Source organism: Triticum urartu, chromosome 5, assembly GCF_003073215.2.
Source record: "Triticum urartu cultivar G1812 chromosome 5, Tu2.1, whole genome shotgun sequence".
Lineage (NCBI taxonomy): Eukaryota > Viridiplantae > Streptophyta > Magnoliopsida > Poales > Poaceae > Triticum > Triticum urartu.
This window is the reverse complement of record NC_053026.1, coordinates 239,709,042-239,781,130: the sequence shown is the minus strand read 5'-3', so window position 1 is coordinate 239,781,130 and position 72,089 is coordinate 239,709,042. Positions and strand designations below refer to the sequence as shown.

Below are 72,089 nucleotides of genomic sequence, written 5' to 3'. Positions count from 1 at the left end.
GTTAGAGCTGTGACAAGCTATCTTTGTAATGTTGCCTGGTCGTGGGCAACGATTGCAACATTACTCCCTTTACTTGATTCCTCCCTTTGTATGTTTTTGCCCTACGCTTTTAGGGAACTTGCCGGTGCAGGCGCCTGAGCCGCGAGCGCTGAGTGCGGGACGTCAGAAGCCTGCCGGCGGTGCCGCTACCGGCAAGAAACCTTGTCGCAGCCAGCTGCAGCTCACTTAAGTTGCTGAGCGGACTCGAAGCAAAGTAAGGGCGCGGCTAGTTAAGCAACTAGCCGCAGCTCACTTACGTTGTTGAGCAGGCTCGAAACAATGCAAGGGCGCGGCCAGTTAAGCAACTGGCCGCAGCTCAATGTTGTTGAGCGAGCTCGAAACAACGCAAGGGCGCAGCTAGCTATGAGTTGGTTCCTCCGCGCACAGGTTTCCCATACAAAGAGTGGTCGTTCAAGGGAGGTAACATAGAATTTAAAAGATTCGATTGCTCAAACTTTGGCAACTTATCTTTGGCCGGCGGCGCGGATGGAGTAGCTGCCTCCGAAACTTTCTTCTTCGGTGGCATGTTGATGAGGATGATGAAGATCTAGCCCGCGAGAACGCCGGATCTAAGGACGATGAAGATCTAGCCCGCGAGAACGCTGGATCTGGTTCACACAACTTCGACGCCCCCTACCTGGCGCGCCAGAGATGCCGGGGTTTCTGATCCACGGACACCTATGGGACCGGCGGACCGGGTCCCTTTTGGTTCGGCGGGGGGCGAAGGTCGCGCAAAGAGCAGATCGAGGCGAAACACGCGGGCGGTTGGTCGTGCGAAGGGCAAATCGAGGCGAAGCACGCGAGCGATTTACCCAGGTTCGGGCCGCACGGATGCGTAAAACCCTACTCCTGCTTTGTGGTTTGGTATTGATTTCTAGCTCGGGAGCGCGGAGTGCTACAGTACACACCGGCGACTAGCAAGGCCGAGCGTGAGTGGACGAAGTGGCTAACCCCCCCACCCCCCCCGAAGGCTCTCAAAATGGCCGACCCCCCTCTACGTTGCACACGGGCCTCCTTTTATATGCTCAAGGGGTTACCGACATAGCAACGGAGGTAAAGGGCAAAAATGGAAAGGCGCTTGTGGTAGGGGCAGCTAGGTACTGTAGTAGGCACAGCTACCTGCTACAGTGTTATCGAACCTAACCCTGACGGCAGGGGACAAGGGCATTAAATGCCCGTCTATGTCGCCTAAACAGTACCGAGAGGGACCGCTAGGGACGCCACCATTTGCCACGATGGTTATCTTGTCAGCGCCTGCTCGCCACCACGCACCCCTAGCTGCACGGCCTCCCGCCACGTGTGCTCGGGAGAGCGACACGTGGGCGGGTGTGCTGGAGCGCGGGCTCGGAGAGGCGGTTCCCGCGGCAAACTCCTCGCCGCGGTCATCGTCTTGTCGCGCCCGGGATCTTGTCGCTCACCGGGTCTTGCCGGGGCGCGTAGCGCGCCGCGGCAAGTTCCTTGAAATGCCTCGAGTGGACTTCCCGGCAAGCTCCTCTTGCCGGGGCCTCGAGGTGCTTTTGATAGCCTTCCCGGCAAGCTCCTCTTGCCGGGGTCTTGGTTTGCCTTCCCGGCAAGCTCCTCTTGCCGGGGCCTTGTTTTGGGTACTTTGTTCTTGAATGGTCTTCAAAGTAGCCGCGGAGGGTCTTGGCGGTCACCCGGCAAGCCTTGCCGCGGGGATGCTGCGACTGCCCGTGCACAAGTTCGGGATACTAGGGTACCCCTACTCTAGTACACCGACATTCTATTTCCTCAACCCTTTATTTCCTCATTTCTGTGTAGAAGTACTTGATCGTTACTATTTGAAGACTTTGACTGAAGACTTTCTCAATTTCCTCAATCCTATTTTCTTCAGCCACTTTGTCTTCAGCCTGCTTATCCTGTGTTTATTGTACTTGTTGTTGGAAATATGCCCTAGAGGCAATAATAAATTGGTTATTATTATATTTCCTTGTTCATGATAATCGTTTATTATCCATGCTAGAATTGTATTGATGGGAAACTCAAATACATGTGTGGATACATAGACAACACCATGTCCCTAGTAAGCCTCTAGTTGACTAGCTCGTTGATTAATAGATGGTTACGGTTTCCTGACCATGGACATTGGATGTCGTTGATAACGGGATCACATCATTAGGAGAATGATGTGATGGACAAGACCCAATCCTAAGCCTAGCACAAGATCATGTAGTTCGTATACTAAAGCTTTTCTAATGTCAAGTATCATTTCCTTAGACCATGAGATTGTGCAACTCCCGGATACCGTAGGAGTGCTTTGGGTGTGCCAAACGTCACAACGTAACTTGGTGGCTATAAAGGTACACTACAGGTATCTCCGAAAGTGTCTGTTGGGTTGGCACGAATCGAGACTGGGACTTGTCACTCTGTGTAAACGGAGAGGTATCTTTGGTCCCACTCGGTAGGACATCATCATAATGTGCACAATGTGATCAAGGAGTTGATCACGGGATGATGTGTTACGGAACGAGTAAAGAGACTTGCCGGTAACGAGATTGAACAAGGTATCGGGATACCGACGATCGAATCTCGGGCAAGTATCGAACCGATAGACAAAGGGAATTGTGTACGGGATTGATTGAATCCGCGGACATCGTGGTTCATCCGATGAGATCATCGTGGAACATGTGGGAGCCAACATGGGTATCCAGATCCCGCTGTTGGTTATTGACCGGAGAGTTATCTCGGTCATGTCTGCATGGTTCCCGAACCCGTAGGGTCTACACACTTAAGGTTCGATGACGCTAGGGTTATAGGAATAGATATACGTGGTTACCGAATGTTGTTCGGAGTCCCGGATGAGATCCCGGACGTCACGAGGAGTTCGGAATGGTCCGGAGGTAAAGATTTATATATGGGAAGTCCTGTTTTGGTCGCCGGAAAAGTTTCGGGGTTTTATCGGTAATGTACTGGGACCACCGGGAGGGTCCCGGTGGTCCACCAAGTGGGGCCACCAGCCCCGGAGGGCTGCATGGGCCATGTGTGGGAGGGGACTAGCCCATGGTGGGCTGGTGCGCCCCCCCACCAAGGCCCAAGGCGCAAGGGAGAGTGGAAGGGGGCAAACCCTAGGCTCAGATGGGCCTAAGGCCCACCTAGTGGTGCGCCCCCTCTCTCCCCCCTTGGCCGCCCCCTAGATGGGATCTAGGGCTGGCCGCCACCCCTAGGGGTGGAAACCTAGGTGGGGGCGCAGCCCCTCCACTCCCCCTATATATACTTGAGGTTTTGGGCTGCCATAGACACGATTCAATCTCCTTCTTGGTGCAGCCCTACCCCTCTCCCTCCTCGTCTCTTGTGGTGCTTGGCGAAGCCCTGCTGGAGTACCATGCTCCTCCACCACCACCACGCCGTCGTGCTGCTGCTGGATGGAGTCTTCCCCAACCTCTCCTTCTCCCCTTGCTGGTTCAAGGCGTAGGAGACGTCACCGGGCTGTACGTGTGTTGAACACGGAGGTGCCTTCCGTTCGGCACTAGGATCATCGGTGATTTGGATCACGACGAGTACGACTCCATCAACCCCGTTCACTTGAACGCTTCCGCTTAGCGATCTACAAGGGTATGTAGATGCACTCTCCTTCCCCTCGTTGCTAGATTACTCCATAGATTGATCTTGGTGATGCGTAGAAAATTTTGAATTTCTGCTACGTTCCCCAACAGTGGTATCAGAGGTAGGTCTATGCATAGTTACTATGCACGAGTAGAACACAAAGTAGTTGTGGGCGTCGATATTGTCAATTATCTTGCCGTTACTAGTCTTATCTTGATTCGGCGGCATCGTGGGATGAAGCGGCCCGGACCAACCTTACACGTACGCTTACGTGAGACCGGTTCCACCGACTGACATGCACTAGTTGCATAAGGTAGCTGGCGGGTGTCTGTCTCTCCCACTTCAGTCGGATCGGATTTGATGAACAGGGTCCTTATGAAGGGTAAATAGAAATTGGCAATTCACGTTGTGGTTTTGGCGTAGGTAAGAAACGTTCTTGCTAGCAACCTATAGCAGCCACGTAAAAACTTGCAACAACAATTATAGGACGTCTAACTTGTTTTTGCAGCAAGTGTTTTGTGATGTGATATGGCCAAAGGATGTGATGAATGATATATATGTGATGTATGAGATCATGTTCTTGTAATAGGAATCACGACTTGCATGTCGATGAGTATGACAACCGACAGTAGCCATAGGGGTTGTCTTTATTTTTTGTATGACCTGCGTGTCATTGAGAAACGCCATGTAAATTACTTTACTTTATTGCTAAATGTGTTAGCCATAGTAGTAGAAGTAATAGTTGGCGAGCAACTTCATGGAGACACGATGATGGAGATCATGATGATGGAGATCATGGTGTCATGCCGGTGACAAGATGATCATGGAGCCCCAACATGGAGATCAAAGGAGCTATATGATATTGGCCATATCATGTCACTATTATTTGATTGCATGTGATGTTTATCATGTTTTTGCATCTTGTTTACTTAGAACGACGGTAGTAAATAATATGATCCCTCATAATAATTTCAAGAAAGTGTTCCCCCTAACTGTGCACCGTTGCGACAGTTCGTTGTTTCGAAGCACCACGTGATGATCGGGTGTGATAGATTCCAACGTTCACATACAATGGGTGTAAGACAGATTTACACATGCAAACACTTAGGTTGACTTGACGAGCCTAGCATGTACAGACATGGCCTCGGAACACAGAAGACCGAAAGGTCGAACATGAGTCGTATAGAAGATACGATCAACATGAAGATGTTCACCGATGTTGACTAGTCCGTCTCACATGATGATCGGACACGGCCTAGTTGACTCGGATCATGTAATCACTTAGATGACTAGAGGGATGTCTATCTGAGTGGGAGTTCATAAGATGAACTTAATTATCCTGAACATAGTCAAAGGTCTTCGCAAATTATGTCGTAGCTCGCGCTTCAGTTCTACTGTTTAGATATGTTCCTAGAGAAAATTTAGTTGAATGTTGATAGTAGCAATTATGCGGACTAGGTCCGTAAACTGAGGATTGTCCTCATTGCTTCATAGAAGGCTTATGTCCTTAATGCACCGCTCAGTGTGCTGAACCTCGAACGCCGTCTGTGGATGTTGCGAACATCTGACATACACATTTTGATAACTACGTGATAGTTCAGTTAAACGGTTTAGAGTTGAGGCACCAAAGATGTTTTGAAACGTCGTGAAACATATGAGATGTTTCGAGGGCTGAAATTGGGATTTCAAGCTCGTGCCCACGTCCAGAGGTATAAGACCTCTGACGATTTTCTTAGCCTGCAAACTGAGGGAGAAAAGCTCAATTGTTGAGTTTGTGCTCAGATTGTCTGAGTACAACAATCATTTGAATCAAGTGGGAGTTGATCTTCCAGATGAGATAGTGATGTTTCTCCGAAGTCATTACCACCAAGCTGCTAGAGCTTCGTGATGAACTATAATATATCGGGGACATATATGATGATCCTTGAGATATTCGCGATGTTTGACACCACAAAAGTAGAAATCAAGAAGGAGCATCAATTGTTGATGGTTGGAGAAACCACTAGTTTCAAGAAGGGCAAGGGAAAGAAGGGATACTTCATGAAACGGCAAATCAGCTGCTGCTCTAGTGAAGAAACCCAAGGTTGAACCCAAACCCGAGACTAAGTGCTTCTGTAATAAGGGGAACAGCCACTGGAGCAGAATTACCCTAGATACTTGGTAGATGAGAAGGCTGGCAAGGTCGATAGAAGTATATTGGATATACATTGTGTTAATGTGTACTTTACTAGTACTCCTAGTAGCACCATGGTATTAGATACCGGTTCGGTTGCTAAGTGTTAGTAAACTCGAAATAAAAGGCTGTGGAGTAAATGGAGACTAGCTAAAGGTGAGCTGGCGATATGTGTTGGAAGTTTTTCCCAAGCTTGATGTGATCAAGCATCGCACGCTCCCTCTACCATCGAGATTGGTGTTTGCGTTGAGCATAGACATGATTGGATTATGTCTATCGCAATACAGTTATTCACTTAAGGAGAATAATGGTTACTCTGTTTATTTGAATAATACCTTCAATGGTCTTGCACCTAAAATGAATGGTTTATTGAATCTCGATCGTAGTGATACACATGTTCATGCCAAAAGATATAAGATAGTAATGATAGTACCACCTACTTGTGGCACTGCCACGTAAGTCATATCGGTATAAAACGCATGAAGAAGCTCCATGTTGATGGATCTTTGGGCTCACTCGTTTTTGAAAAGTTTGAGACATGCGAACCATGTCTATTGGTGTATATGCATGAAGAAACTCCATGCAAATGGACCGTTTGGACTCACTTGATTTTGAATCACTTGAGACATGCAAATCATACCACATGGGCAAGATGACTGAAAGCCTCGTTTTCAGTAAAATGGAACTAGAAAGCAACTTGTTGGAAGTAATACATTTTGATGTGTGCAGTCCAATGAGTGCTGAGGCGTGTAGTGGATATCGTTATGCTCTTACTTCACACATGATTTGAGTAGATGTTGAGTATATTTACTTGATGAATCACGAGTCTGAATTATTGAAAGGTTCAAGTAATTTCAGGGTGAAGGTGAGAGATCGTCGTGACAAGAGGATAAAATGTCTATGATATGATCATAGAGATGAATATCTGAATTACAAGTTTGGCACAGAATTAGGACATTGTGGAAATTGTTTCACAACTAATACAGCCTGAAACACCATAGTATGATGGTGGGTCCGAACATCATAACTGCACCCTATTGGATATGATGCATACCATGATGTCTCTTATCGAATTACCACGATAGTTTATGGGTTAGGCATTAGAGACAACCACATTCACTTTAAATAGGGCACCACGTAATTCCGATGAGATGACACCGTATGAACTATGGTTTAGAGAAACCTAAGCTGTCATTTGTTAAAAGGTTTGGGGCTGCGACGCTTATGTGAAAAGTTTCAGGCTGACAAGCTCGAACCCAAAGCGGATAAATGCATCTTCATAGGACACCCAAAACAGTTGGGTGTACCTCCTGTCTCAGATCTGAAAGCAATAAGGGATTGTTTCTAGAATCGGGTCCTTTCCCGAGGAAAATTTTTCTCGAAAGAATTGAGTGGGAGGATGGTGGAGACTTGATGAGGTTATTGAACCGTCTCTTCAACTAGTGTGTGGCAGGGCACAGGGAGTTGTTCCTGTGGCACCTACACCAATTGAAGTGGAAGCTTATGATAGTGATCATGAAACTTCAGATCAAGTCACTACCAAACCTCGTGGGATGACAAGGATGCGTACTACTTCAGAATGGTACGTAATCCTGTCTTGGAAGTCATGTTGCTAGACAACAATGAACCTACGAGCTATGGAGAAGCGATGGTGGGCCTAGATTCCAAAATGGCTCGAGGCCATATAATCCGAGAGAGGATCCATATATGAAAACAAAAGTGTAGACTTTGGAAGAACTACTTGATGGTCGTAAGGCTGTTAGGTACATATGGATTTTAAAAGGAAGACGGACAATGATGGTAAGTATCACCATTAAGAAAGCTCGACTTGTCGTTAAGATGTTTTCCGACAAGTTCAAGGAGTTGACTACGATGAGACTTTCTCACTCGTAGCGATGCTAAGAGTCTGTTGGAATTATATTAGCGATTACTACATTATTTATGAAATCTTGCAGATAGGATGTCAAAACATTGTTTTCTTGATGATTTTCTTGAGGAAAGGTTGTATGTGATACAACCGGAAGGTTTTGTCAATCCTGAAAGATGCTAACAAGTATGCAAAGCTCCAGCAATCCTTCTAAGGACTGGAGTAAGCATCTCGGAGTTGGAATGTATGCTTTGATGAGATGATCAAAGTTTTTGGGTGTATACAAAGTTTATGAGAAACTTGTATTTCCAAAGAAGTGAGTGGGAGCACTATAGAATTTCTGATGAGTATATGTTGTTGATCAGAAATGACGTAGAATTTCTGGAAAGCATATAGGGTTATTTGGAAAGTGTTTTTCAATGGAAATCCTGGATTAAGCTACTTGAACATTGAGCATCAAGATCTATAAGGATAGATCAAAACGCTTAATGGAACTTTCAAATGAGCACATACCTTGACATGATCTTGAAGGTGTTCAAGATGGATCAGTCAAAGAAGGAGTTCTTGCCTGAGTTGTAAGGTATGAAGTTAAGACTTAAAGCTCGACCACGGCAGAAGAAAGAGGAAGGACGAAGGTCGTCCCCTATGCTTTTGTCATAGGCTCCATATGGTATGCCATGCTGAGTACCACACCTGATGTGTGCCTTGCCACATATTTGGCAAGAGGGTACAAAGGTGATCTAGGAGTAGATCACCAGATAGCGGTCTAAATTATCCTTAGAGGAATAAGGATATGTTTCTCGGTTATGGAGGTGATAAAGAGTTCGACGTAAAGAGTTACGTCGATGCAAGCTTAACACCTATCCGGATAGCTCTGAGTAGAGATACCGGATACGTATAATGGAGCAACAATTTAGAAAAGCTCCAAGTAGAACAGTTATTTGAAATGGCTCCAAATGTAGCGTAGTAGTTGCATCTACAAGATGACATAGAAATTTGTGAAGTACATACGGATCTGAATGCTGCAGACCCGTTGACTGAAACCTCTCTCACAAGCATAACATGATCAAACCCAGAACTCTTGGGTGTTAGTCACATGGGGATGTGACCTTGAGTGTTAATCACATATCGATGTAAACTAGATTATTGACTCTAGTGCAACTGGGAGACTGTTGGAAATATGACCTAGAGGCAATAATAAATTGGTTATTATTATATTTCCTTGTTCATGATAATCGTTTATTATCCATGCTAGAATTGTATTGATGGGAAACTCAGATACATGTGTGGATACATAGACAACACCATGTCCCTAGTAAGCCTCTAGTTGACTAGCTCGTTGATCAATAGATGGTTACGGTTTCCTGACCATGGGCATTGGATGTCGTTGATAACGGGATCACATCATTAGGAGAATGATGTGATGGACAAGACCCAATCCTAAGCCTAGCACAAGATCATGTAGTTCGTATACTAAAGCTTTTCTAATGTCAAGTATCATTTCCTTAGACCATGAGATTGTGCAACTCCCGGATACCGTAGGAGTGCTTTGGGTGTGCCAAACGTCACAACGTAACTGGGTGGCTATAAAGGTACACTACAGGTATCTCCGAAAGTGTCTGTTGGGTTGGCACGAATCGAGACTGGGACTTGTCACTCTGTGTAAACGGAGAGGTATCTCTGGGCCCACTCGGTAGGACATCATCATAATGTGCACAATGTGATCAAGGAGTTGATCACGGGATGATGTGTTACGGAACGAGTAAAGAGACTTGCCGGTAATGAGATTGAACAAGGTATCGGGATACCGACGATCGAATCTCGGGCAAGTATCGTACCAATAGACAAAGGGAATTGTATACGAGATTGATTGAATCCGCAACATCGTGGTTCATCCGATGAGATCATCGTGGAACATGTGGGAGCCAACATGGGTATCCAGATCCCGCTGTTGGTTATTGACCGGAGAGTTATCTCGGTCATGTCTGCATGGTTCCCGAACCCGTAGGGTCTACACACTTAAGGTTCGATGACGCTAGGGTTATAGGGAATAGATATACGTGGTTACCGAATATTGTTTGGAGTCCCGGATGACATCCCGGACGTCACGAGGAGTTCCGGAATGGTCCGGAGGTAAAGATTTATATATGGGAAGTCCTGTTTTGGTCGCCGGAAAAGTTTCGGGTTTTATCGGTAATGTACCGGGACCACCGGGAGGGTCCCGGTGGTCCACCAAGTGGGGCCACCAGCCCCGGAGGGCTGCATGGGCCATGTGTGGGAGGGGACTAGCCCCTGGTGGGCTGGTGCGCCCCCCCACCAAGGCCCAAGGCGCAAGGGAGAGTGGAAGGGGGCAAACCCTAGGCTCAGATGGTCCTAAGGCCCACCTAGTGGTGTGCCCCCTCTCTCCCCCCTTGGCCGCCCCCCTAGATGGGATCTAGGGCTGGCCACCACCCCTAGGGGTGGAAACCTAGGTGGGTGCGCAGCCCCTCCCCTCCCCCTATATATACTTGAGGTTTTGGGCTGCCATAGACACGATTCAATCTCCTTCTTGGCGCAGCCCTACCCCTCTCCCTCCCCGTCTCTTGCGGTGCTTGGCGAAGCCCTGCTGGAGTACCACGCTCCTCCACCACCACCACACCGTCGTGCTGCTGCTGGATGGAGTCTTCCCCAACCTCTCCTTCTCCCCTTGCTGGATCAAGGCGTAGGAGACGTCACCGGGCTGTACATGTGTTGAACACGGAGGTGCCGTCCGTTCGGCACTAGGATCATCGGTGACTTGGATCACGACGAGTACGACTCCATCAACCCCGTTCACTTGAACGCTTCCGCTTAGCGATCTACAAGGGTATGTAGATGCACTCTCCTTCCCCTCGTTGCTAGATTACTCCATAGATTGATCTTGGTGATGCATAGAAAATTTTGAATTTCTGCTATGTTCCCCAACACTTGTACTATGTGCTTGTTTTCATTTCATCATGATGATTGTGCTACGACTCTGTTATGCTTGCATCTGTGTACTTATTCCGCTGCTAAGCAGTTTGTTGCTTAGGAATTTCCTCACCCTGAAATTCCTTAGTGACGAATCTTTAAAAATCGCCTATTCACCCCCCTCTAGTCGATATAATGCACTTTCAAGATGGCGCACTTCTTACACTCTCAGGTTCGCGCAAGTGATCCCCCTACCTGGCATGCCAAAGATGTCATGGGAAACCACGGCCACATATTGGCCATGAGCCCCTTTTGGTTCGGCGGGGAGATGGGCACGTTGCACAAAGAGTGGAGAAGCGTAACACAGCATGACAGAGATCACATGTGCAGTTTTACCCAGGTTCGGGCCACCGTGAGGCGTAAAGCCCTACTCATGCTTTGGTGGATTGATGGTGGAAAATGGTGGAGAAGAGCAGCGCTCTTGCCCGGCAAGGTTGCCTTGGGGCAAGAGTGGCTACGCGCTTATGAATGTGCAGAAGTCCGAATCCCTTCTATGGTTGCCATGGGCCTCCTTTTATAGATCAATGGGTCACCATAGTGGCAAATCAGTCATTACATACTGATTAGATAGCAAACAATGCTATAATACCTAACTCTACAGGCTGACAGAGTGCATTAAATGTGCCACTCGGTGTCACATCACAGCTTGCCTGGCAGGCCCTGCCTGGCTGTTTTGCCAGCTTTGCGCCTGCTTGCTTGACACATCTCTAGATGGGTGTCGCTTGGAAGTATTTTTTGTAGGAAGTGGCTACCATGTGGCAGAGAGCAGCTACTTAGTCACTTACGAGCTTGACACCACACTGATCGACGACGTGTGTCGCTGTGAGGTGGTGCGGTGGAGTGGCTTGCCTCCGTGAGCCCTGGCAGGCCTGCCGGGTCGATCTTGGAGGCTTGCTTCTGGGGTAACCACAACCTCACCAGGCTCGCTTGCCCGGCAAGGGAGGTTCTTCTCGTAGTGGTATATTGTCTCTCTCTCTAGTCTTGGTCTTCTTGATCTGCACTTTGATCCTTCAAAGAACTGATCTCTTGTGCCTTGATCTGACCTTGGTTCTTTGCTGGACAGGTGGTTGACTGTCCGTGCACGAGTCAGGGAGAAACAGATACCCCTGTTCGTTTAACCCGACACAAATTTTTGTTCCATTTGGACTCCGTTTGATATTCCTTCTCTGCGAAACTCAAAAACTAGGAAAAAATGTAAACTAACACTGGGCTCTAGGTTAATATGTTAGTCCCAAAAATAATATAAAATAGCATAATAATGCATATAAAACATCCAAAACAGATAATATAATAGCTTGGAACAATTAAAAATTATAGGTACGTTGGAGACGTATCAAGCATCCCCAAGCTTAATTCCTGCTCGTCCTCGAGTAGGTAAATGATAAAAACATAATTTTTGATGTGGAATGCTACCTAACCTATTTATCCATGTAATTTTATTTATTGTGGCATGAATATTCAGATCCATAAGATTCAAAACAAAAGTTTAATATTTACATAAAAACAATAATACTTCAAGCATACTAACAAAGCAATCATGTCTTCTCAAAATAACATGGCCAAAGAAAGTTATCCCTACAAAATCATATAGTCTCGTGATGCTCCATCTTCATCACACAAAGTATTAAATCATGCACAACCCCGATGACAAGGCAAGCAATTGTTCCTTACTTTTGATGTTCTCAAAATTTTCCAACTTTCACGCAATACATGAGCGTGAGCCATGGATATATCACTATAGGTGGAATAGAATATGGTGGTTGTGGAGAAGACAAAAAGAAGGAGATAGTCTCACATGAACTGGGCGTATTAATGGATATGGAGATGTCCATATATCAATAGATATTAATGTGAGTGAGTAGGGATTGCCATGCAACGGATGCACTAGAGCTATAAGTGTATGAAAGCTCAAAAATAAACTAAGTGGGTGTGCATCCAACTCGCTTGCTCACGAAGACCAAGGGTAATTTGAGGAAGCCCATCATTGGAATATAAAAGCAAAGTTCTATAAGGAAAAATTCCCACTATTATATGAAAGTGACAACATAGGAGACTCTCTATCACGAACATCATGGTGCTACTTTGAAGCACAAGTGTGGAAAAAGGATAGTAACATTGTCCCTTCTTTCTTTTCTCTCATTTTTTTGGTGGGCTTCTTTGGCCTCTTTTATTTTTTTGTAAAGTCCGGAGACTCATCCCAACTTGTTAGGGAATCATAGCTTCCTTCATCATTTCCTCACATGGGACAATGCTCTAATAAGGATGATCATCACACTTTTATTTACTTACAACTCAAGAATTACAACTCAATACTAGAACAAAAATATGACTCTATATGAATGCCTCCGACGGTGTATTGGGATGTGCAATGACTCATGAGTGACATGTATAAAAATATGAAAGGTGGCTTTGCCACAAACACGATGCTAATTACATGATCATGCAAAGCAATATGACAATGATGAAGCGTGTCATAATAAGCGGAACTGTGGAAGTTGCATGGCAATATATCTCGGAATGGCTACGGAAATGCCATAATAGGTAGGTATGGTGGCTGTTTTGAGGAAGGTGATGGTGGGTTTAATGCACTGGCGAAAGTTGCGCGGTACTAGAGAGGCTAGCCATGGCGGAAGGGTGAGAGTGCATATAATCCATAGACTCAACATTAGTCATAAAGACCTCACATACTTATTGCAAAAAATTATTAGTTATCGAAACGAAGTAATAGACACATGCTCCTAGGGGGATAGATTGGTAGCAAAAGACCATTGCTCGTCCCCAACCGCCACTCATAAGGAAGACAATCAATAAATAAATCATGCTCCGACTTCATCACATAAGAGTTCACCATACATGCATGTTACCAGAATCACAAACTTTAACACAAGTATTTCTACCAATCCACAATTACTCACTAGCATGACTCTAATATTACAACCTTTATATTTGAAAACAATCATAAGGAATCAAACTTCTCATAGTATTCAATCCACTTTATATGAAAGTTTTTATTATATCCCTCTTAGATGCCCATCATATTAGGACTAAATTCATAACCAAATAAAATTACCATGCTATTTAGCAAGGTTGGAAAAAGCGGTAGGCGTAAGCGAGGCGGTTGGCCTTCCCCTAGTGCCTAGGTGGTGCCTAAGCGTCCTAGGTGCGGCCTAGGCGGTAATATAGTTTTTACTCGTAGTGTATTTTGTGATTATTATATGGGTGTTGATACTAGTTTAGGGCATATAAATAAGTTAATTACCGTCTAATGTCATGAGAATATAACCCGTTTGCCATATCAGTGCAGTATGTGGCATGATTTCATGCTTGGGTAGGAAATTTCTTGCTTGCCCTGCCTAGAGCTCCATTTATGCCCTAGGTGAGGCGTTTGGCCATTGCCTAGCGCCTAGGCGTGCCTAAGCGCTTCCTAGGCATTGCCTTTTCCAACAGAGCCATTTAGAGAGACTCTCAAAATAATATAAGTGAAGAAAGAGAGTTCAATAATTTCTATAAAATAAAACCACCGCCATGCTCGAAAAGATATAAGTGAAGCACTAGAGCAAAATTGCCTAGCTCAAAAGATATAAGTGAAGCACTTAGAGTATTCTAATAAATCACAATTCATGCGTGTCCCTCTCAAAAGGTGTGTACAGCGAGGATGATTGTGGAAAATTAGAAAGCAAAGACTCATATCATACAAGGCGCTCCAAGAAAAACACATATCATGTGGTGAATAAAAATATAGCCTCAAGTAAATTTACTGATAGACGAAGACGAAAGAGGGGATGCCTTCCGGGGCATCCCCAAGCTTGGGCTCTTGGTTGTCCTTGACTATTACCTTAGGGTGCCTTGGGCACCCCCAAGCTTAGGCTATTGCCACTCCTTATTCCGTAGTCCATCAAATCTTTACCCATAACTTGAAAACTTCACAACACAAAACTCAACAGAAAATTCATGAGATCCTTTAGTAAAAGAAAACAAATCACCACTTTTGGTACTGTTCTGAACTCATTCTTTATTTATATTGGTGTAATATCTACTGTATTCCAACTTCTCCATTGTTCATACCCCCCCGATACTAGCCATAGATTCATCAAAATAAGCAAACAATACATAAAAAACAAAATCTATCAAAAATAGAACAGTCTGTAGCAATATGTAAATCTCAAATACTTTTGTAACTCCAAAAATTCAGAAATAGCAAAAAACAGAGGAAATTTGTATATTAATCTTGTGCAAAAATAATTAGTATTTTATAGCACTTCTGTTAAAAATGAAAATTATTTTACTGGGCGCAAAAGTTTCTGTTTTTCTGCAAGATCAAGTCAACTATCACCATAAGCCATCCCAAAGGCCTTACTTGGCACAAATACTAATTAATACATAACAAACATATCTAACCAGAGGCAACATGAAAAAAATATTGAAAAACAGAACCAAAAAAGCAAGAACAAAATAAAATTGGGTTGCCTCCAAACAAGCGCTATTGTTTAACGCCGCTAGCTAGGCATATTGCGATAGATCTAGGTATTGGAATAATAATAATGGAGATCATCCATGCTCATCTCATACTCCCTTCTTTTAGCGGCAAGTTTCCTTCGTGGTAATAAAAAATAATCAAAAGGGCTAAATTTAGTAGGATAGGGATCCCTAAGATCAAGTGCGGGAGGAATAGTTTCCTCCTTCGGCCCCTTCTAGTTTATAATCAACTCATCATTGTAAGCTTTCCTTTGATAAAGCGTCATAAGCTTATCTCGTAGCACAAACCCTAATCCTTTGTTTTGTATAGCAAAATTACCATTAAGTTCAGAGAACTTATCAACCAAAACTTCGGTAGGGACTCTTTTTCTCAAATTTTCATTATAGGCAACATAATTAGGAGATTGCAATCTCAACATTCCTCTTGATTAGAAAGGATCTCCTCTATGGGAGGACAACCAGCATATATTTTATAATGAGAAAAAATTTGCTAGCTTCTTCCATGATAAATCTAAACTCATGAGCTAAAAAATATAGTGGCGGCACGCTTAACTTGAGAGTGTTGAATATTAGAGACCTCTAGGAAAATCCTCTGTATGCAAGGATGCATATGAATGATGTATACCACGCAACTTTATTCTTGTAGACACATGTTGGGCCTCCAAGTGCAGAGTTTTGTAGGACAGTGGAAATTTTCCCTCAAGTGGATGACCTAAGGTTTATCAATCCGTGGGAGGCGTATGATGAAGATGGTCTCTCTCAAACGACCCTGCAACCAAATAAAAGAAATCTCTTGTGTCCCCAACACACCTAAGACAATGGCAAATTGTATAGGTGCACTAGTTTGGTGAAGAGATGGTGATAAACGTGTAATATGGATGGTAGAAATATATTTTTATAATCTGAATAAATAAAAACAGCAAGGTAGCAAATAGTAAACGGGCACAAAAACGGCATTGCAATGCTTGAAAATGAGGCCTAGGGTCCATACTTTCGATAGTGCAATCTCTCAACAAAGCTAATATAATTGGATCATATAACCATCCCTCAACGTGCAACGAAGAATCACTCCAAAGTTTCTATCTAGCGGAGAACATATGAAGAAATCTTTTGTAGGGTACGAAACCACCTCGAAGCTATTCTTTCTGATCGATCTATCCAAGAGTTCGTACTAAGATAATACCAAACAATTTCAGATTCATAATACTCAATCCAACACAAAGAACTTCAAAGAGTGCCCCAAGATTTCTACCAGAGAAACAAAAGACGAGAACGTGCATCAACACCTATGCATAGATCACCCCAATGTCACCGCGGGAATCCGCGAGTTGAATGCCAAAACACATATCAAGTGAATCAATATGATACCCCATTGTCACCATGAGTATTCATATGCAAGACATATATCAAGTGCTCTCAAATCCATAAAAGTATTCAATCCGATAACAATAAAATCTCAAGGGGAAAAACTCAATTCATCACAACAAGATAGAGAGGGGGAAACACCATATGATCCAACTATATTAACAAAGCATGCGATAAATCAAGATCGTGGCATCTCAAGAACACGAGAGAGAGAGATATTAAAGACATAGCTACTGGTACAAACCCTTAGCCCTGAGGGTGGACTACTCCCTCCTCATCATGGTGGCCGCCAAGATGATGAAGATGGCTACCGGTGATGATTCCCCCTCCCCTCCGGCAGGGTGCCGGAACGGGGTCTAGATTGATTTTCGGTGGCTACAGAGCCTTGCGGTGGCAGAACTTATGATCTAGGTTAACCCCGAGGGTTTTTGGAATATTTGGGATTTTATAGGGCAAAGAGGGGGTGCGGGAGGCCACCGAGGTGGGCACAACCCACCTGGCCACGCCTAGGCCCCCAGGCGCGCCCTGGGGGTTGTGCCCCCTCGGGGCAACCCCCAGGTGCTGGTCTGGTCCATCGAGAGTCTTTTGGTCCATAAAAAGTCCACAAAAAGTTTCGCGGTGTTTGGAATCCATTTGATATTGATTTCCTGCGATGTAAAAAACAAGCAAAAAACAGCAACTGGCACCGGGCACTGGGTCAATAGGTTAGTCCCAAAAAATGATACAAATTTGCTATAAAATGATTGTAAAACATCCAAGAATGATAATAAAACAGCATGAATACTTCATAAATTATAGATACGTTGGAGACCTATCAGCATCCCCAAGCTTAATTCCTACTCATCCTCGAGTAGGTAAATGATAAAAGAAATAATTTATGAAGTGTGAATGTTATCAAAGTGCATAAGTTTGATCAATAATAATTTCAATCACTTTTCCCAGCATCATGACAACAGCTCTTTCTTATAAAATTTCTCATGTTTAAAGTAGCAACCAATTCACATGTTAAGGTTCAAACAATGAATTGAAACTCAACAACCTATGTTCTCAGTCACCAAGCAATTGCAGTTCAACTTATTCAACAATGTCTAAGTAAGAGCTCTACATACTCAACCATCATATAGTCTTCTATGATTGCTAACACTGACCGCATACACATGAGCAAAACGTTTCAACCGGACGCATAGAAAGATAGGGGCTTATAATTTCGCCTCCCAACGTATTCACCTCAAGGGTTATGTCAACAATAATAACTCATGCTACCCATATACAACTGGATATATGTGCCTAGATCTTTCCTCACCACATGATGCTTGCCAAAAGAGAAAAATGAAAAGGAAAGCGAGAAAAACTTTGACTCTTGCATGAAAGTAAATACATAAAAGTAAAAGATAGGCCCTTCGCACAGGGAAGTAGAGGTTGCCATGCGCTTATTTGTTTGTATGCTCAACCCCTTAGTGCAAAAGAACGTCACGTTATATTGCCCCTTATGATAGCAACCTTTATTATGCAGTATGTCACTTTTATCCTTTGCCATCACAAGTTCGTACAACGCTTGATTTTCTCTTACATGAAATGATCTAACACTTTTAGAAGCAATTTTAATTGCCTTCTTGCACCGATGACAACTTACTTGAAGGATCTTGCTCAATCCTTAGGTAGGTATGGTGGACTCTCGAAAATAAGATTTGGGTTTAAGGGTTTTTGGATGCACAAGTAGTATCTCTACTTGGTGCAGAATTTTTGGCTAGCAAAGATGGGGGGAAGCACCACATATTGAAGGATCTATGACAATATAACTTCTATGTGAATATGAACAAACATGAACCATTACATTGTCTTCCTTGTCCAACGTCAACAATTTTGGCATATAATATTTTGATGGGGGCTCACAATCACAAAAGATTTCCAAGATAGTGTATTTGCATGTGAAAGTTCTCTTCCTTATACTAATTATTCATGAATTGCTTGTATGACCAATATTGTGATTGTCAAGCTTCAAAAGATTTCACTTTCTAAATCCTATGTGAAGCTACCACTAGACATGATATAATTTCAACTTCATGATATTCAATTCATTCAACGATTTACTCATAAGATATAAGTGAAGCACAAGAGTAAATGACGAGCTACTCCAGAAAAGATAAAAGTGAAGACCAAGCGAGTAGTTAAGTAAATAGCTAGCTATTTGAGGACTCTCTCTTATTCAAAAACTTTCAGATCTAAGCATTTTATTAAAACAGAAAGCAAAACAAAATAAAATGACATTACACGAAGAGCACACATCATGTGAAGAAGCAAAAACTTAGGCTCAACCAATACTAACCGATAGTTGTTGAAGAAGAAAGGTGGGATGCCTAGCGGGGCATCCCCAAGCTTAGATGCTTGAGACTTCTTGAAATATTATATTCGGATGCCTTGGGCATCCCCAAGCTTGAGCTTTTGTGTCTCCTTAATTCTTCTCATTCACGGTTTTCCTAAATCTCAAAAGCTTCATCCACACAAAACTCAACAAGGACTCGTTAGATAAGTTAGTATAAACCAATGCAAAAACCTTATCATTCTCTACTGTAGCAAATCACTAAAATTATTATTCAACATTGCACACTAAATTCCTCTGCATATTTAATACTCCTATCCTCAAATAGAATCTTTAAACAAGCAAGCATATGCAAACATAACAACAATATGCCAAACAGTACAGTCTGTAAAGAATGCAAGAGTATCAATACTTCCCTAACTCCAAAAGTTATGAAAATATATCACACCATAGAAAATTTATTGGAGCTGATTTCCCAAAAAGTTTCAAAATTTTATCACATTCTGAATTTTCTAGGGAATTTTTTCAACAGCAGTAAACTTTCTGTTTTCAAACAGGAACATGTATACTTGCAAAATAAGCATCGCAAAGGCTATCATTGCCAATTTTATTGAAATAAAAGGTGCAAAACATTATTATAAATAACAGAAGCAAATCCTAACAAAATAAAATGACGCTCCAAGTAAAACTCATATCATATGACGAATGAAGACATAGCTCCAAGTGAGGTTACCGATAATGTTGAAGACGAAAGAGGGGATGCCTTCTGGGCCATCCCCAAGCTTAGTTTCTTAGATCTTCCTTGAATATTACCTTGAGGTGCCTTGGGAATCCCAAAGCTTAGTGTCTTGTCACTCTTTATTCTCCGCATATCGACATCTCACCCAAAACTTGAAAACTTCAATCACACAAAACTTAATGGAACTTTGTGAGATAGGTTAGTATGATAAAGAGCAAACCATTTCACTTTTGGTACTGTCAAAGACAAGATTCATAATTGTTCTCACACAGTGCCTGCTGTAGCATATCATTTGCATAATTTGTATTGAGCAATATAAGCCATGTAAATAAGAAAACATGCAAACTATGCATTGAAAATAGACTCTGTCAAAAACAGAATAGTCTGTAGTAATCTGTACTCAAACCATACTTCTGCTACTCCAGAAATTTTGAAAAAAAACAGAAAACCTGGGTAATTTGTCTATTAATCTTATGCAAAAAGAATCAGCATTTTGTCGATGGGAACGACACCTATGGGATCACGAGAATCCCTACTACGGTTAGTGGGGCGCAGGGTCGTGAGAAGAGCGGATCTAGCAGGTAGCACACGGTTCGTTTATCCAGGTTCGGGCCGCAAGGATGCGTAAAACCCTACTCCTGCTTTGGTGGATTGTGTAGTTGTGTTCTTGATCTAGCTATGGGGCGTGAGGAGCCCCAAATAGCCGAATCCCTCTCCTGGTCGCCTCGGGCCTCCTTTATAGGAAAAGGGGTGGCCACAGTGGCACACAGGAGGTGGAAAGGGAACAGTGATGTGAGGTTATCCCTCACATTACATGACAAGGCGCATTTAATGCGTCTTGCTTAGGTGTCCTTTCTTTATCGGGGATGGGGAGAGATCTGCCTCGTCCATTATCGCCGCTCCTTCTTGTGTCGACACGCGCCCTGGCCAGCGACGCCTGCGATGCCACGTAGGTAGGCAGGCAGCTGAGGTGGCGCAGTGGTGGGTCTTCACGAAGATTTGCATGCTGCCACGCAGGTGCCTGCCCAGCTGGTTGGGTCGGCAGCTGCATGCATGCGGTGGTGGAGGCTCAGTCGGCGTGGGCCTGACGGTGGCCCTGCGGGGGTCCTTGGCAAGGGCCTTGCCGGGGCCCCGGCAAGGGCCTTGCCGAGGCGCCTGCTGTCATCCCCGGCAAGGCGCTTGCCGGGGGCCTTGTGGTCTTCCTCGGCCGGGATCCCGCCAAGGGTTGTCGTCTCCTTAGTGCGTATCCGGTCTTGAACGTCTTCACAAAGATCTGCATGTCGCCACGGGGATGTCTCCTGAATCTTTGCCCTTTGGGGGCAGTGGACTCAAGGGTGATTCGCTCCGTAGGCGCGGGATGAGTCGCCGCGGCAAGGGTCTTGCCGGGGCTGCTAGAATTGTCTCCCGGCAAGGATCTTGCTGGGGGAGTCCGCTTTGTCCTCTTTGTTCTTTGTGGTCTTGGTCTTGGCGTCGCAGTTCTCTTGAGCTTCGGTCTTACCCTGGCTCACCTCCCTTGCCTTGCTTGGTGTGGTGGTGCCCGCGGCTCAAACTGCCCGTGCACAGTTATAGGGGTACAAAAAGTGTACCCCTCTTTTGTACACCGACAGGAGCCCCCGGGCCTGGGCCACACATAAGCGCAACGCGTTGTTGGGCTAGGCCCAAAAACGATGCGCGGGCAGGCGGGGCGGTTTTTACCATGGTAAGATTCTTCGCGCGCTGCGCTTCCCACGATTCCCGCGCGTGGCGTGGCGTGGGGAGGCGCGTGTGACATGGGAGGCATGCGTGGGGTTGGTCTCTGCACGCATGCGTCACGTCGCAGTTAAGGGGGCGGTTCACGCCTTCCCCATAAACGGAGGGAGCCGTGGAGGTGCGGCCCATTTACTGAACGGGGCCGAGGCGCGGTCCTCGAGGCGTCCACTCCCACGATCACGGGGTGGGGAGAGGTCGCCTCACCCGTCCCTTCAGTTCTGCATGTTCGCCATGTGTCTCCCATGCGCTTGGGGTGGCAAACGGTGGAGGCGGGAAACCGGGCCGTCGCTGGTTGGGGCAGCGGGTCGGCCCTGGCTCCCTGCGCCTCCCGTGTCTTGATTGGCCGAGCGGGGCGGCCAAGCCCCAACCCCGATCCTTTATAAAGAGTAGGAGGGGGGAATGGCGTCCCGCGTTCTTTCATCTTCTTCTTCCTTCAGCTTCTGCTCCTCCCTTCTATCCGTCATGGAGAGAGGGAACCCGGTCCTTCAACAGTGGTGGCGAGGGTCGCCGCTCGACAACGCGCCCCTCCTTCTCCTGCGCCTGCGGTGGCAGAGCCAGCCGTGAGGGGACGGGGGAGGGGCGAGGCCGTGGGCGAGGCCGGGGCGCTCGGGGAAGAGGAGGACGGGGTGGCGCGCCGGCCTCGCCTCCGCCAGCAGCTCCTCCTCCAATGGAGGGCCATGTTGGGGATGACCCTTGTGAGTTCTTCGTCAGGCTACGCCGGCCGCCACGCCGTCGCCTTCGTCTCCCGACTCCATTTCCGCGGGAGATGGAGCTGGATCCGCCGGAGTCATTGTGGCTGCACATGAGGGGCTGCGGGATCAGTGGCACGCAGGCCCGCGTCGACTTCCCCGCCCCTCACGTGATGTATCTCCGTCGGGGATGGAAGACGTTTTCCCATATCCACCTCTTGACGGAGGGGCTCACTCTCCATTTTAAGCTGATGGAGGGTGGCCTTCTCTCCGTCAAGGTCTTCGGGTGCTTTGGGACCCGTGCAAGGTGCTGCGTGGAGAGCTCTTCTGATAGTGAAGACTCCTCCTCGGGCAGGAGTGACGAGGAGGACAGCGGCAGCGACGACGAGGGTAGTAGGCGGCAGGATGATGGGTCCGATTATGTGTCGGGTGCCGCTCCGTGCGGCACTGGCGACCCCATCATCCGCGTCGCCGGCTCCCTGAACTTCTCGGGGCCGTCTCCTTGGGCGGCTGGCATTGGGAGGCTGCGGAAGGGGAAGAGGGCGGGCGGCAAGGCCGTCAAGTCTGAGTACGCGGGCACCGACGCCTTCGACGCGTGCTGACGTCCTGCCTCCTCGTCTTCGAGCTCTGCTTCCGGTGCCGCCATCACTATCCAGCCTTTGGACGGCCACCAAGATGTTCTCTTGGTGTCTTCTACCACCCGTAGCTCGCCTAGGCGCTCCTTTTGTCTCTTTCGCCTCCTTGACCTGCCTCCTGAGGAGAGGGACAAGAAAGGGATTACAGGCACCTAATCTCTTTTTAGTTTGTAAGCCTTCGGGCCTTTGTTGAATTTAAAACTTGTAATCCCATCATTCATGTTTTTCATTCCCCATGGACTGTTCCTGAATGGAATGTTTTTAATGAAAAAGGGATGCTTACCGGGTCATTTGTTTGCGGGTGGAACCCACAACAAGGAGTAAATATTTGATATCTTCAAGATAAACATTTCCTTGCGCGGCAACAAGCCTTGCCGTCTCCCCACTTCGCTTGACCTTCCTCACGCCTTTGGCGGAGGCAGGGATGAGGCAGGTTCAGGCTCCTTGTTTCATCCTTTCGCTGCCGCGACTACGACCAAACTTGGCCCCAGGAACGAGCCCTAGGGCCTAGAGTTATGGGAGCACGGTAGCTTAGGGGAAAACGAGGTTTCACATACCTCAGTCCATAATGGAATGCATGATAAGGGATGAAGAACTTATCTGAAGCTGCAGCCCCCGGCAACCCTGGTTCGCCGTGGGTGAATCTTTGCTCTTGTAGCCCCCCGGTAATACTGGCTTGCCGGGGGCTAGATGCTAGTCTGTTCATCTTCTTTTCCTCCCCAAGTGGTTCGGCGCGGATATCCGTGTGTCCTGTGAACCAAAGAAGACGAAAGAAAGACAAGGAGACGCACACTCGACCTCTAAGCTAGGGGTTAGTCGCCGCTAAGCACTATCAACCCTAACCAAGGACGAGACTCGACCTAGCATGCATGCTATAACTCAGGGCGCCAGCGCTTCATTTACTTATGCTCAGGGTCTGCACCTGGCTTTGTACAAAGGGTTACATGCGTCATCGGCAATGCTCGTACAAAAGGTGGCTTGCCAGGGGGCCCGGCAAGCTGCGCCTTATGGGTAAAACTTGCGAAGATGCTCAATGTTCCAGGAGTTACTCAACGGAACGGCATCTTCGGTCTCCAGGCAGACTGCACCGGGCCTGGTGACTCGTATTACCCGATAAGGGCCTTCCCACTTCGGCGTCAACTTGTTGGAATTTTTGGCCGATTGAACGTGCCGAAGAACAAGGTCGCCTTCCTCAAAGCTTCGGGCATGAACCTTGCAGCTATGGTAGCGGCGCAAGGCTTGCTGGTAGCGCGCTGCTCTCACAGCCGCCCGAAGACGATCTTCCTCAAGGAGCGTTGCGTCATCTTGGCGCAGTTGCTCTTGCTCAAGCTCATCATAAGCGAGTACTCGAGGTGACCCGTATATGAGTTCAGTGGGGAGAACTGCTTCTGCCCCGTATACCAGGGCAAAGGGTGTCTGGCCGGTGGCTCAATTTGTTGTCGTTCTGATTGACCAAAGAACTGCCGGTAATTCATCAATCCAGCGCCTTCCACTCTTGTGCAGCCGGTCAAAAGTCTTTGTCCTTAATCCCCGCAGTACTTCAGCATTTTCCCTCTCAGCTTGACCATTGCTTCGTGGGTGAGCAACGGAAGCGAAACATACTTTGCTGCCGAGGTCTTGGGTATATTGCATGAAGGTGCGGCTTGTGAACTGTGTACCATTGTCGGTGATGGCCCTGTTGGGTACACCAAAACTGCACACTAGTCCCTTGAAGAATTTGACGGCTGACTGAGCTGTGACCTTCCTCACTTCTTCCACCTCTGTCCACTTTGTGAACTTGTCGATTGTGACGTACAAGTACTCAAAGCCCCCGGCAGCGCGAGGGAAAGGGCCCAGTATGTCGAGCCCCCAGACCGAGAAGGGCCAGGAGAGAGGAATGGTTTGAAGGGCTTGAGCTGGTGGATGAAGCTTCTTTGAATGGAACTGACATGCTTCACACCTGGTGACTAGTGTCGTCGCATCCTAGAGGGCGGTGGGCCAGAAGAAGCCTTGCCGAAACGCTTTGCCGGCAAGGGCCCTTGACCCGATGTGGGATCCGTCACTACACCACGAACCACTCTATAACTACCCATACCTTCCAATGAAATAGCCATGTGTTGCTGGGATTGCCGCTACCACTTCCCATGACTATTAATCACTCCCTACGACAATTAAGGAAATATCATTTTCCAAAATAAAAATAAAGGAAACAACCCACTTCCTCCTGATAGGTAGGCACACCGCACAAGTTGCCCCCACCTACCTTCATTCTATCGTGTGATCCCTGATCCAGATTCCTCCTGTTCGTCTCAGTCCTCGCCGCCTCAGCTACGCCCCGTGATCTCGATGTCGAGGACTTCCCCATCTCTCCAGCACCTCCCTCCACTCCCACCCAGACCAATCCAGGATACGCCCCCAAACGCCAACCCTGCGGCATCGACGGAGAGTGACAATGTCGACCGCCCGGCGAGGTGACGACTTGCTGGACTAGATGGTGCGGAACCTTCTAGAGCAGGAGAGTCTTCATCGGAGGCAAGACCACCTACAGCTCCTTCATCTCCATCCTCGTAGCCGCCGTCAGCTTGTTCGTGCTTGTCCACCGATTCTGCCAGTACCACATCCTCGCCAAGGACTTCTCCAACCTCAACGCCATGGTAATTTTGTATTCTCTCGCCTCTCTCTTTGCTTGCTGCCAGTTCACTCGATCAGCCTAGGTTGTTGGTATTTGCGAGACAGGCAAACACTCATGCTGGCTATTAAAATGGAGACTTTCAATTTTGGGTGTTTTCGTAGGTATGTGGTACTACTTTGTGATATGTGGCTGGTTGATGAACCCTGTATATTCCCAATCCTTTGGAACAGAGATTCTACTTGCATTGGTTAGATGCTGGATTTCATCTTATACCTTCCTTGGAAGGTGACAACAGAAGATAAGGTCTGCGACTGGAAAATAAGTATGCTGTTTGGGCATTTTCATTTTAATATGTTCTGTTGATGACCGACTTTGTGTGAAGATTAAGGTGTCTACCTTGTAGAAAAAAATACCAATCATCTAGCAATTTCCTTTAAGTATTATAGTATTCCTGATCCACTGTTGTGGTTGTTGGCTTGCGCCGTTGTGTATGTACACGCTAATGACCGGCTGGCCGCAGCTAATTACTCATTATCCCATATGTTAATGAACTAGGATGAAATTAGATAATCCCAAAGCCAACAGGCAATAGCGCATGTACGATCATGGCTGGCTTATTTTGATCGATGAATCGATCAGTTCATGACCTATGTATATGCATGTTCAGCACTTTCACCGGCTGGATATAGTAACTTCAGTTCAGATTTGATTGTGGCTGTCATCCTAGAGTGTAGTAGCAGCTGCTGCTAGCAGCCTAACGCTGGAGCACTTGGTGTAGCGCCGCAGCATTGGTCTTCACAACAGTGTGTTTGCTGCGCACCGTCTTCCATGACGCGTTGATCTTCAGAGTCTTTGAACCTGGCGTCACAACTCATGTGAGTCAACCTTAAACTTAAGGTATATCATTACAAATTTATATTGTTGTTAGGACTTTTAAAGATTGCCAGTCAGTGTTTTTGTTCAATCTACTTAAATGTGCTAGCGAGTGCTTGTGAAATGAATCCATCATTCTTTACAGGACAAAAATTTCCTACATATTCATCTTTGGGAGTAGGGGTGCAGAGCGGCGTGCCGTGAAGTCCCAGAAAAGTGCCCAGCTAGTGCAAAATACTCTAACGCACTCTGATCAAGCTAAAACATAATTTTCTCATTTTGAACTGGAAGTGGGGCAGATCGGGCACCGCCCTGCATCCCTATTTGGGAGAAAGTTCAGGGCATATATAGCGGGCTACTTCTGTAGAAGCAGGTACAACATGAATAATGTTGGATTGTAAAGCTGTAGGTGATTTAAGTGACATCATCTGCAGTGTAATTCAAAAAATCATGTTGAAAAAGATTTTGTATTCACTCAGATTACTATTATTGTCAATCATATATATATATATATTTAAATGAAAATCACTAGAAAACACACTTGTTAACATTTAATACAGCCACCTGATTTAGCTTTGTGCGAATTATTTTCTATCAACTTCAAGTATTTCTGGACATTTTTAAATCTCTGCATTTATATATGCACTGTTTTGGTAACTTCAGATCTGTATTTGCAATGAAGCATGCTCTATTTGTCGGCGGACATATTTTCTGGGCCTTTACCTCCTTCATTACATTGTTTGTAAGGTGTTTATTAACTAATTAACATATGAATGGTCTATTCATAAGGCTCTCTTTTCTCTGTCTATAGAGTTGAGTGCTATGGCTGGGACTGTAAAGAAGTGTTCAAATTATGATAGATCAAAGCCCTTCACAGGTGATGACGTATGTTGGATGATGGAATGATTATTCTGTTCTGGTGCTTGCTTTGACTTGGGTGTTCAGAGAAGTAAAACTTTGAACTAACGTCTTTAGTGAAGCAACATATTGTATCTGAAGTGAAACTTTCTCTTTGATACGGAGATGCGAGAATCAAACTAACATCCATCTAAAGATAAGGTATGCTCATTTCTCTACTATTTGGAAATCAACATGCATGGTTGAGCAACAATTTATTATTGATCATTCATTTTGCAATATGAATGCTCATTGTAGTTCCTGCTTAGCTTGGGAAATCTAAACAAGAATGTTTCTCTTTCTACACTCCAAAGTACACCGACCTAGAATACAAAACAAAAATTGAGGGTGTTGAACTTGGTAATTGATTCTTGGTCGATACAACCACTAAAACAAACCTATTGTACATATAGCAAGATGAACTATCACATAGCCTTCAAGCTTCATATGTTGCTCTTTGTTTGAATTTTACTGCCCTATTACCTTGATTTTATTTTTTGGCACCTCATTTTCCCCATTTCTTTGTTGTTGTAGATTGCCAATATAAATCAATGATGCATGGCTCGGAAGTTGGTTGCAAAATCACGAAGGTGGCTACTACTCGATAGTTTTAGATTAGGTTATTAGAATGTCATTCAAGTCAATGTTTCAAACATTATGTTTTAGATGGCTGGCATGTTGATTGCAAGGTTGAGAATCAGACTACTACTAGATAGTTTCACATACTGTAATCTTTGTATCATGCTCTTTGTAAAGCAACCGAGTTGATTTAATATATGTGACCTTTCTAATTAGTATATTTGTGTCTCCTATGCACTATCAACATTAACATAATAATTTAGAATTTTTATATGCAAAATAAATTAATTGTCCAAGCTATGCTTCTAGGAATTATAAGGATCTTTTTCTGGGCAGCCACCAATGCATACAGAGTGTTGTTAAGCTCTAGCTCTATACGTTGCCGCCTTACAACACATATTCATGCTGCTTACCAACGCATTTATATATGTTGTTGTAGACCTTTGCAACGCCACCAACGACAACGCATATAAATCCGTTGGTGTAGACCTTAGCAACGCTTATATGGACATACGACAACACATCAATGCGTTGCTTAAGGGGGTTCCACATATGCCTCCATGTATCTCCGCCAACAGCCCCAGTCCTTCCACTCGAGGGATACACTTCAATTTCACGCCGTTCGGCCTCTTTCTGTACTGGACGTCATCGACGAACTAGTACATAGTAGAGCAACGGGCTACTTTTTCCGCTTCTTCCTGCTCCTCAGGAAGTTCCTTTATTTGGAGGAATCGGACGGTATGCTGTGCCCAAGATGTAGCCTGGGGCTCGACGGCGAGGACTAAAGGCGTTTCCTCCACTACAAGAGCGGCTGTCTCGACGGCAAGAGCTTGATGCTCCGCCGGAGCTAGCCGTCCCATGGCGGGCTCAGTATCTCCGCAACATCCTTACCGGCGACTCTGGGGAGCTCGGCGGGACAGTACTTGCCGGGCCCTGATTTCCTCCTCTTGTTTTGATCTGTTGATGGATCAACGAATGGCTGAGTTAGCTGAAGCACAAAGGTACCTGGTTCCACAGGTAGCTTGAGGGCAGCGCGTTTTGACAGGTAATCGGCGATATCATTCTCCGCTCGGGGAACGTATTCTGCCTGTATACCGTCAAAACGCTCTTCCAGCTTTCTCACTTCATCGACGTAGGCCTTCATCAACGGGCTCTGGTAATCCTTGTTGACTTGCTTAACGACAAGTTGCGAGTCGCCTCTGACGACGAGTTTCTTGATTCCAAGGTCCGCCGCGATCCTAAGATCGGCAAGCAGCCCTTCGTACTCAGCCGTATTGTTTGTTGACACCTCCGTGGGGAAGTGCATCTGGATCACGTACTTGAGGTGCTCTCCGGTGGGCGCGACAAGCAGTACGCCTGCCCCGACGCCCTGTAAGGAGAAAGCTCCGTCAAAGTACATGATCCAGTCGCAACTTGCCTCCTTGCCGGGGAGAGCAGTCTCTTGGGCTTCTTCGTCAGGCGTCGCGGTCCATTCTGCAACGAACTCCGCCAGGACTCGGCTTTGAATCGTCAAGGTACTCTCAAACTTGAGGCCAAAGCTGGACAGTTCCAGTGCCCACTCTACGATCCTTCCTGTTGCGTCTGGATTGTGCAATATCCATTGTAGAGGGAGGCGAGTGACGACAGTGATTTCGTGCACCTGGAAGTAGTGACGCAGCTTCCTCGAGGCCATAAGAAGGCCAAAGAGCAGTTTCTGCACACCGGAGTACCTTGATCTAGCCCCTGGAGAAGGGAGCTAACAAAGTAGACCGGGTGCTGCATCATCTTCTTCCTTGGCGGCACTGCAACCGTTGCGTTGTCTCGGCATCGGGCTCCGTCGCTACTATTACCTTATCATCAATTTCTCTCTGCGCCACTAGTGCGGCGCTGACCACCTGGTTCGTTGCCGCCAGGTACAGCAGCAACGGTTCATGTGGCCTAGGAGCAACTAGTATTGGCGCGGAGGAGAGGTACCTCTGCAAATCTTGCAATGCTGCTTCGGCTTCTGGTGTCCACTCCATCGGGCCCGCCTTTTTCAAAATCTTGAAAAAGGGAAGGGTCCGCTCGGCGGACTTGGAGATGAACCTGCTCATGGCGGCAACGCAACCGGCAAGACGACGCACATCCTTGACTCGCTTGGGTGCTTCAATCCGCTCTATAGCTTTGATCTTGTCCGGATTGGCCTCTATCCCACGCTGTGACACAAAAAACCCGAGAAGCTTCCCAGACGGGACGCCGAAGACGCACTTCTCAGGGTTCAGCTTGAGATTGATCTTGCGTAGGTTTGCAAATGTTTCTTGTAAATCTGATATGAGGGTTGCCCTGTTCTTGGTTTTGACCACTATATCATCCATATAGGCTTCCATATTTCTATGGAGCTGGGGTTCAAAACCAATCTGGACCGCCCTTGCAAACGTTGCACCAGCACTCTTCAACCCGAAAGGCATCCTTATAAAGCAATACGTACCACATGGGGTGATGAATGTCGTTTTCTCTTCATCTTCCCTTGCCATGAAGATCCGGTGGTAGCCGGAGTAGGCATCGAGGAATGACAACATATCACACCCAGCTGTGGAGTCAACAATCTAGTCGATGCGCGACAACGGGAAGGGGTCTTTGGGACAAGCCTTATTGATATCTGTGTAATAAATACACAACCTCCACTTCCCATTTTCCTTGCGCACTACCACCGGATTGGACAACCACGTTGGATGGATCACTCCTCTTACCAAACCCACTGCTTCCAGTTTTCGAATCTGCCCTGTGATGAACTCTTGTCGTTCCAAAGCTTGCTTTCTGACCTTCTACTTGACGGGCCGCGCATGAGGACAGACAGCAAGGTGGTGCTCAATCACCTTCCTGGGAACGCCGGGGATGTCGGATGCTTGCCAGGCAAACACATCGACATTCTCCCACAGGAAGGTGACAAGCGCGTCTTCCTATTTGTCGTCAAGGGTGGAGCTTACGGTAAAAGCTCCTCCCGTGCTGTCCTCCTTGACAGAAACCTTCTTGGTTCCCGGCGGTGTGGCCCTGGACTTCTTGTTTTTGTTGGCGGAGCTCTCTGGCACGTCCTCCTTGACAGAAACCTTCTTCGTTCCCGGCGGTGTGGCCCTGGACTTCTTATTTCTGTCGGCGGAGCTCTCTAGCACGTTCTCGACGGGAGCGCCACACTCCGAGGAGGTGCGCTTGCCGGAGTGGGTGCCTGAGGTCTCACCGGTCTTCTTCTTTTGCCTTCCTGGGGCTCCAGCGGCAGGAGCAAGCACCTTGGCAGTGGCGGCTGCTGCAACTGCTTGTTGATAGAGTTGGTCAGCGCAAATTAGCGCATCCTTCTTGTCCGAGGGGATGGTGATGATCGTCACAGGCCCCGGCATCTTCAGGGTGTTGTAGGCGTAATGTGACGCCGCCATGGACTTGGCCAGCGCTGGGCGGCCAAGGATCCCGTTGTAAGGCAAGGGGATCTTGGCACCGTCGAACACAACCCTTTCTGTCCTGTAGTTCAGATCGCTCCCAAAAGTCACGGGCAACGTGACCTTTCCCTTAGGTTGACTTCTTCCCGGGTTGACCCCCTGAAACGTGCCCGTCTCTTCGAGGTCTTCATCAGGAATCTGCAATTTCTCGATCACGGCAGGCGAGATTAAGTTCAGACTGGCCCCGCCATCGACTAGCATCTTTGTCACCTTGAGGTTGCGTATTGTTGGTGAAACCAACAATGGCAAGCACCCGACTGCAGTAGTGCGATCAGGGTGATCCCCAGTGTCAAAAATGATAGGTGTGCTGGACCACTTCAGCGGCCTTTGGGCATCAAACGACGGTTCCGCCGCTGTAATCTCACGCGCCCACTGTTTAAGCTGGCGGTGAGAGGTATGCAGCGAGGCGCCGCCATCGACGCACATGGCCTCTGTAGCTTTCTGAAATCCTTGGTCACCAGACTCATCATCCTCTTCGTGATCATCGTCTTCTGGCTTTTGTCACGGCCCCGGGCGGGCCTCTCCCGCTGTTTATCTTTGCCGCGACGGCTCGCCTGGCCGTCATGCTTCTTGCCGGACCCCTCAGCACCGTCCTGGCCTTTCTCCTTGTCCCGCCTCTCATATTCAGCCCTCTGCTTCTCAGCAAGGAGCTCAACCTATCGGCAGTTCTGGAGATCATGGCCTTTGGCGCAATGGATCTTGCAGTATTGCTTGTCAGAGTTTCCTGGCTTCTCGGCAGCCGCCAAGGCTCGGCAGGCGACACATCCGGCAATTTCCTTGCCGGGGTCATCTGCCTTGGTTTTCTTAGCGGAGCCGGAGTCGCCAGATCCCTCGATGGCAAGCACAACTTTACCATTCCACTTCCTGTTGTGGCGCCGGCCTTTCTTCGCCGGGGCGGCAGTATCCTCATCTGAGGAGTCGGTTTCCACGCCGGCATCTTCGCCGGGGTACTTCCTTCCCTCTTCAGCCCGGGCACATTTGTCAGCAAGAACATAGAGTTCTTCCACATCTTTCACCTTGTTCATCGCCAGTTCTTCGCGCATCTTGCGGTTATGCATGTTCTGATGGTACGCGCTGATGATGGCGGCAGGGTGAACATCAGGGATATTGTACCGTACCCGGTTGAACCTCTGTATATACTTGCACAGACTCTCACCTCCCTTCTGGGGAATGACATGCAGGTCGCTTGCTTGGCCGTGGGCTTGGTGACCCCCAGTAAAGGCGCCCACAAACTCATGGCACAAATCTGACCAGGAGGAAATAGAGTCTACCGGCAAGTGCATCAACCACGACATGGCGTTAGGTTTAAGAGCCAATGGAAAGTAATTCGCAAGCACCTTATCATCGCAGGCTCCGGTGGCTTGCATCGCGATGGTGTAGATGCTGAGGAACTCAGACGGGTGAGTCTTGCCGCTGTACTTTTCGCCAACGTGAGGTTTGAAGGTGCGGTGAGTGGGCCACTGGAACTGCCGCAGCTCACGGGTAAAAGCCGGACAGCCTATCTCGTAAGGTAGGCCTCCAGGGCTCTCCGGGGCCGGGTGGTTCACAGCAGGCCCTGCTCACCTGTCTGACTGGTGGCGCACTCTGCGCCGGCGCTCGATAGTGGTTCGAGCGTCTTCATGGGCTCGTTCCCGTAGAACTTGGCGCTGGTCACAGTGGGTCCGCGGGTCAGACGATGCTATGGAGATGGCGTCGCCCGCGACGTCGCGACGAGCCAGCGCCCGCGGTACCGGATGGGGAAGAGGTGAATGCACCGTGGTCGCGGCGCCGCCAGTTTTTCCGCCACTGGTCCGCGGGACTCCATCGGAGCGTCGACCCGGGGGCCTCACCGGACTTGGGTCGTCTTTGTTGGACACCGCAACAAGGCTTCGGATAGTGGCTCTCCATTCGTCGAGTTTCCCCGTAGTGGGAGGAAAATCGAGGAGCAACTGCGCGCACGCCAGGGCCTCTACTGGCGTCGGCGGCAGCGAAACCTGCACAGATCGCGACGCGCTTCGACTTCTGACCATGTCAGAAGGAGCTCTATCATGACCCCGCGGTCACATGCCGCTTTCACCAGCGCCTCGGCGAGTGGGCAAGTCTTCTACGTCCCGGTAGCGGTGCTCGGGGCGCTTCCCGCGGCGACGCCCGGGGTCTTCAGCGTGATTACGCCGTTCGTCGCGCGCTGCCTGGTAGGAGCGTGCTGTTGACGCTGGCGTGGGAGTCTTGGAGGCCCTCGCGTCGCCTTCAGGCGGGGCGGCGATGACCTTGGAAGGCCCCGCTCCACCCGCGAAGGACTTGGCTCCGCCTTTGGATTTGGCGACGTGTGGCCCGTTACCAGGCACACAAACATCACCGCCTCCCAAACTCCGGCTGCTGGGATGGTGTTGGTGTTCGCGAGCAGTGCCCCGGGTCCTCTCTGCGACTGGTCCGCTGCTCGCCCGCATCGGGACGGGCTGTCCGGCTTCCGACTGGCCAACAGCCACCGTCGTCTTCTTCTTGGGCGCCATGATGATGATGAAGCGCCGAACTAACTGCTAGAGCCGATTCTCACAACTGTGCCCCCTACCTGGTGCGCCAAAGATGTCGGTGCGAACGACACCTATGGGATCACGAGAATCCCTACTACGGTTAGCGGGGCACGGGGTCGTGAGAACAGAGGATCAAGCAGGTAGCACACGGTTCCTTTATCCAGGTTCGGGCCGCAAGGATGCGTAAAACCCTACTCCTGCTTTGGTGGATTGTGTATTTGTGTTCTTGAGCTAGCCATGGGGCGTGAGGAGCTCCAAATAGCCAAATCCCTCTCCTGGTCGCCTTGGGCCTCCTTTTATAGGAAAAGGGGTGGCCACAGTGGCACACAGGAGGTGGAAAGGGAACAGTGATGCGAGGTTATCCCTCGCATTACATGACAAGGCGCATTTAATGCGTCTTTCTTAGGTGTCCTTGCTTTATCGGGGACGGGGGAGAGATCTGCCTCGTCCGTCGTCGCCGCTCCTTCTTGTGTCGACACGCGCCCTGGCCAGCGACGCCTGCGATGCCACGTAGGTAGGTAGGCAGCCGAGGTGGCGTAGTGATGGGTCTTCACGAAGATCTGCATGCCGCCACGCAGGTGCCTGCCTAGCTGGTTGGGTCGGCAGCTGCATGCATGCGGTGGTGGAGGCTCAGTCGGCGTGGGCCTGACGGTGGCCCTGCGGGTGTCCTCGGCAAGGGCCTTGCCGGCGCCCTGGCAAGGGCCTTGCCGAGGCGCCTACTGTCAACCCCGACAAGGCGCTTGCCGGGGGCCTTGTGGTCTTCCTCGGCCGGGATCCCGCCAAGGGTTGTCGTCTCCTTAGTGCGTATCCGGTCTTGAACGTCTTCACAAAGATCTGCATGTCGCCACGGGGATGTCCCCCGAATCCTTGCCCTTTGGGGGCAGTGGACTCAAGGGTGATTCGCTCCGTAGGCGCGGGATGAGTCGCCGCGGTAAGGGTCTTGCCGGGGCTGTTAGAACAGTCTCCCGGCAAGGATCTTGCTGGGGGAGTCCGCTTCGTCCTCTTTGTTCTTTGTGGTCTTGGTCTTGGCGTCGCAGTTCTCTTGAGCTTCGGTCTTACCCTGGCTCACCTCCCTTGCCTTGCTTGGTGTGGTGGTGCCCGCGGCTCAGACTGCCCGTGCACAATTATAGGGGTACAAAAAGTGTACCCCTCTTTTTGTACATCGACACATTTTATCACGCATATGTTAAAAATGAGAATTGTTTTCCTGAGCATAAAAGTTTCAGTTTTTCAGCAAGATCAAATCAACTATCACCATACACAATACCAAAGGTCTTACATGGCACTTATTGAAACGAAAGCAAAAAAACAAGATTACTACAGTAGACTAATCAAGTTAACACACAAAAATAGTAGGTAAAAGTGTTGGGTTGTTTCCCAACAAATGCTTCTCTTTAATGCCTTTCTAGCTAGGCATGATGAGTTTGATGATGCTTGCATGAGAATAGTAATTGAAACATGAAAAAGAGCATCACGAATCACATGGCAAGCACATTTAAGTTTAACCCACTTCCTATGCATAGGGATTTTGTGAGCAAACAATTTATTGGAACAAAAATCAACTAGCATAGGAAGGCAAAACAAGCAAAACTTCAAGATTTTCCACACATAGAGAGGAAACTTGATATTATTGGGAAATGTAGAGGCATATGTTCCTCTCTCATAATAATTTTTAGTGGCATCATGAATGAATTCAACAATATAAATATCACATAAAGAGTTCTTTTCATGATCCACAAGCATAGAAATTTTATTACTCCACATAAGCAAATTTATTCTCATGAATAGTAGTGGGAGCAAACTCAACAAAATAACTATCATGGGATTGAAAATTTGAATCATGATGACAAGTTTCGTGGATATTATTACTCTTTATAGAATACATGTCATCACCATAATGATCATAGATAACAACTTTGTTGTCATAATCAATTGAAACCTCTTCCAAAATAGTGGATTCATCACTAAATAAAGTCATGACCTCACCGAATCCACTTTCATCATTATAATCATCATAAATAGGAGGCATGATTTCATCATAATAATTTTTCTCATCAAAACTTGGAGGGCTAAAAATATCATCTTCATCAAACATAGCATCCCCAAGCTTATGGCTTTGCATATCGTTAGCATCATGGATATTCAAAGAATTCATACTAATAACATTGCAATCATGCTCATCATTCAAATACTTTGTGCCAAACATTTTATTGACTTCTTCTTCTAACAATTGAGCACAATTTTCCGAACCATCATTTTCAAGAAAGATATTATAAATATGATCAATAATATGATGCAACCTCAATTCCATTTTTAGTTTTCTTTTATAAACAAAACTAGTGATAAAACAAGAAACTAAAAGATTTGATTGCAAGATCTAAAGATATACCTTCAAGCACTCACCTCCTGGCAACGGCGCCAGAAAAGAGCTTCCTTGACGGGATGTGAGTGCCGCTTACCTAACCTCCCCGGCAACGGCGCCAGAAAAGAGCTTGATGTCTACTACGCAACTTTATTCTTGTAGACAAGTGTTGGGCCTCCAAGCGCAGAGTTTTGTAGGACAGTAGCAATTTTCCCTCAAGTGGATGACTTAATGTTTATCAATCCGTGGGAGGCGTAGTGTAACATCCCAAAATTCTAAATTTTGGAATGTTATAATAAATAGATAGATTTGATTGATGTTGATTGATTGAGTGTAATTCGAAACTTTTTGAAAGTTAAATGAGAGGGAATAAAAGGACTTTCCCAAACTTTCATCTTTGCTTTTCTGATCTCCATGAATTCAAATTCTTTTCAAATACAAAACCCTTGAGTGAAGATGATATGGCTTTTTCCGTTTAATTAAATGAAAGGGTATTTGAAAATATTTCAATTCATAAACTTCATGCAACTCAATGATTTTCATGAGAGAAGATAAAATGACTTCTTCAAAACATATGAAATATGAGTTGGGAGTTTCAAAGAACTAAATTCAAAGTTCTTTTGAATTTATTTTCAATTTGGAGTTATTTGAGTTTTATTCAAATTAGTTTTCTCCAAAAATAAAATATATGGAAAATAGGGTAACATGATTCCCTACATCAGAAAATTGGAGTGAAATAAATTTGGACGAATTTTGGTTTTTTAAAATGATTTTTACTGGATTTTACTAGAGCAGAAGAACTCTTTGCTTTATTTGAATTTGTGTGGATTTTATTTGGCACTATAAAAATGTATGTTGTAGAAAATCTTTTTCTGCAAATTGTGGTATATTATATGCCTATATAATATTCTATTTCTATTTGTTTTTATCTATTTTGTTTGTTTGAAAAAAAATCGTTATTTAAAAAACACTTTTCTCCGCCGACTAGGCCAGCCCAGCCGAAGCTAGGCCAAGGCCCAGCGCGCCACTGCCTTCGTCCCCGACCCCCGTGCGCGACCCGGACTCGCCGGAGTCCGAGCGCCGCCTACCTCCGGCCGCCCCCTTCCCCAAGCTCACGTCGCCCCGACCCCGCCTTTAAAAGGCCGAGGCCCCGGGCCCTTCCTCTCTGCTCGCGCCGCCTCGCCTCCTCTCGCTTCGCGCCGGTGCCCTCGTAGATCACCGCCGCCATGGCCAGATCCGCCGCTGCTGCCGAACGCGGCTGCCGCTTGCGCTCGCCGCCGCTGCACCACCGCCACCGCGCCGCGCTTCTTCTGCTCGCCTCGCTGCCGCGCTGCTGCTGCAGTCCCGCGCCGCATCCACCGCCGCCCGCACAGCGCAGCCCCGCCACCGACCTCGCCGAAGCCGCCGCTGTCGACAAACTGTCGCTGTGGTTTTCCTACCCGAACCGGTAACTAACCGTCCCGGTTTATTTCCTATTAGGGTTCGGTTTTTCGTTTTTAGCCGGTTTATTATCTTAGGTTAACTTATTCTACGAGCGTTCGTTAGCTAGGGTTCGGTAGCGAACGATTTTCATTCGTTAGCGATCGGTAAGGAACGTTCACTATTTAGTCTGTTTCTTTTATTTTTAGTTTTCTACCAGGGACCTATTCACTAGGTTTTATTTATAGATTAGCCCCTGGTTTTCAAACGACCGCAACTTTTTACTCGTTTGTCCAAATCCAACGAAACCAACGCTCACGTCTTCGTTATGATCCCCTCTATCCAGTAATCCAACTCAAACATGTTTTTGAAAGTTTAAAATTTGAATTATACCAGATTTGAATTCAAACTTTGTTTGATCATAACTTGAGTTCCGTAGCTCCGTCTTAGTTGATTCTTTTTGCAAATTGAAGCTCTTGACCTAAACTTTCTGATAAGGCCAAATTCACATAATTTTGGTACTGTTAGAAATTGTTTTACATTGCAAGAGTTATTTGCTTGGTTTTGATGTTTTCTGATTTGTTCTTCATTCTTTCCGACCCTTTTGAGTGATTGCTTATGTGTGGTTACTATTGCTTGCTTATGATAGATTGACCGGAGTGTGACTAGTAGAACTATCAAGAGTTTTGAGTGCGAATCATCTTCATCAACATTGCAGGCAAGTTCCCACTTTGATCAGACTCCTTTCATACCCAGTTTTTATGCATTAGTTTCACCCTCAAACATTGCATGAGTAGGATTGATAACATGTGGGTATTGGGAAGTAGTTGATGAGGTAGGAACCTATTGCCCTGCATTCAAACCTTGGGAGTTACTATTACGTTATGCTTATATTGCCATGCTATGCTCGTAGACGTGGATTGGGTTTGAGAGTATTCATGACAGATGTGAGATTGTTAATTAATGGTTTACTTAAGGTGGCAACTATAACACACATCTGGGTGGATTGAGGCACCTGGGTATTCCAGCAATTGCATGTTTAGGCACCTGGGTATTCCAGCGATTGCCTATTTTTCTTTATGGACCACCACCCAGGCTCAAAGGGATCATGAGGTTATTCATGCTAGAAACTTCCGTGTGCAGCCACAAGCTACTATGGGCTCTATCATAGTTGACTAAGTCATGCGAACTCTTACAGTGGTAGACTAGCAGATGTAGGGGATGTAGGTTGGTACTGTCTACCCGATCGTAAGGTGCTAGCGCTTCTCAAAGACTATGTCTCGGTCATCCGTTTCTCAAACATCTTGTAGTGCTAGAATCCCAACGGAGGAGATCGAGTCTTGTGGGGAAAAGTGCGCAAACCTCTGCAGAGTGTATAAACTAATCATGGTTAGCCGTGTCCCCAGTTATGGACGTCTTGAGTATCTAGTACTTGGATTATCATGTGAATCTCATCATGTGACTTCAATTAATTTTGTTGGGTTTTAATGATGATGCTTAATTGGGATTGAGAGGGTGTCTACACTCTCAATGTTTAACAATCACCATGATAGTTAAATAAAAATTTATTCCTCTGCAATAGGGAAAAATTGGCTTTTCACAAAAACCATATAACCATAGAGCTTTTCCACCAGCCATATTTGCATGTAGTGATAGCCATTATTCACTACTAGGGAAAAGGCTAGCAGCAGCGCGGGTTGTAGGTGTATCAATAGCGCGGGGACTGACGCTACTAATAAGGCGCTACAGCTAACACGTAGCAGTAGCGCGTGCTCACCAGCGCTACTGCTACACAAGTGTAGCAGCAGCGCGCTTAATGGAACCTCGCTACTGCTAATAGCTATAGCGTGCTTCTCCTGTGCGCGCTACTACTACTACTACTACTACCGCGCTGCTGCTAACTGTTCTCCACTCGCTACTGCTAATTTTAGTAGTTTTTTGTTTTTTCGGCATATTTGTTTTGTATTTGAACAGGCTTTATAGAAGAATCTTTAGCACATACAAATGTCATCATGATACACATACAAATGCCTGCGAGACCACAAATGTAATCATAGCATATACATACAAATAGTCTCATCATAATCATCATCCAACACAAAGTGGTATCTTGTCATCATCTCGAAAATAGTGATACATGCAAGTCTTGAATACTTGCAACTACAACGTCATCCATCTAAACAAAGGTATATGCGAGAAGAGCTATCACTATGAGTGAGAGCGGAACTATGCAGTACATGAGGTGGCGGTTACGAGTCCTCTTTCGCGCTGGCGTGAACCTCAAGTAACCAGCTTCTCCTTCTTGTCTGCTTTTGAAGCCTTTATGGCTAGCGCCCGAGAACCCATTCACTTGCGCCTGACACTCATGCCACTCGTTGTACACCCCCGGAACCTTCCCTTTGTACACGACATAGCACTTCCATCTCGCCATCAAGAAACTAGGTACCTGTTAGAGATGCATGTTCATGAAGAGGATGTACAATCATATATATGCAACAAAATATACTAGAGCAACACCGAAAAAGAAAGGGTTAGCAACTAGATGCAACATACAGTACGCAAATTAATTAACTAGAGGTACGCAGGTCATCGCACGCAAACTAACAAAGTAGTGTTACGCAAGTTCGGCAGGGACTGTGGACATCACAAAGTTTTATCGCTACAAAAAGTATACAAGTTCAACTGACACATATCATCATCATCGGCATCATAAATCACTAGAAGTTCCATCCTTCCATATCATCGAGGATGGACCCTAGCTTCTTGAACGGTGTGAGCTCTAGACGTTGCATGCCTATGCGAGTTCGGACGTCAGCTCACGATATAGGGCCGTGGTGGAACATCCCCTTCTCATCGACGATTTCTTTCATGATGATCGCCGCAATGTCGCTTTGGATGAGAAAGAAGTCATCTCTAAGTTTATAATCTGCTTCTCCATGAGATTCTAGCCACTTGTGGATATGATCATCATTTATCCTTCTCATGCGAAGCTTTTGGTGATCCGTGTTGAACTGAATCATGAGATGGACGATGTAGAATCTATCCTTCTTGCTTGGTTTTGGGACATGGATGCAGGAGAAGTTAGTTTTATGCGCGAAACCCATCTTCTTGTTCCTTTGTTTCCTGATCTGCATGTGGCCACCTCTAATGTTGAAGCCTTGGAGAGCATCATCTAGAATATTCATTATGTGGGTGTAGTATTTTTTCTCGTAGTCTCTAGAAGGGTCAAAATACACGGCGTGGGAGACTTGCGGGTAAAGAACGATAAGGACGGCGCGCCCGTTGCTGTGGGGAAAAGACACCTCAAATTATTCCCCATATGAGAGAGAAGGAATGATTGAAATGTATGAAAGGGTTGTCCGAAACTGACTTACTTTGGATGATAAGGCACGAGGACAATTTCCCAGTCCTTATTTTGTACCATGAAGTTTTGGAGGTACTCCCTAGTAGTTTCACGCTCAAAGTCGCCGAGACTCAAGAAAGACTCGTGCATGTAGTACGGATCTGCCACACAGATTTGCGAGACTTCTTCACTCTTCATGACGGAGCTCATATGTAGTGCAAAAAGGCGGACGATTTTAAAATCGAGCCGCCTTGTCAGAAACATCTCAAAGATATGGTCAAACCGCATGAAGAACCCCTCCGCGGGCCGTGTATCGAAGTAGCACTTCCCCTCAGGCACACGAGCCGCGTATGTCAGATATCCTGGATCCTTTGAGGCTAGTAGGCTTTTCTCAGTCCATAGCACATGGTCGTGCAGTCTCCTAAGATCCCCTGATAGTGCCTCCAACGGTTTCGGCGGTAGCACGACATGTAATTACCGTGATGGCGTCGAGCTCAGCCAAAGACGAAGGCCCACCTAGCGCGCGAGAGACTAAGGACGGGCTGCTATGAGCGGGAGCGACCGCGAGAGGAGGCCCGTTTGCATGAGCAACTGATGGTGCGGTGTTGTTGTTGTTCATGGAGTTGCTCCCGACAAAACTGGGCATCGGGAAATCATGTACCGTCTTGTCTGGATTTTCCTTCGTCTAATTGATGATAGCTGGAACCAAGTTAGTAGCGAAATCATTTCTGCAGGCAGTTACAGCTGCATTGACTGCCTGCTGTAGCAACTCATTTTTCTCCTCGGCTATTTTGTCTGCGTCCTCAGCTGCTTTTTTCTCGACCGCAAGCTTCACCTTCGTGTCGATGTCCGCCTGACTAAACTTCTTTTTCTGCTTCTTGGCCTCCGGGCCCTCATTGTAAAACACCTTCCATGTGGCGCCGTCTCCAGCGCCGTGCACACGACCATATTGCGGCCGCTGGCCCAAAGGGAGTCCCTTAAGTTCGTTCAAGGCCCGGTTGAGAGGGGTGTCCCACTTGGGCCTCGTCGGAGAAGTAGGGCTTTTGGCTGCCAGCTGGTGATGCTTCTCCAGTAGTCTAATCAATTTCCTCGTGATCTGGTCCATGTAAAAAACCTTTTTCTCCTTGTCCCACTTGTAGCGGGCCCTGATGAAGTCATGCTCCAAGGGGTTGGTGAACTTCGCGAAGGGGTCTGGGAGACCCGCGGCTTCACATTCCACGTCCTCCTTATCCCATATGGGCCTTTTACCGAGGTAGCCACGGCTTCCGAGGCGATGCTTCCTCGTGTTCCTTTGCTGAAGGCTCTTGAATTTTGCAGCCTTAGCCTTGGCTACCTCGGTAGCGCAAGTGTCCTTGAACTTTTCAAACTCCTCTTTCGTAAGTGTCGGATTTTCCTCCAGAATCTTGGACAGGGGTTACTCAGCCTCAATAGCTCGTTTCACCCTCCCTTTCTAGGAGGCCAAATCATTGCTAAACATGCCCATGGCATGATTGTTAATCTTTTTCATCTTCGGATCATCCCACGGTTGTTCTATGTTATCATCCTGGTCGGGGAACTTGAATCTCTTATGCAACTTCGTTAGGAGCAACTGCGTCAAATGTTCTTTACTAATTAAGTCATCGTCGTTGATGCTCGTGCATTCCCATAGGATGCATCCTAATTGGTTCCCATAGCACTTGCGGGGTTCTTCCGGCTCTAGTGGCTCAAACTTTCCAGGTGCCATCTTTGTGATCACAAGTCGTCCAATCCCTAGTTTGTTAGGTTTTCGTATCCTCTGCTTCTTATGCTTCCTCTTTTTGGTAGCGGCATCGGCGCCGGTACCTTCCCCGCTGGTATCTTCCCCGCCGGTACCTTCCCCGCCGGTCTCGGCGCCGCCATTGGTGCCGGCGCCGTCGGTGTCGATGTCGGCGTCAGTACCATCATCGAGGCCGACCTGCAAACCTTGCTTAGCAGTCAAATAGTGGAGGTACTCTTGTTCACCCTCATAATCCATCTCGTCTGCATCTTGGTCAGAAGGCCCAGTTTCTTCGTTGTTCGACATGTTTCCTATGATTAAGTGTCCTTGTTTATTTGAATAAATGAGAAATGACATAAAAAAGAAATCTATGTGCCAGCACTCGATATGCCAACTATGTAGCATAAATCGTGCCTTTATTCACGGCAAATTTCGGCATGACCTTTGCTACAAAATGGACATATCGAGCGCCTGAAATTCACCGGAACGGAAATGAATCAAAATTCCGGCGTAACATAGGCCACTCGGATCATTTACCAAAATTGAACCAAAACATCACATGTCCAAATGACATGTTCAAATTCCAAACATGACATGTCCAAAACATGACATATCCACATATCACATGTCCAGTTCAAATTTGCATATAAATTTAGCCTACCTAAATTTGCTTTAACAAGGGATGTTGATTTGGACAATTGCTTAAATGTTGCCTTTTCTTTTAACTACAATTGCTTAACCCTAAATTTCCGTCCTATTTTAAAACCTAGCTAAATTCTTAACTAAATAGATAACCTAATTAACCTACTGCCCTAACTAAAACCTAAGTAAATTAACCGAAGAACCCTAGCTAACAGAGAGAGGGGGGGGGGTTTACAAAGGGTGCAGGGGTGAGGAGGCAGGCGAGGGAAGCGAGGGCTGACGGGTCGGGGGCGAGCGCGCCAGGGTAGGGGGCGAGCACCGGGTCGGGGGCGAGCGCTCGGGTCGGGGGCGAGGGCCGGGCCGGGGGCGAGCGCCCGGGTCGGGGGCGAGGGCCGGGTTCGGGGGCGAGCGCCGGGGCGCGGCGGTGCGACGGGGGGAAGAGAGAGTGGGGATTTGGGGGGAAAAGAGGCAGGATGAAGCAGGGAGAGTGAGAATTTTGGGTTAAGTGGACGTAGCAGTAGCGTGTTTAGACAAAACGCGCTGCTACTACCTTCACTAGCTGTAGCGGTTTAGATAAAGCGCGCTGCTACTACCTTCACTAGCTGTAGCGGTTTTATAAGAAAATCGCTACTGCTAGCTTGACTGTACCTGTTTTATAAGGAAATCGCTACTGCCAGTTTTCCTTTTTCTTTTCCTTTATTTTCTCCCACTTTTATTACCCGAGAGCAGTGAACGAAGGGAAGGCGATATATATTGCATCATTTGACGGTTAAATATGTATACAAAATAGGAACATATATATTACGTCGTTGGACCCATGCATAATAATAGCTAAGTGTGTATACAAAATAGGAACATATATATATATATTACATCATTTGACCGATAACATATGGTTCCTCAGCGCTGACGTTTTCGTTTTTGAGTCAGCTTCTTTCCCTTCTTGTTCGTCGAAGAATAATTGAGCCCCTCATTGTGACTTTGCCTTTTCCATGGAGTACGATTTTTCTTAGGTAATGTAGTATTGATTCTTCTTTTGACGTATACTTCATCATCATCGCCATCTTCCCTCATTGGGTTGCCATACTGATCATAGTCTTCCTTGTTGGCGACTCCATCCATTCCAATGATGTTCCTTTTGCCTCTCCTCACGACAACACGACTGGGATAGCATGGGTCGGTTATGAAGAAGCATTGTGTCACATGCTTAGCATGTACCCATGGCTCATTTTTGGCGATAGCGTTCACGGTAGCGCTCTTGGCGTCGGGTATAGTCATGGTAGTGAAAATCCGGTTTTCTCTTTCGACATTCTTAGCCCATCTGACTCGGAACATCATCGTGTTGTGCAGTCCAGAGTAGTCAAGCTCCCAGATCTCCTCGACCCTTCCATAAAATCGTTCAGTTGCGCTGTTGTCGCTGCCGGTCATGCATTCCATCGTCACCCCTGAGTTCTGATCATCATTGTCCATATCTTTGGCCTCCGTGTAGAACGTGTATCCGTTGATAGGTTACGAGGTTGGGCGAGGGGCCATGTGCTAAGGCGTATATGAGCAATCCGTCCTTAGAGCCCTCCTCCGGGGGATTAGCAATAATATGCTCTTTGAACCAATGGAGGAAAGTGGAGTTGTGCTCTCTAGTAACTTCGGCGTCCGTCCTGCATACCCCCCGGTCACGATACTTCTTTGCGGTAATTTCTTTGTGCAGTGCCACGAAAGGATCTACCTCGTCTAGGTGTTGTAGCACTACCAAGTTTGCTCTGTCAAAGTCGCTGCGTCGATCTGAGTATGCCATGTGGAGTTCCCTGCGACCGTTGCAGTGACCTTCTCCTTCGAGCCTCCCATCGTGCTTGTTAACGGGCAAACCAAGACTAACACCAGGCGGCTGGTCCGCGCCATATAGAAAATTCTCACAGAAAGAGATGCACTCTTGTGTCACATAGCCCTGGACGATGCTTCCATCTGGACGGGACATGTTACGAATGAATCCTTTGATGATCCCATCATCCTCTCAAACGGCATCATGTTGTGCAGGAATGATGGCTCATTCAGTATCACAACGATCTCTTCATGTAGCCTTTGGAGCTGCTTCACACTGATCGACTTTCGAGAGATGACGTCGAAAAAGATGTAGAGACCAATAAGCGTGTCACGGACGTGCTTGTCCATTACCCCTCTAAGGGCAATAGGTAGTATCTGCGTCATCATCACATGACAGTCATGGGACTTCATCCCGCTGAACCTTTTCTTGTCCGTGTCTAGATATATGTTTATCTTGCCACAGTAACCGGAACTAACTTTGACTCTGGTAAGGCACTTAAAGAATTGATCGATCTCAGCCTGACTTAAGGTGAAGCAAGAAGGGGGGCAATAATCCTCTTTCTTTATTTTCTTGCCCTTCTTCTCTCGTGCCTCTGTCTCCGTCTCTGTCTCGTCTGACATTTTACAGGGCGGCATGTGCAGATCTTCCCTGATTTTCAAATCTTGCAAGTCTTTTCTTGCCTTGGGCCCATCCTTGGACTTATCTGGCATGTTCATCAGTGTTGCGAGCAAGCTCTCAGGGACATTCTTATAGATATGCATTTGATCAAGGCAATGAGGTGTATCGAGTTTGTGCCAGTACTCCAAGTCCCAGAACACAGACCTCGTCTTCCATACCTTCAGCAGCGGCTCCGGCACCTTTCTCACCGTCTTTCCCGGCGTGGGGCACTCCTTCCAGTTTTTCAACAGCTCATCGATTTCGGCACCGCTCCGCTTACGTGGAGGTCCTCGATGCTCAGTCCTGTTCGAGCCATCTTCGATGCCCCATGTACACGATTTTCCCAGACCCACCATCTTTCCTTGATGTTAGCTGCTGAGACGTCGTATCATCCATGCACTGCATGCATCCGCAATATCCATGGCACACCTGGCCTACCACATATCTGTAACCGAGATAGTCCTGCACTGTCGTGATCAGCGCGGCTCTCATGTTGAAATACTCGCCTTTGCTAGCGTCCCATGTCTTGGCTGATGTTTTCCATAACGTGTCTAACTCCTCTTGAAGTAGCCCCAGATACAAATTAATATTATTTCCTGGTTGTTTCGGCCCTTGAATAAGCATGCTCATGTGAATGTACTTCAATTTCATGCACAACCAGGGGGGAGGTTGTACATCCATACAAACACGGGCCATGTGCTATGGTTGGTGTTCTGGTTGCCAAACGGATTCATGCCATCGGTACACGCGCCGAGCACGATGTTCCTTGCAGAACATTCAAAATACCGATAGAAGCTGTTCAACGCTCTCCACTGGCTTCCATCTTTGACGTGTCTCAGCTTCGGATCATCTCCATCGTCGGGCTTCTTCCTCTCCGCGTGCCAGCGCATTAGCTTTGCTTCCTTGGGATCTACAAAATACCTCAAGAGACGGGGAGTGATCGGTAAGTACCATACCACTTTCTGGGGACATTTCTTCTCGGCCTTCTTGTATCGAGAAGCATTGCACACCGGACAGCTTGTTTTTTCCACGTGCTCCTTCCGATAAATTATGCAATCGTTGATGCATGCATGGTATCTAACGTGTGGCGGATCAAGAGGGCACACGATCTTCTTGGCCTCATCAACACTACCAGGACATAGATTACCCGCGGGAAGAACATCCTTTAGGTACTTGAGATGGTCATCGAGGCTAGTGTCGGTCCATTTGTTTTTAGCCTTCGTCTTCAGGAGTTGGAGCGTGAAACTCAAGCGGGTCACCTCAGGATTGCAACCATCATACAATGGAGTGTTCGAGTCTACCACCAGTTGCTCCAGCTTAGCCTCCTCTCTAGAAGCAGCTCTCTTAGTACTCGTCTCCTTGCGAAGCAATGCTTGAACATGAGGGTCCCGCACGATTGAACTTAGTACCGACGAACTCTGCTGCGTGGAGTCCATGTCGTTCTCTCCGCCGCCATGTCTGGGCCCTTCTCCGCCGCCATGTCCAGCCCCTTCTCTGCCACCATGTCCGGCCCCTTCTCCGCCGCCATGTCCAGCCTCTTCCCCTCCGCCATTATCGATCATCTCTTCGTCTTGCCCCGTGTCATCATTGCCTGCCCCGTCGGCATCCTCAACATCGTCATCCTCATCTTCAATTATCCACCGAGTATAGCCATCCATGAAACCAGTCAGCAGGTGCGCTTAGACACGACCATCATCATGGGGGTCGAGCCAAACTATTCCTTTGCATTTTCGACACGGACATAAAAACTCTGTCCAGTTATTTTCTTTCATGTCCTGCACCGCCGACCGCAACCACCTGTCCACCATCGTTCCACTGACCATCGTCAACTCTACACGGTAATAATAAACAAATTGATTATGAAAATGCGTGCATGCATCAAAGTCATACAAAAATTCGGCATGACCTTCCTTAAAAATAGGACATATATAGATCTAGAGTTTGCCTGGAATTCGCCGAAATGCAAATAAATCGACATTTCGGCAAAACATAGGCAACTCAAAAGCACAATTTGGCATCAACTCATGCCACACACACAATTTCCATAAACATATCACACACACATAAACATATTTCCATTTTGCAAAAGCATGAAATTTTAATCACCTATATCTCGAGATCGAGCACACAGTGAAGATGATGATGTAGAGAGATCAAAAGTGCACAAAGCTCTTCTTGACAAAGATAGATCTAGTTAGGGGGCAAATAGGTCACTTAACTAAATGCTACATCTACCTAGCTACCTAATTTGGGAGGAGACAACTTCAACTAGTGGAGGGGGAAGGAAAAAGAGAAAGGAGATGCATTAATGGAGGTGGTGTAGTTAGGTAGGAGTAATGAAGAGAGATAAATGTAGGTAGAAGAGGGAGAGTAATGGGGGAGAAGTATTGAGGAAGAAGAAGAGTGAGACTGGGAGAGGTAGGGGAAAGGGAGAGGAGGGGGAGGGGCAGGGCGGGTGGGGAAAAGGTGGTGGGTGCGGATTAGCAATAGCGCGGGACGTAAAACGCGCTGCTGCTAAGAAAGTAGCAGCAGCGCGCTTTCGGTACAAGCGCTACTGCTAATCGGGACCAAAAGTGTGCCCGATTTGAAAATTAGCAGCAGTGACCTCAGAAAAACCGTGCTACTGCTACAGCTATAGCAGTAGCACGGCTCGCGGCACCGCGCTGCTGCTAAATGGAGTTGGGTGGGCACTGTCGGTCCATATTTGTAGCAGCACGGGTTATGCTGAGCGCGCTACTGCTAAGCACTTGTCAGTAGCGGGTTTTCCACACCCGCGCTACTCCTAATTAGCAGCAGCGCTCCTTTTTGAGCTGTGCTGCTGCTAAGATTTTGTGTATAGGGTTTTCCCTAGTAGTGATTCATCATTGTTCTACGGTGAGAATTTGCCAGTACATTCAATGTATTGACCCTTTGTGGCTGCAATGTCTCATGTTGCAGGAAATCTTACGATGAGTAAGTGATACATTCGGGTTACGATTTCTACACTCAACTTTGCCGTTGGTGTTGATGGGAATCCAAAACCTTGTTACTTCCGCTATTTGGATTGAGGTAATAATATTTTGCGTTACTTTATACATGTGATTTACCTCTGTTATAAATCCTCAAGTACTGTGTGTGTCAGCATACAGATCCAGGGATGACACTTAAGCTCAGAGACTTGACCATCTGAGGTCGGGTCGCTACACGTAGGATGAAGATGGTCTCTCTCAAACGAACCTGCAACCAAATATAAGAAATCTCTAGTGTCCCCAACACACCTAATACAATGGAAAATTGTATAGGTGCACTAGTTCGGCGAAGAGATGTTGATAAAAGTGTAATATGGATGGTAGAAATATATTTTTATAATCTGAATAAATAAAAACAGCAAGGTAGCAAATAGTAAACGGGCACAAAAACGGTATTGCAATGCTTGAAAATGAGGCCTAGGGTCCGTACTTTCGCTAGTGCAATCTCTCAACAATGCTAATATAATTGGAACATATAACCGTCCCTCAACGTGCAACAAAGAATCACTCCAAACTTCCTATCTAGCGGAGAACATACGAAGAAATCGTTTGTATGGTACGAAACCACCTCGAAGCTATTCTTTCCGATTGATCTATCCAAGAGTTCGTACTGAAATTACACCAAATAATTTCATATTCATAATACTCAATCCAACACAAAGAACTTCAAAGAGTGCCTCAAGATTTCTACCGGAGAAACAAAAATGAGAACATGCATCAGCCCGTATGCATAGATTACCCCAATGTCGCCGCAGGAATCCATGAGTTGAATGCCAAAACACATATCAAGTGCATCAATATGATACCCCATTGTTACCACGAGTATTCATATGCAAGACATATATCAAGTGCTCTCAAATCCATAAAAGGATTCAATACGATAGCAACGAAATCTCAAAGGGAAAATCTCAATTCATTACAACAAGATAGAGAGGGGAAAACACCATATGATCCAAAAGTATTAACGAAGCCCGCGATACATCAAGATCGTGGCATCTCAAGAACACGAGAGAGGGAGATTAAGCACATAGCTACGTATACAAACCCTCATCCCCGAGGGTGGACTACTCTCTCCTCACCATGGTGGCCGCCGGGATGATGAAGATGGCCACCGGTGAGGATTCCCCCCCTATGGCAAGGTGTTGAAATGGGGTCTAGATTGGTTTTCAGTGGCTACAAAGCCTCGCGGCGGAACTTCTGATCGAGGTTAACCCCGAGGGTTTTTGGAATATTTTGGATTTTATAGGGCAAAGAGGTGGTGCGGGAGGCCACCGAGGTGGGCACAACTCACCTGGGCACGCCTGGGCCCCCAAGCGCGCCCTGGTGGGTTGTGCCCCCCTCGGGGCACCCCCCAGGTGCTGCTCTGGCCCATCGGAAGTCTTCTGGTCCATAGAAATCCACAAAAGTTTTGTGGTGCTTGGACTTCGTTAGATATTGATTTCCTGCAATGTAAAAAACAAGCAAAAAACAGCAACTGGCACTGGGCATTGAGTGAATAGGTTAGTCCCAAAAATGATATAAAGTTTCTATAAAATTATTGTAAAACATCCAAGAATGATAATAAAACAGCATGAATACTTCATAAATTATAGATACGTTGGAGACATATCAATGAACAAATTTTCTTTCGAGTTCAATTATGAGCAAAGTTATAGCATCCGCAAGACTATTAGTTTTATGAAAAATAAACCCTCCTAACATAGGCAGCGTGCCAGCACAAGTAAAGAAATCTTGAATAACACCATTTCCAATAATATTACCGCTTCCAATGCGGAATTTTTTGTATGCATGCTAGTAGGTTCTTCATGAGGATCTGTAACACCCAGATAATTAAGCTACAGTAATCCTATGTTAATGGTGCCAGGTCATCGCTTTTACTGTTGATAGAAATCACATTGAATCAGAACCGGTCCAAATTCAAATTTAAAACAAAGTCAAAATTAAAAGTTTTGAAAGTGTTAAAACTAAATTGTTCAAACTGCGCCGAATAATTCATAGGTAATATTGGTGAAGAAACCACAGTTTTATAAAATATTTAAATGCACTCAACTAAATAAAATAGTGGCTTTAACAATAAAATAAATGACTTTTCTAATTTATAAAATATTGAACAATTTTAATTCAGTACCAAACTTTTTATGGTAGCACTAAATATTGTAAAGTAATTACGTGGCACCACTTCATAGTTTACAAGAGAAATCTTGTGGCCAAACATTTTGTAAAGCAGAAAACATAAAAGAAAAACAAAAGTAAAGGGAAAAGATAGCTAGCATATTGTGCCTATGTGCTCTACACGAGCAGGACATGCCTGCACAGCCCAGCCCAACTCACCCTCATCTCCCTTCTTTGTTCACATGGGGGGTCGTGGCGCTCATCCCCCCGGCCATGGCCACCCGAGCCCTGCGTGGCAGCCATCCGGCAGCTCCCCGGCACCCTCAAGACACCGTAGACCCCCCTCTCAACGCCCCAAACCCTAGACCTCGCTCACTCTTCCCCTCTCGCCTCCCAAATCCGTTTCTTTCCCGTCACCCGAGCTCCGCCCGCCTTGACATCCTCCGTCACGCGGCCACCGTCATCCCCGTCGACCGTGAGGCTGTCCAGCAGAAGCACCATCGTTGACTACGTCATCTTAGAGGTGCCGTTCGAGCCGGAGAAGCTCCCCTCATGGCCATCGCCCGACTACGTACGCTGCCTCCCGAGGACGACTCTGTCATCGGCATCGCATCCCCGACCACCCCGTGTGGCTCCTCGTCACTACTGCGAGCAGACGCTAGTTTCCCTATCCCCTCCCCTTCAAATTCATTCCATGGCGGCCGCCACCGTCGTGCCAGAGCTCGTGCCCATCGCGCCATTGCCCACGCTTCCACCGCGTACTGCCCATGCCCGCAACCCCATGGCCGCCACCCAGCTCACCTAGACTTGTGGGATGCTCCTTGCCGGCCTCACCCAACCACAGCCGCCTCCGCCCGTGGTTGCTAACCTCCTTCACGCATGCGCCGCTCGCCGCACAGCCCTGACCTCCCACTTCGGCTACGCCCCGCGGTCCCTCTCGTTGGCCATCGTCCATGCTCGCCGGACCCTGGCGGCACCCCCGCACTCGCCACACACCGCATCCCACACGCGTGCCCGCCGGAGCTCCTACCTCGCTGACCACTGCCCACAAGCCCGCCGCATCCCCGTGCTCGCGCTTGCTGCGTAGCCCCATGCGCCCCTGCCCGCGAGCCACGCCGCCGTCGCCCCGTGGCTGCCACTGCTCGCCGCGCGCTCCGACGCCCGTGCCCCTCGTCGCAGCTCCGGCTAGCCACGCCGGCGTCATCCCTTGCAGCAGCCTCGCCCGCCATCCGACCCGCTCGGGTCCGACTCCTCGAGCATGCACCCGCAACCGCTACACCCGTGTGCTCCCTGCCCCTGTGCCACTAACCGTGGGGCCCCAGACCCCTCTTAAAGAAAAAACAAAAATAAAATTTGTTAAAAAAGGTAATAAATAAAATTAAAATAATTAATTTACTAATAATTTAACCTAATTAAATATGTTTAATTAGTCTAATTGCATATTAGTCTAACTAAACCTGTTTAGTTAAAATGTGTCTATGACAGAACGGCCCCACATGTCAGGGTTAACTCCAGTCAACTCTATTGATGGATGACATCATGATGACGTCATGCTGATGCAATAACTCTACTTTAGATTAATAATAATATTAGAAAATCATTTAAAACATTGAAAATTAATATTAAATAAACCGTATACCGGATGAAAATACTTTGTACATGAAAGTTGCTCAGAAAAGCGAGACGAATCCGAATATGCATTCCGTTCCTATGCCACATGTCCCTAGCATAGCAAACATGCCACCGTCCCCCTCCGGTTCATCCATCCAAAAATGCCAAACTTCAGGAAAACTTTCCCGGATGTTACCCCCCTTCGTCGATATTGTGTAGCACCGCATTAGAACGCCGCTAGCTCTGCCTGTTGACTTGTTATGCATCTGTTTGCTCTGTATTTACTGTTTCTTCCCCTCTTCTCTCCGATAGACCCCGAGACCGCTGTTGATGGCCCGGTGATCAACTACGTCATGGTCGATGCCTCGAGTCGCAAGTCTTATGGAAACAACCCCATGGCTTATAAAGCTCAACCCCTGCAAAATGATCTCACTTGCAGAGAGCATTCGATCCGCGTTCTCGTTCAAGCTGAACGTTGTAACGCCCTCGATGCGGCTATATCTCCCACGTGTCGAAGCATGACTTAGAGGCATAACCGCATTGAAAGCAATGTCGCAAGTGAGGTAATCTTCACACAACCCATGTATTACATAAGGGAAAGAGATACATAGTTGGCTTACAATCGCCACTTCACACAAATACATGAATAAAGCATTACATCAACCAGATACAATCAAGGTCCGACTAGGGAACCGAAATAAAAGAAGACTACCCCAATGCTACACAGATCCCCGATCGACCCCAACTGGGCTCCACTACTGATCAACTAGAATGAAACAACACAAAGGACAAGATCTTCATCGAGCTCCTCCTTGAGCTTGGTTCCGTCACCTGTACGGTATCATCGGCACCTGCAAACTGGTTTTGGAAGTATCTGTGAGTCACGGGGACTCAACAATCTTATACCCTCGCGATCAAGACTATTTAAGATTATAGGTAGGGTAAAAGGTATGAGGTGGAGCTGCAACAAGCGACTAGCATATATGGTGGCTAACATACGCAAATGAGAGCGAGAAGAGAAGGCAATGCACGGTCGAGAAACTATGATCAAGAAGTGATCCTAGAACAACCTATGACAAGCATAACTCCAACACCGTGTTCACTTCCTGGACCCCGCCGAGAAGAGACCATCACGGTAACACATACAGTTGATGTATTTTAATTAAGGTCAACTTCCGGTTTTCTACAACCGGACATTAACAAATTTCCATCTGCCCATAACTGCGGGCACGGCTTTCGAAAGTTCAAATCCCTGCAGGGGTGTCCCAACTCAGCCCATCACAAGCTCTCACGGTCAACGAAGGATATTCGTTCTAGCGGGAAGACCCGATCAGGCTCGGAATCCCGGTTACAAGACATCCTCGACAATGGTAAAACAAGTCCAGCAAGACCACCCAATGCGCCGACATCCCGATAACAGCTGCACATATCTCGTTCTCAGGGCAACACCAGATAAGCAATCCGTACAACTAAAACCAGCCCTCGAGTTTCCCTGAGGTGGCGCTGCAAGGGGCTCTAGTTTGGACCAACACGTAGACAAGCACTGGCCCGGGGGTTTAAAAATAAAGATGACCCTCGGGATGCGCGGCTCCCAAGGGAAAAGGCTAGGTGGCGAATGGTAAAACCAAGGTTGGGCCTTGCTGGAGGAGTTTTATTCAAGGAGAACTATCAAGGGGTTCCCATTATAACCCAACCGCGTGAGGAACGCAAAATCTGGGAAGATAACACCGATATGACGGAAACTAGGGCGGCAAGAGTGGAACAAAACACCAGGCATAAGGCCGAGCCTTCCACCCTTTACCAAGTATATAAATGCATTAATTAAATAAGAGATATTGTGATACCCCAACAAAATATCCATGTTCCAACAAGGAACAAACTCCAATCTTCACCTGCAACTAGCAACGCTATAAGAGGGGCTGAGCAAAGCGGTAACATAGCCAAACAACGGTTTGCTAGGGCAAGGTGGGTTAGAGGCTTGGCTTCACAATATGGGAGGCATGATAAGCAAGTGGTAGGTATCGTAGCATGGGCATAGCAAAAGAGCGAGCAACTAGCAAGCAAAGATAGAAGTGATTTTGAGGGTATGGTCATCTTGCCTGAGATCCCGCAAGGAAGAAGAACGAGTCCAAGAAGAAGACAAACGGACGTAGTCGAACGGATCCTCACAACTCCGGAACGAAACCGAAGCTAACGAGAGAAGCACCCGGAAAGAAGCAAACAACATAGTAAACAACCATCACATAAACATGGCATGATGCAAAATCAAGTATGATGCATGTCCGGTTTAATGATACATGGCATGGCAAAGTGCAACAAACAATACTACAAATTAAGTGGAGCTCAATATGCAACGGGTTGCATATTGGCGGAACACCATGTCAATTATTTAGTTCTCTCTCGATTAGGTACTCAACAATATTAAATGTTGATTAACATGGCAAGAGGTGAAGCATAACAAAAACTATCCATCTAACCAATTTAAATGGGGCCGGATATAACAAACAACAAATCCGGTAAATCCCCATATGCCTTAGTGATTTATTGCAACAACAATTTAAACATTTTAATTGTTGTTATCATGATGTGGATGACATGGACAAGTTTAAGCGATTTTTATGAAAATGTTGATAAGAACATTATGAAGCATTTGTCACCATGGTGGAAAGAAAGGGTGCCACGGCAACGAATCCGAAAATGATGTCACGGCACCATATCGGTTCCAGTAGCTCACGGAGATACCGGTACAAAAGGAAAAGTGACGGAAGCTGACATGCGATAGAAGGTGGGGTGATTCCGGTAACCGGGTTCCCACATGTCGACGACGGTGCCAAGCGGGGAAAACAAGTAGCGTTCATGGGAGGATACAACATTCAAACATGCATCTCATACAACACAAGCATTTGTTCACGGACGGTCGTCTCAGGGTTATACCTTTGAAGCGTGCATTAACGGAACGGATCGAGTTCGGCGGTAGGGGTACACGTGTCGAAGGGGAAGTAGTTGTACTCGCAAACTTCGGCGGCGGTAGTCGTTCAGGGTTTTGCCGGTTCGTCGTGTAGCCGTACATGTTCGACGTGGTACACGGTTCGAAGTCGTGCATGTCCTGTAGATGTTCATGGTCACCGTGAGGAACTTGTCGAATCCAGGGTCTTAGTCGTCGGTAGTGGTACCCGTTTCGAAGGTGAACTTGATGAACTCGAATCCCTTCGGGGTTGTCGAGGTACTTGGGGTCTTCGGACTCTCTTGTCCCGTTATTGCAACGACAGTCATTCACGTTTGTTCGGAGAGGTTCTAGACGCATCCCGGATATGTAGTCGTACACGCACATAGATGAACTTGGCGGGTCCTCGACATCCTGGTACTTGGCATTCGGTGTGGTACTTGCCGAGCAAGAGGCAAAGTCATGGTACTTGACGTTCTCGTCCTTGTTGACCCAAAACAACAGGAGCCAAAAGGCCTCTGGTGGGTAGCAGCAAGGCCGGGCGGTGTGTGAGCAGCGGCAGGAAGCGAGCATGGTGCTCGTGGTGAAAACGACGACGAACAGAGGCGCAACGACGACCAAAGCGAGCAGCACAACAGACGTTGAGAAGAGGAGGTGAGGTGCAGGTGGCTGGAGATGAGACCACGACGGCCGGACGGTGGGGTCGCCGGAAGGTGCAGAAGGGAGCTACTGGAGCTCGCCGGAGTAGCTGGAGGCGAAACCCTGCGAGGAACGGGCAACGAACGACGGGATCACGACGGCAGGCGGCGCCGAACTTGGTCTCAGGTGAAGGGAAAGGGAGGCGGCGAGTCGACGCGGCTGGAGATGCGACGGCGGGGATGGCCTGGACAAGGCCGGAGGTCGGGGGGGGAGCTGCTGATGGCGGCCGGACCAGGAGTTGAGGCGGCGGAGCTCCTGCTCGGCGACAAGCGAAGCAGCAAGGAGGAGACGCTCCGGGACGGCTCGGGCTCCAGGAGCTCGGGTGAGGGATGAGGAAGGGAGACGCGAGGACGAGGTGGGTTGACGGGGCGGCGTGGTTCACGAGATGGATAGTGCGGGGCTGCTGGATCCGGTCGAGGCATGGCCTGCGGCGCGGTACGTAGCAGAACGAGCACGGGCGTTCCTCTGGCGCTGGCTATGGGCGTGCGGCGGCGTGGTACATGGCCATGGGGATTGGGATCCCCCTTGGTCGCGCTGAGAAGATGAGGGAGGAGACGAACGATGGGAGAGGGATCGGGCTGTGGGTCTCTCTCTGGCGGCGCGAGGGGAGAGGAGATCGTGAGGAGATGGGGATCGGGCTCCCTGTCGGCTAGGGTTAGGTAGGCAAGGGCCGACTGGGCCTAAAGGGTCAAAAGGGCCGGCGCTGGAGATGGGAGGCCCAGGTGGGCAGCGGGGAAAGATGGCCTAGAGGAGAGGGAGGTCCGCGCCTAGGGAGGCCGGCGGCTGGGCCTTAGGCCAAGTTGGTGGGCTGCGTTCTCTCTCTCTACACTCTCTGTTTATATAAATAAACAGTTTCAATGAAAGGAAAAGGCCATGGACTAGAAGAGGAGTTTTTCAGATATAAAATATCCTCAATCTCCTGGAACTATACTCTATTTGATAGAATTGCCTTAGATATATTTAGAGGTAGAAAAATAAAACAAGTTTAAATATGATTCAAACTTGAGGCATTTTGAACCTAACCAAAAGAACTCCAAAGGATCTGAAATTTGACAGAGAGGTTGAAGGCATGGTCGAGAATTTATAGGAAAAGAATGAACATTAATAGAGAAGGGGAAAGTGGCACTTACAAAAGAAAGAACTAGAAGGAAAGGAGAAGGAGATGATGCATGGGACAAAGGCATGGGGAATCATTTTGCAAGTGTGTTTGCGGTGAATCCAAACGAATGGAATATTTATTATAGCCCCCTAATATTGAGAGGATATGTTATAAAGAGAAATCACCATGTGAATTCCCTCAGTTTAAATGGATCAAAGATCCATGCCATTTATTTAGTTGAGTTAAGAAAAGAAATGACATGATGGCATGATGACATGATGCAATGCACATCATGTAAAGATGAAATTCAACAGACCAAACAAATCACACGACGAAACCCGGAAACCCTAGAAGGCATCTGAAGCTCCGGTCTTGGGGCGTTGCAACACTCCACCACTACGAGAGGATCTCGTCCCGAGATCTAGAATGGCACCGGAGGGAAAACGGAAGAGAAAGAGAAGAGGTAAAACTAAGTTGCTTCTTTGACAACCGAGTGAGACCAAAGAACCTTGAAAAGGTTAAGCCATTTCGAGAAAAGAATACAACGAAGATGACAAATTTGAAAACACTCCGTTAGAAAAGAGAGACAAGGAATACCAACTTCGGGCAGCACTCCGATTGAAAAGAAAAAGGAATTGAATAAGAACTTGGTAAGGTGAGAAGATGCTTGATGAAATGACAACACACTGCCTCCGGAACTATTGAATGAATGGAGCAAGGGGTAAGAAAGGTCTCAGACAGCACTCCATTTGAAAAGAGATGCAAGGCTTGATAAGGTGAAAAGAACTTGAGAAAAAGGCACAACCCTTCGGTTAAATGGATAGGCATGAAAAGAACATGATCTTTGACAAAACGAGATGATGGTTCGAGAAAACAATATCGTGAAGCCTCCGAAAGAAATGAGAGGATGGAAAGGAATGAACGGAGGAGAACACAAGATCTTGGTAGAGCACGCTTACAACAAATGCTAGACCGGAGTTGTTGGGTTATCAACAACGAAACGAATAAACTTGTTGTGGGCTTATGAAAAAAAACATCTCAAAACTGAGGTGAGAATTCTGCCACTGACGGAAACGATAGATTGGATTGATATCCACAAGGAGACGAGAAACTATTTCACCGGGAGGATGAAAGAAGAACTTGGATCCTTTATAAGCACCATAAATAGCAACAATCCTTAGGGAAAAACTTTAGGTGAAATATAACCCGAGATAATTGCAATGAAGAGATTGATGGGTTTAAATATCTCAATCTTGTGAATGAAGAATGATATATTACCACCTCAAAAGATAAGGGAGAAACAATTGCACTCCAGATTACAGGATGAAGAAAGCATGAGCTCCTCAGAAAAGAATCTCAATGAAAAACTTCTAGACGGAATTAAATCCTTTATGAACCAACATGTAGAATCTTCATGAAGAACTCCAGTAATAAAAGAATGATCAAACGAACGGAAGGAGAAGTTGAAAACACAAGGTGAATCCTTGCAATGATTAGATGGATCTTCGCGATGAAATAATTGAGAGAACTTGGAACTCCGGGAAAAGAATAGATAAAGCATCTCGAACCGAGAATTTGATGAGCCTCCGGAATAAAGAATTAATCATTTGGGTGAATCAAGAATAAGAATTATGTTATGCTCCTCCTTCACCAATTAAATTGATGACGAGCAAACGGATTGCATACAACTTATTCTCGAAGAAAGGATTAGGATAGATATGGCGCCAACTTGAGAAGGTCTTCAATGAACCACCGGTACGATAGAAATAACAAATAAATTGATATGATAAACGAAAGAATAGAAACTTGAATGAACCACCGTAATAATTGAAAATGAACGAAGGAAAGATAAAGAAACACCGGGAAGAGTTAGAGAATGAATAAACCTGAAATGATGGACTCCGGATAATCAAACTGAGAAGACTCTTGAATTGCTTCGGATGGGTGGAAAGAATTTTCACAATTGAAAACAATTAGGAGAGGATGGCAACAAACTAGAATCACGAATCATCGAGAGAATGGACAAGATTGAGAGAGAAAAAAAATCTTCTTCGGTCTTCAAATGTTGAGAATGACGACGAGAAAGACCACCAAGAATTATTTAGACACTCCGGAAGAATCAAAATGAAGAGGTTGAGCCAACGATGAAAAGAATTCGACAGATCTTGGAGAAAAGCATTTGACTGATGATAACTCATTCTTACGTCAAACTTGGAAAAGAATTTGAGAAGCTCCGGGAAAATTAGAAGAGTCAGGTAAGATCCTGGAGAAAGACCTGTGGGTTAGGGCCCACTCAAAAAACACCGTTGAATGATTTAAAAGGAAGATTGCACCGGTTGAATTAAATGGCTTGAATAAGATAGGACTTCGAAATAGCTTGAACTGATCTTGAATGAAAAGACGAGCCTTCTGAGATATCTTGAGCATTCTGGGACAATAGAATAGCGAGAGGTGAACGATTAAGAATTGCACCGGCATGAGAAAGCCTTGAAATGAGGAAAAGGGTAAAGAAACACCAAAAACTTGAACTCGATCCACCGGAGAAGAAAAGAAACAAGGAATGATAACTTGAAACTCCGTTCGAATCTTCATGGGAATCACCAGGTAAGACCAAGAAGGAAAACAAAATGGAGAGACTTCACATGAATAAAAGGATACTTGATTAAGAATCTGAATCCTTGAAGAATAAGGGTGGGTGGGCAGGAAAAACAAAGGCAACTTGGAGACGGATGAAACAAACACCGTTGAGAAAACCAAGAGGTGATCTTTCGATGTTAAAATGATTGGATCCACTTGAAGAGAAGCACACCGGTTGAAAAGGATTAACATGACAATCTCGATTATCATGAAGGATTAGTATTCACATAGAAATATGAGAACACCTCTTATGAAAAGGGATGGAATCAACACTTGACATTGAAGCAACTCGAATACCACAACTCAAAACAAAACAAAGGATTGGCTTGCAGAATAAGCCAGAACAAACATATGATAGAGATTTCGTCCGAAGTTTTCGTGGTGGGGCCTACACGGGCTCGATCGTACAGCACCATCATGTACAAAGCAGTGCACATGACATACGAAGCGTCCCCGAGTCGGAATAGCCAAGGACTCTTTAAGACACAACGAGACCACTTTAAACCAACCATGAATAGGCGGACCACTAGACGTCGAACCCCAATTTCATCTCATACATCTGTTAGAAAGATATCCTAAGAGCTACTTGAATTCCCACTTATAAACTCCCAAAATTTTCCAGTTATGCAATCAGGTGTTGGGGATACAGGGGAAGCATAATATCTCACCCAAAACTAGCAAATCCTACATCCAGCTGTATCCATCCTTCAACACATAACCAAGAAACCTTCGGAAATCATTTACCTCAACCTTCAAAAAGCATCCGTTATACGAGTTATGGAAATACTCCCGAACTCCCACCCCAGTACTGGGTGGCGTCGAGGTTATCTCACCAACAACTGCATAAAAGAGATTTTCGATGTCGGCGAAACTAAACTCAGCTATTCCAGAACTTCAACGATAAAATTGTGACGACAACATATCGGAGCTCAACTCCCCGGGTCACTGCCACAACCCCTAAATGTCAGGAGGCACCAAGAACAATGTTCTCATCACAAAACCATCGGAACGATTCCAAGATACCCGCGTGATCCTAAATTTTTTTTAGTGAAATTTGAGAAGAGAAGAGTCAAAACTCTACGTCAGGATGCCTCACCAGAGCGACGAAGGGACTGAGGAGTAAAAAGAAGTCCTAACTCTCCGATATATATAATTCCTAAATGACTCAAAACATTTCTAGAATCAATAACGCCAGCGATTCGATCAAGCAGGGGGCTCCTAAGGTCGGGGAAGGCTCTGATTACCAACTTGTAACGCCCTCGATGCGGCTATATCTCCCACGTGTCAAAGCACGACTTAGAGGCATAACCGCATTGAAGGCAATGTCGCAAGTGAGGTAATCTTCACACAACCCATGTATTACATAAGGGAAAGAGATACATAGTTGGCTTACAATTGCCACTTCACACAAATACATGAACAAAGCATTACATCAACCAAATACAATCAAGGTCCGACTATGGAACCAAAATAAAAGAAGACTACCCCAATGCTACACATATCCCCGATCGACCCCAACTGGGCTCCACTACTGATCAACTAGAATGAAACAACACAAAGGACAAGATCTTCATCGAGCTCCTCCTTGAGCTTGGTTCCGTCACCTGTACGGTATCATCGGCACCTGCAAACTGGTTTTGGAAGTATCTGTGAGTCACGGGGACTCAACAATCTTATACCCTCGCGATCAAGACTATTTAAGATTATAGGTAGGGTAAAAGGTATGAGGTGGAGCTGCAACAAGCGACTAGCATATATGGTGGCTAACATACGCAAATGAGAGCGAGAAGAGAAGGCAATGCACGGTCGAGAAACTATGATCAAGAAGTGATCCTAGAACAACCTACGTCAAGCATAACTACAACACCGTGTTCACTTCCCGGACCCCGCCGAGAAGAGATCATCACGGTAACACACACGGTTGATGTATTTTAATTAAGGTCAACTTCAGGTTTTCTACAACCGAACATTAACAAATTCCCATCTGCCCATAACCGCGGGCATGGCTTTTGAAAGTTCAAATCCCTGCAGGGGTGTCCCAACTTAGCCCATCACAAGCTCTCACGGTCAACGAAGGATATTCCTTCTAGCAGGAAGACCCGATCAGGCTCGGAATCCCGGTTACAAGACATCCTCGACAATGGTAAAACAAGTCCAGCAAGACCACCCGATGCACCGACATCCCGATAAGAGCTGCACATATCTCGTTCTCAGGGCAACACTGGATAAGCAATCCGTACAACTAAAACCAGCCCTCGAGTTTCCCCGAAGTGGCGCTGCAAGGGGCTCTAGTTTGGACCAACACTTAGACAAGCACTGGCCCGGGGGTTTAAAAATAAAGATGACCCTCGGGATGCACGACTCCCAAGGGAAAAGGCTAGGTGGCGAATGGTAAAACCAAGGTTGGGCCTTGCTGGAGGAGTTTTATTCAAGGCGAACTGTCAAGGGGTTCCCATTATAACCCAACCGCGTGAGGAACGCAAAATCCGGTAACATAACACCGATATGACGGAAACTAGGGCGGCTAGAGTGGAACAAAACACCAGGCATAAGGCCGAGCCGTCCACCCTTTACCAAGTATATAGATGCATTAATTAAATAACAGATATTGTGATATCCCAACAAAATATGCATGTTCCAACAAGGAACAAACTTGTAACACCCCGGATGCAACTTTCCCAATTTGTACTCCAACTCTTGCCGTTTCCGGCGTTAAATTATATTTATTTCTCGGGTTCGGGTCTTTGTCTCCGTGTGTTGTTTTCGTTTTCATGCATCTCATATCATGTCATCATGTGCATTGCATTCGCATACGTGTTCATCTCTTGCATTCGAGCATTTGCCCCGTTGTCCGTTTTGCATTCCGGCGCTTTGTTCTCCTCCGGTGGTCATCTCTAGCTTTCTTTCGTGTGTGGGGATTAAACATTTCCGGATTGGACCGAGACTTGCCAAGCGGCCTTGGGTTACTACCGGTAGACCGCCTGTCAAGTTTCGTATCATTTGGACTTCGTTTGATACTCCAACGGTTAACCGAGGGACCGAAAAGGCCACCACGACCACCTCGCCGGCGACCTCGGAGTCCGCGCGATGAACAGTACCTGCTACAGTGTCGCCCAGATCTAGATCCAAAAAACCCTAGCCAGTTGACTTTTCCCTCTCCCCCCTAATTTTTATGCCTACTTTGACCGCCCGTAACTTTGCATTCGTAACTCCGATTTGGGCATATAATATATCAAAATGTTCATCGCAACGAGTAAATCATTTCATTCCATTGCATCATTTTCATTTGAGCTCATCTTGATGCCCAAAATGCTGTTAGAAGGAGGCTTCGTGAGTTATTTGTCAGATCTGCTAGTTCATCTTAGACTTTTGTTATTTTTGCCATGATTATTGTGTGCATGCTATGCCTGTGAGTCCTTCATATGTTTTGTTAAGAATTTTGTCTTCTTTCCATAGGTGCAACCCATGCATTTTTAGGATGTGTGTGGTGACTTGTGCAAGCTTGCAAAGTGAGGCACCCCGGAAATCTGTTTTCAGAGACTTAGTTGTTTTCACTAAGTTTGGGAATATTTAGTTCATGATGCCATATTATCAGCTTGTTTCGTAGTGATCCATGCCTCTTTTGAGGATGATCAGTAAGGGACTTTTCTTATTCATGTTATGCTCTATCCATCCCTGTATTTACTTGCTATTTTGGAGCACCATATCTTGAGTCAATCGAGCTCTACTTTTGCTTCGTGGTGAATCTGGGCAGATCGTCAACTCGTTTGCGATTTTGCCGATGTTATTGTAGTTGATACGTGCATGCTATGCCATTGTTCTTGCCATTTCTAGCTTGTATTTTGTGCCTTCTTAATGGATGTATGCTTTCCTTTCCATGACTTGCACCGTGGTGAGTGCATCAAACTCGTTTACATGCCTTCGTGAGTTATATTTCAGCGTGTCTCAGTTTTCACTAAGTCTGAAAACTAATTGTGTTTTAGCTATGTTCGTGTGCCCGTTACTATATTTTGTGAACCCTTTTGGCCCCAGGTCACTTTGGGTCTTTTGTTAAGCTTGTTGAGTAGCTCCATGCCATGTTCTTACTTGTCTTAGTCAGGTCATGTATCATGTTGTTTTGCTGCTCCGAAGGGGGCTTCATGATCTGAAATTTCAGACTAGTGTTAATTTCACCAAGTCTGGAATCTGTTTTGCATTTGCGTTTTTGCCATGCTGGTTTGAACCTCTTAATGGATGAATTGGCCGTGGCTCAGTGCTAGTCTTTTGTTAAGCATCTTGTGGGCATCCCTGCCATGTATTTTGTTGTCATGATTGCTGGCTGTAGCATGTTCATTTCGTTGCGTTTAGATGCCTACTTGCTGTAAATCGCAGACCGGTGTCATATCTTAAAACGCTTGCCATTTCCAAACCGTAACTCCGATTCCAATGATCTTTATATCGTTTTCAAGCGTTTTCATCCCCTCTTTCCAGTGGCACCCTTGGAATTCCAAGTTGATGCCAGGTTCATGCATTTCCTGTCACATCTTGCATTTTGCATCCCGCATCGCATCCCGCATAGCATATCATCATTTCATCATATTGCTTGGTCTTGCACGTGGTTGATTTTATCCTTGTTGCTTGTTTGTATTGTTTGGGTAGATCCGGGAGACGAGTTCGCTACCGAGGATCCCGTTGAGTTTGCTTGTGAGGATCCAGTCAACTCTGACAACTGTGCAGGCAAGATGATCATACCCTCGAAATCACTACTATCTTTGCTATGCTAGTTTGCTCGCTCTTGCTATGCCAATGCTACGATGCCTACCTTTTGCTTGTCAGCCTCCCAATTGCCATGTTGAACCTCTAACCCACCTTGTCCTAGCAAACCGTTGATTGGCTATGTTACCGCTTTGCTCAGCCCCTCTTATAGCGTTGCTAGGTTGCAAGTGAAGGTTGGAGGCCGTTCCTTGTTGGAACATCTTTTATTTACTTGTTGGGATATCATTATATTTCCATGTTATCTTAAAGTATCTATATACTTGGTAAAGGGTGGAAGGCTCGGCCTCTCGCCTAGTGTTTTGTTCCACTCTTGCCGCCCTAGTTTCCGTCATATCGATGTTATGTTCCCGGATTTTGCGTCCCTTACGCGGTTGGGTTATAATGGGAACCCCGTGATGTTTCGCCTTGATTAAAGCTTTTCCAGCAATGCCCAACCTTGGTTTTACCATTTTCCACCTAGCCTTTTCTTTCCCTTGGGTTCTGCAGACTCAAGGGTCATCTTATTTTAGCCCCCCACGGGCCAGTGCTCCCTCTGAGTGTTGGTCCGAACTGAGCTGCCTGCGGGGCCACCTCGGGGAAACTTGAGGGTTGGTTTTACTCGTAGCTAGTCTCATCTGAGTGTGCCCTGAGAAAGAGATATGTGCAGCTCCTATCGGGATTTGTCGGCACATTCGGGCGGTGTTGCTGGTCTTGTTTTAACCTGTCGAAGTGTCTTGAGTTACCGAGATACCGAGTCTGATCGGAACATCTTGGGAGGAGGTCTATTCCTTCGTTGACCGTGAGAGCTTGTCATGGGCTAAGTTGGGACTCCCCTGCAGGGATTGAACTTTCGAAAGCCGTGCCCGCGGTTATGGGCAGATGGGAATTTGTTAATGTCCGGTTGTAGATAACTTGAACCTTAATTAATTTAAAATGAATCAACCTGAGTGTGTTACCGTGATGGCCTCTTCTCGGCGGAGTCCGGGAAGTGGACACGGTGTTGGAGTTATGCTTGCGCAGGTTGTTCTTATAGCTTCTCGCTCGTGCTTTGCCTCCTCTTCTCGCTCTCTTTTGCGTATAAGATAGCCACCACATATGCTAGTCGCTTGCTGCAGCTCCACATATATTTGCCTTATCCATTCCTATAAGCTTAAATAGTCTTGATCGCGAGGGTGCGAGATTGCTGAGTCCCTGTGGCTCACAGATACTACAACTCCAGATGCAGGTCCAGGTGATTCCGCTCCAGGTGACGAGTACGAGCTCAAGTGGGAGTTCGACGAGGACTCTCAGCGTTATTATGTTTCCTTTCCCGATGATCAGTAGTGGTGCCTAGTTGGGGTTTGATTCAGGGCCTTGTCGCATGTTGGGTTTTCTTCTATTTTGGCGCCGTAGTCGGGCCATGAGTGTTTGTATGATGGATGTTATTTATGTACTTTGATGTGACGTGGCGAGTGTAAGCCAACTATGTATCTCCCCCTTTTATTATGTATTACATGGGATGTTGTAATGATTGCCTGACTTGCGACATTGCTTTCAATGCGGTTATGTCTCTAAGTCGTGCCTCGACACGTGGGAGCTATAGCCGCATCGAGGGCGTTACAAGTTGGTAATCAGAACCTTCCCGACCTTAGGAGCCCCATTGCTTGATCGTTTTTAGCAGCCGAGTTGTGTCTAGAAAAATGTTTTGAGTCATTTAGGAATTATATATCGGAGAGCTTAGGAATTCTTTTTACTTCCCAGTCTCCTCATCGCTCTGGTAAGGCATCCTGACGTAGAGTTTTGACTCTTCTCTTCTCAAATTTCACTAAAAAAATTTTTAGGATCACGCGAGTATCTTGGATTTGTTCCGATGGCTTATGATGAGAATACTGTCTTGGTGCCTCCTGTCAGGGGTTTAGTGGAAGTGTCCCGGGGAGTTGAGCTCTGAGGTGTTGTCATCATAATTTTATCGTTGCAATTCTGGAATACTTGAGATATGTTCGCCGACATCGAAAATCTCTTTTATGCAGTTCGTTGGTGAGATAACCTCGACGCCACCCAGTACTGGGGCGGGAGTTCGGGAGTATCGCCATAACTTGTATAACGGATGCTTTTCGAAGGTTGAGGTAGATGGTTTCCGAAGTTTTCTTGGTTATGTGTTGAAGGATGGATACAGCTGGATGTAGGATTTGCTAGTTTGGGTGAGATATTATGCTTCCCCTGTATCCCCAACACCTAATTGCATAACCGGAAAGGTTCGGGAGTTTCATAGGTGGGAATTCTAGTAGCTCTAGTTCTTCTTCCACGGATATTGGTTTGAGATTGGGATTTCTTACCGATTATTCGTTCTTGATCCGTACCTTGTTGATTTATTTCTCTACCTTAATTCTACGTGACTTCTCAATTTATGGATATGTGACCATTTGAAGAGGAATGCATTCGTTCATTTTGTTCGGGTGTGAAGACTATATGTTGCAATTTTCATTCCGTTGGATTCAGCTTCAATATTTATCTATCAATGTGCTAAGGGTGGTCAACCTCTTCAGGATGGCTCCCGCTAAGAGCACCAGTCAGAACCAGAATCAAGATCCGCAACCACCTCCACCTCCTCCAGAGGCATGGCAAGCTGTGATGGCCTCAACCAATGCAAACACTCAGCTGATCATGCAAATTCTCCAAGAGCACAATCAAGGCAGTCAAGGGAATCAAGGCAGCAATCAGAGTCACTTTGCTACACTCAACTAGTTCCTTGCTAACGGGCCAAAGACTTTCAGCAATTGTGTTGAGGCAACCGATGCTGACGATTGGCTTGTGGATCTGTGTAAGCATTTCGAGTGCAGTAACGTCAGGCCTGAGGACTTTGTCAAGTTCGCTTCCTTCCAACTCAAAGATCAAGCTGCAGAATGGTTCCAGCAATACAAGGACTCCAGAGGTGGACATGTTATCACTTGGGATGATTTCCGTCGAGATTTCCGAGCTCATCACATTCCGCAGAGCATGGTTGAAAGCAAGCATGAGGAATTCCGCAATCTGAAGCAAGGCTCTTTGTCTGTCTATGACTACAACAAATTGTTCCAGAAGCTTACCCGCTTTGCCAAGCAGGATGTGCCTGATGAGAAGAGCATGATATATCAGTTCAGGGGTGGTCTTAGAGAAGATATTCAGCTCGCTCTTGTCCTCTTCGAGCCCTTGAGATACGATGAGTTCTACAACATGGCACTGAAGCAAGAGGCTGCTCAGTTGAGGTGTGATGCTTCCAGGAAGCGAGTCAGAGATGTTACTCCTTCCTCTACTCAAGTGGCCAAGCAGCAGAAGTTTTGGCTTCCTCCTCCTCCGTTCCGTCAGCCGTATCAGCAGAAGAGCAAAGGTGGCAGTGGTTCTTCCCACCCACCCAACCCAGGCTTTCAGAACAAGGCCTCGTCTCAAGCTCCAAGATTGAGTGCTCCGTATCACCGTCCGCTTTCAGAGGTCACGTGCAACAAGTGCCAACAGAAGGGTCACTATGCCAACAAGTGTTTCAACCAGAGGCGTCTTCCTCCTCCTCCTCCTGTCAGATCGGCAAGTACAGCTGTGGTCAAGCATAACCCCAAACATTCCAAGGTCAATTTGATGAATGCAGCTCAGGCAGAGGACTCGTCAGATGTGATCATGGGTAACCTTCCTATTAATGATGTTCCCGCAAAAGTACTTTTTGACTCTGGTGCATCGCATTCCTTCATGTCATTCCCATTTGCATCGGAGAACAATTTTAGTACTAAGGCTTTACCTAGAGCTATGCAAGTTGTCTCTCCAGCTAAGCTTCTGAGTTCTAGTTTGATGGTTCCGGATATTTCTATCTTGATGGGTGATTTCAAGTTTCTGGCTTCTCCAATGATTCTTGACAACTCGGATATTGATCTTATTCTCGAGATGGATTGGCTTTCTAAGCACAAGGCTCAGCTCGATTGTGCAGCCAGACAGATTCAATTGACTCATTCGTCTGAGGATGTAATTGTCTTTGCCGCTCGGGATAATACTATCCGTCTGTTTTCTCTCAATGAGAAGGGTGAATTGGATGCTATCTCTCAAATTCCAGTCGTTTGCGAATATCAAGACGTCTTTCCAGAAGAGCTCCCAGGAATGCCTCCGCACCGGCCAGTTGAATTCGTTATTGAACTTGAGCCTGGCACGGAACCTATGTGCAAACGTCCTTACAAGCTCGGACCTGAAGAGTTGAAGGAGTTGAAGAAGAAACTCGATGAGCAAGAAAGAATGGGTCTCATCCGGCCTAGTACTTCTCCGTGGGGTTGTGGTGTTCTTTTTGTGAAGAAGAAGGATGGAACGGACTGACTTTGTGTTGATTACCGTCCGGTGAACAAGAAGACCATCAAGAACAAATACCCACTTCCCAACATCAATGAGCTGTTCGAACAACTCAAAGGTGCCCAAGTATTCACCAAGCTTGATCTCCGTATGGGTTATCACCAGATTCGCATTCGTGAAGAAGATATTCCCAAGACAGCATTCAGAACAAGCTTTGGTTCATATGAATACACTGTCATGTCTTTTGGCCTCGCCAACGCTCCTCCGACGTTCTCTCGCATGATGAACTTCATCTTCAACGCCTACACCAATGACTTCGTTTTGGTCTATCTCGACGACATTCTGGTTTTCTCCAAGAACAAGGAAGATCATGCCAAACACTTGCGTTTGGTGCTTGATAAGCTCAGGGAACATCAGTTCTATGCCAAGTTCTCCAAGTGTGAATTTTGGCTCGATGAGGTTCTTTATCTTGGTCATATCATCTCTGCCAAGGGCATTTCCGTGAATCCTGAGAAGGTATCCGCAATTGTGAATTGGGAACCTCCTCAGAATGTGAAGCAACTCCGCAGTTTTCTCGGTCTCACAAGCTATTGCCGAAGATTCATTGAAAACTTTTCCAAGATCGCGAAGCCTCTCTCAAATCTTCTTCAGAAGCACGTCAAGTACGTTTGGTCTCCGGAGTGTGATATTGCTTTCAACACCTTGAAAGAGAAGTTGATCACTGCTCCAGTTTTGACTCCACCTGATGAATCCAAGCCATACGAGGTCTTCTGTGATGCCTCTCTCCAAGGTCTTGGCGCAGTATTGATGCAAGAGAAGAAAGTTGTTGCTTATACATCTTGCCAGTTGAAGCCTAATGAGAAGAACTACCCCACTCATGATCTCGAGTTGGCGGCAGTTGTGCATGCTCTTTTGACTTGGAGACATCTTCTATTAGGAAGAAAAGTGGACATTTTCACCGATCACAAGAGTCTCAAGTACATCTTCACTCAGCCTAATCTTAACCTAAGGCAAACTCGATGGTCGAAATGATTCAAGAGTATAATCCGAGTATTGAGTATACTCCAGGCAAGGCCAATGTGATTGCTGATGCTTTGAGCAGAAAGGCCTACTGCAATAGTCTGATTCTCAAGCCTTATCAACCCGAGCTTTGTGAAGCTTTCCGCAAACTTAATCTGCAAGTTGTTCCTCAATGTTTCCTCGCCAACCTTCAAGTCTCTCCTACCTTAGAAGACCAGATTCGCCAAGCCCAGCTTCTTGATGCTATGGTGAAAAAGGTGAAGATTGGGATTGCCAAGAGTCAGTCCAAGTACAAGTGCTACCGCCTCGATGACAAGGACACTCTCTTCTTCGAGGATCGTATTGTTGTGCCCAAAGGTGAACTTCGTAAAGTGATCATGAACGAGGCTCACAATTCTCTCCTCTCCATCCACCCTGGGAGCACGAAGATGTATCAGGACCTCAAGCAAGCTTATTGGTGGACTCGAATGAAGCGTGAGATAGCTCATTTCGTGAATGAATGTGATGTCTGCAGAAGAGTGAAGGAAGAACACCAAAGGCCAGCTGGTCTCCTCCAACCTCTTGCCATTCCAGAATGGAAGTTTGACCACATTGAGATGGACTTCGTGACTGGGTTTCCAAAGTCCAAGCATGGCAATGATGCTATATTTGTTGTCATTGACAAACTCACCAAAGTGGCTCACTTTCTTCCTATCAAAGAGTCGATCACTGCAGCTCAATTGGCGGAACTCTATACCTCTCGCATTGTCTCTCTGCACGGTATTCCTCAAGTGATCTCTTCAGACCGTGGCAGCATCTTTACCTCGAAGTTTTGGGATTCTTTTCAGAAGGCTATGGGCACTAACATCCGCTTCAGCACTGCTTTCCATCCTCAAACAAGCGGTCAAGTCGAGCGTGTCAACCAGATTCTTGAAGATATGCTCAGGGCTTGTGTGATCTCTTTCGGCATGAAGTGGGAGGATTATCTTCCTTATGCTGAATTCTCATACAACAACAGTTTTCAAGCAAGTTCGGGCAAGGCCCCATTTGAAATTCTGTATGGCAGGAAGTGCCGTACCCCTCTCAACTGGTCTGAAACCGGTGAACGTCAGCTGCTGGGTAATGACTTAATCACAGAGGCAGAAGAAATGTGCAAAGTCATTCGCGATAACCTCAAAGCAGCCCAATCCCGCCAGAAGAGCTACTATGATAGTAAGCACCGTGATTTGGCTTTCGAGATCGAAGATCATGTTTACCTCCATGTCTCTCCTATGAAAGGTACTCGTCGCTTCGGTGTCAAAGGGAAGCTTGCCCCTAGATATATGGGACCTTTCAAGATTGTCAGCAAGAGAGGCGACCTCGCCTATCAACTCGAGCTTCCTTCAAACTTTGCAAATGTTCATGATGTGTTCCATGTCTCTCAGCTTCGAAAGTGCTTCAAGACTCCTGACCGCACCGTCAACTTCGAGGACATTGAGCTTCAAGAAGATCTCTCCTATCCTGAGCACCCAGTTGCTATTCTTGAAGAGACTGAACGCAAGACTCGCAACAAGTCAATCAAATTTCTCAAAGTCAAGTGGTCACACCATTCCGACCGTGAAGCTACCTGGGAACGCAAGGATCACCTCCGTTCTGAGTACCCGGAGTTCTTTCAATCCTAGATCTCGGGATGAGATCTTTTCGTAGTGGTGGAGTGTTGTAACACCCCGGATGTAACTTTCCCAATTTGTACTCCAACTCTTGCCGTTTCCGGCGTTAAATTATATTTATTTCTCGGGTTCGGTTCTTTGTCTCCGTGTGTTGTTTTCGTTTTCATGCATCTCATATCATGTCATCATGTGCATTGCATTCGCATACGTGTTCATCTCTTGCATTCGAGCATTTTCCCCGTTGTCCATTTTGCATTCCGGCGCTTTGTTCTCCTCCGGTGGTCATCTCTAGCTTTCTTTCGTGTGTGGGGATTAAACATTTCCGGATTGGACCGAGACTTGCCAAGCGGCCTTGGGTTACTACCGGTAGACCGCCTGTCAAGTTTCGTATCATTTGGACTTCGTTTGATACTCCAACGGTTAACCGAGGGACCGAAAAGGCCTCGAGTGTGTTGCAGCCCAACACCCCTCAAATTTGGCCCAAAACCCACCAAACTCTGCTCCATGTCCTAGAGCGTTCGATCACGATCGCGTGGCCGAAAACCGCACCTCATTTGGACTCTCCTAGCTCTACTTATGCCTATATATACCCCCTCCATTTTCGGATCTCGTCTTCCGCCTCGAAACCCTAGTTCTAAAAAAAAGATCCCCGCATCGACGGACGTGTCCGCCCCCGGCCGGACAGCGTCCGCCGCCACAGCCCGTCCACTCGCCAGCCGCCGCGTGGCACGGACCACTTCACCGCGCCGCCGAAGCCCGCCGGCCCGCGGGAGGCCCGCCCCTCGCCCCCACGGGCCAGATCCGCGCCGCCGTCCTCCGCTC

The 72,089-nt window shown here is 46.7% G+C and overlaps 1 long non-coding RNA gene across 2 annotated transcripts; it reads left to right on the top strand.

Annotated features, from left to right (window-relative positions):
• Nucleotides 1-25,186: 25,186 nt before the first annotated feature.
• Nucleotides 25,187-27,776, top strand: LOC125555849. 2 transcript variants are annotated; one of them, XR_007304909.1, is made up of 4 exons: nucleotides 25,187-25,515; nucleotides 25,940-26,087; nucleotides 26,897-27,144; nucleotides 27,517-27,776. It is a non-coding gene; the product is annotated as an uncharacterized LOC125555849 (long non-coding RNA). The 2 variants fall into 2 exon arrangements; XR_007304908.1 differs by lacking the exon at nucleotides 25,187-25,515 and having other exon boundaries at nucleotides 25,803-26,087.
• The last annotated feature ends 44,313 nt before the right edge of the window (nucleotides 27,777-72,089 follow it).